The sequence below is a fragment of the Oncorhynchus kisutch genome, linkage group LG16 (assembly GCF_002021735.2).
Source record: "Oncorhynchus kisutch isolate 150728-3 linkage group LG16, Okis_V2, whole genome shotgun sequence".
NCBI lineage: Eukaryota > Metazoa > Chordata > Actinopteri > Salmoniformes > Salmonidae > Oncorhynchus > Oncorhynchus kisutch.
In genome coordinates, this window is record NC_034189.2 from 37,984,037 (window position 1) to 38,056,125 (window position 72,089).

A 72,089-nucleotide genomic window follows, 5' to 3' on the forward strand; every position below is an offset into this window, starting at 1 on the left:
AATGACTGTACATACATTTACACCACATTTTCTTTCTAATTAAGTTCCTCCAGAGGAAATCCAATTTTATACATCATTTTGACCAGCAGGTTGTCATCAAGGTGAGTCCCGCATATCATCATCTCAGTAGAAGACAATTTCCTGCACACTATCCATCATAGGTTTCTATAGATAATTCTTAAGGTATCTGCATCAATATTGAAGAAAGGTTTTCTTTCAGTTTAAAGAGAGTCGATATGCTTGTCAAAAAGGTCATATTCTTTAATATTGAGTCCAGTTTGAGGGTTGGTTTTGGACAACCACTGAAAGACATGGGACCCCGAACCATCCCCTCACAGACTGACAATGAATGACCTGATCAAAATTTTTCCCCCACGTGTATATTCTCTGTGTGTAAATAGAATGATTTGGCTCTACTTATTGAATAAAGTCAAGCATTTTTTTCATCAGTGTATGACCCATACTTGTTATAGTGATGCATGAAGATGAAACCCATTCAATGCTAAATGCTGCCATCTAGTGGTCTGTTTTCAGCACCAACATTATTAGGTAAAAACAATTCGCAGATTTCAGATGGACATCAGCAGCAATGAGCAGTCACTATACTTTATTTTAGGGACAATAGCATACAATTTCTCTGTACAATATTTAACATCCACTTCCAACCAGGCATCTGAAAAAGTTTGTTAAATAACTTGCAAAGCATAAAAATGATTGGCAAGTCCACTAGCCAATTGAACAGTCATTTGTGCCAAGTCACACTGTTGACTATCAGCAAATACAGAACTGAAGCTAACCTAGGTTTAGGTTTTGTGTTGTTTTGAGAGGAAGTGTGTTACAGAAAACACTGTCTGCTGGTCACATACAAGGGATAACATTCTTGCAACACTGCTGGAATATTGTAGCAATGGTATCTCAATGCTGTAGAGTAACATCTGGGGTCTGAGCTAGGATGTCTGAGGTAAAACAATGACCGGTTTCACACTACTGAGCCAACCCAAACCATCATTTGCTGGCTCTGATATTTTCCGATCACAATGTCATTTTCATTTTCAGCAACTATGGTGGATGCTTAACCAGGCCACCCCAGTCCGACTCGGTTCGGCTCACCTCAGTAGTGTCAAAATGGTAAAACTATTGATTCAGGGTTTCATTTGAGGGAATTTATCAGACCACCTTAGAAAGAAATGAGTCTCATCTGTGGAAGAAAGAGTGACCGTTTTGGGCCATAAATTGAAACAATTGAAAAAAATAAAACAGGTCAAATCTTATTATGGAATAATGAATTCATCAGGGATTTTTTTGCTTCTTTGTGATATATTCTAAAAACAATAGAAACAACCTCATGCTATATCCAATATGACATGTATATTTACATAATGTGCATTTCAATATTCCAGTCAATCTGAAGTCAAATGTTATTGGGCTTTCTGAAGTTGATCTGAAAGAAAATCAGGCCAAGGTCTGATCAACTAAGAAGATTGTAGTGTGGTTTGAGGTTTAAAACGTCTGTGAAATCATCTCTGTACAAGTAGCTGTGGTTCAAAAATAAAAATCAGGTACACAAAATTATACCCTCAAAATACCAGAAATCAAGAGGATCACATCATGGCTACATATTTATTTTTTCTCAAAAGCACATACGACAATCAAAATAATGCAGTAGTACTGTAGTGATTGTATATCTGATTGTTGGTTCACCGCTAACTGCTTGGAAACGCGTGCCCCTTCCACTCTTCCTCCAATGCCCTTTGCTTGCTAGTGGTATTGCTGAGCACTACAGGGTTCCAGTGTGTAGGGAGGGGGGGGGGGGGGGGGGGGGGGGGATTCACAGTAACGGCCACCATTCTACGGCTTTCTCAATTAAAATGTCCTTGAATCCTCACATCCTCTCTCCTCCTCCTCAACCATATTAGGCAAGGCGACAGGATGTGAGGAACCAAGGAAAGACTAATTGTGATAGAGCCTACATCCGCTGAGAGACCACTGGCCAACTGCAGCCTTTACCCCGAGAGTACAGACACAATCTAGTAATGCAGTTGGGCCTTCCCTAAGTCCGTTCCACTGTCTTTCAGATAAGAGGTAAAGTAATAGTTTGATTTGGCACCTGCCCACCTGCTCTCTGTCTAATACTCAAAAGCTCAGGTCTGCAAATAATTAAAAGATCAATAGACAAGATTAACTGTTTAAAAAAATGCTACAGTGGTGTGAAAGTCGCTCCTGCAGCAATGCAAGTACGTACGCACTTGCACCATTCTGCATGAGTTGCATATACTGTAGTAATTACTGAAAAGCATAGTATTGAATCCCTGAACGTTGTTGTAGTTCCAGTTTAAACACTGACTAGGTGTGAAGAGAGATCATCCGTGTCAATGTCACCCAGAAGACAAATCTGAACTCATACAACAAGCTAGAAATGGAACACATTCACAAATCAAATTCCGGAAGGATGACGAGAGACATCCTAGTTTTGCCCAGGGTGGGTCTACAGTAGTAACGTTGTCACACTGATTAAAGGCTCAACCGAGTTGAGATGATAGAGAGGCTAGAAGTAGAGATGTTTTAACGCTATGGTTGAGATGACACCAGGAAGAGATGGTTCACCCGCGTCTCAAAGCAGAAGGGTAGTAGTTAGGGACTGGAGAGACAGAAGGGTAGTAGCTACGGACAGGGTGAGACAGAAGGGTAGTAGCTACGGACAGGGTGAGACAGAAGGGTAGTAGCTACAGACAGGGTGAGACAGAAGGGTAGTAGCTACAGACAGGGTGAGACAGAAGGGTAGTAGCTACAGACAGGGTGAGACAGAAGGGTAGTAGCTACAGACAGGGTGAGACAGAAGGGTAGTAGCTACAGACAGGGTGAGACAGAAGGGTAGTAGCTACAGACAGGGTGAGACAGAAGGGTAGTAGCTACAGACAGGGTGAGACAGAAGGGTAGCAGCTACAGACAGGGTGAGACAGAAGGGTAGTAGCTACAGGCAGGGTGAGACAGAAGGGTAGTAGCTACAGACAGGGTGAGACAGAAGGGTAGTAGCTACAGACAGGGTGAGACAGAAGGGTAGTAGCTAGGGACTGGGAGATAAAGATGGGTAATAACTAGGGAGTCAAGAGAGACAGAAGAGTAGCTTCCTGAGCTTTTTTTAAAAGAAGATCAAAGGATAACCAAAAGGCATGCTCACATCATTAAATATTCGGTTGACACAGCAAGCCAAAATAAGTGTTTAAAAAATTTCAATGACTTAGGGGGTTATTGAAATACTCTTAAAATGTAGGATTAAAATGTTTACAATAAAAACAAATTAAAACCGCAAGGAAGGACAAAATAATGCTCAAAAAGAATTCTCGCAAAGAAAAACAAGAAGGCTCGCGTAAATGCATGGTCATACATCTCTCCGCAGACTAGTTTTAAAAACTGTGGTGATAATTATTATATTTTCACCTGCCACAGCTGTACAGTATATAGTTCAATAATACCAAAGTAATGATGTCATCTGAATAGTTTACAGAGAGATTGTTGTAATCATAGAAATAGAATTAACAGAACTAGAAACAATAGTAGTTCTATGGTTGTAGTGTTGTAATGAAGATGGAACTGAGGTATACCGTGTTGACTTGAGGGAGGTCTATGGTTTTGCTTTCGAAGTAGTAATGCTTGGAAATGGATCCCCCCCCCTAAAATAAACCTTGATTACCATTGTTTTGATATTATGTACAGCAGCAGTACACGTGACATTCAGAAGCTGTTTCTTATTGGCATTACAATTGTCATTATCATTATCATATAAACACAGAAAGAAAACAGCAAAGGAATTTTAAAACAAGTTGCCCTTTTCTTTTCTGAGCTGTGAGAGTTCGTCTTGTAGAGTCCATACTCTTCCTCTTCTTTTTCTTAGAAAATAGAACAGAAGTCTGTTAGGAGGTCCTAGTGTTTTCTTCATATAAAATATCCCTTTTGCCCAGCTCACAGGTTTTTGTTACGACCTAGTGTTCTTTTGAAGGATTCGTTTTTACAGTTTGAGGCTCGCTATGGGAGTCCAACACATCATGATACTATGAAGTGGGTTGAAACCAAACCAGTGTTGTTGGGCACAGCCAGGTATTTACTGAATGACAGTAGTGTAGCGCACAGCACTAAAACACCACGCCAGCACACCCATCTGAGGGGGTCAGGGGTCAGAGTTTAACCCGGGATCATCCAGAGTTCATGATCCTGAACGGGCCACTCTGGTAGATCAATGTATACCTGAAAACATCCAATCAAAATAGCTCCATGTCCACCACCTGACACGTCCAGTCAATGTTCGTCCATTCATAGGCTGGACTCTTTGGGAGGGAAGTCCACGTTGGTCACCATGGTGACGACGGTGACAATCTCCTCGGGGGCGATGATGTTGGTCTGGCGTTGCATCTGGATGATGCGTTCCTCCACGCAGCCTGCCGAGAGCCTCGCCTCGGCCTCGTGATCCCAGCACTCCTCGATGGTCTCACACAGCATCACAAGGCCCTGGGACAAGCATAAGAGTATATATATATGGTCATTTAAGCAGAAGCTTTTATCATACGCAGGAACTGAACCCATAACCCTGATGTTGCTAGCTCTATGTTCTAATCCATTTGGTTTCCAACCTTTTTCGGTTACTGTACACCAACTGAATTTTGCTCTGCCCAGAGTACCACTGAAATACCTAAGTACTGTTTTTTGTGGTATCTGTCCTTTTACTATTTATATTTTTGCCAACTTTTACTTTAATACATTCTTAAATAAAACAATGTACTTTATAATCCATACATTTTCTCTGACACCCAAAAGTACTCGTTACATTTTGACAGGAAAATGATTTGCTTAAAATGTGATTTTTTAAAAACTTTTAATACTTAAATATATTTTAGCAATTCCATTTACTTTTGAGTATATTTAAAACCAAATACTTTTAGACTTTTACTCAGTTTTTACTGGGCGACTTTCACTTGAGTCATTTTCCAAGAAGATGTCTTTTACTTTTACTCGAGAATGACAATTGACCACCACTGGTCTTCACTCACTATGTGTTTCTGCCAGCACTCTCTGAGGCAGGGCCGTAGCTTCTTGTGGACCACCACCTCCTGCATGTCCTCTAGAGACGGGTGCTGGCCGACCTCCTCCTCGAAGGGCAGTGTGTACTCATCCACAGGACCTGCAACAAAACACACACACACTGCATGAGAATACAGAGAAAACACACACACACTCAAACACACGGTGAGTCCTTTGGGATCACATTCGGCACTGTAAGTATTCTGGTCACTTCCGTCAGCTCCACATGGAGTCAGCAGTCGGCCGTGTCACTGATCCTTACTGAGACGCACAAGGTCAACATACCCATTGCAAACACACGAGGACACAAACACACACACGTTTTTCTCTCACCGTCTGCAGCGGTGCAGCGAGCGGTCAGCTCCCACAGCACCAGCCCCATGGCATACATGTCTATCCTCAGGAAGGAGTCTCTCTGGAAGTTGATGGCCCCCTCCAGCACCTCAGGGGCCATGTAGCGCCTCGTGCCCACCTGGAGAAGCATAACACAAGGTTATACTCTGTCTCATGTCAACAACACACTGCCCTAAGGTCATAGTTCACTCCGAAATCAACGTTTGTCCGATATTTACACGCCTCTTACGGACCTCAATCGTGCGATATTACACCGCTTTTGAAGTCTGAAAATGTATTTGATTTTGAAGTGAACTACAGTATCACAACATTTGCGGATAACGTATTGACAGAGTCTGCTCTTTCTGCAGGTTAATACAGCATCAGAATAACCAGCGTCACTATTTTACCTGGCCGTGGGTATCTCCTGCTGACTTCCCAGCTTCAAACTTCAGGGCCAGGCCGAAGTCCGCTATGCAGGCTGTCAGGTTGTTCTTCAGAAGCACATTCTTGCTCTTCATGTCCCTGTTGGAGCCAGAAAGAGAGTGATGAGAGAGAGAGAGACAGAGAGAGAGAGAAAGAGAGTGCCCCCCCTCCGCGAACAATAACGTTTTTTTTAATTCAAGGTAGGACCGGGCCCGGCGGATACCACACCCTACCCACCTGTGTGCGACGGCGGGCTTGTGTCCGTCCTTCAGCCCAGGGATGTCCTCGTGGAGATAGGCCAGGCCACGGGCCAAGGTCTGGGAGATGTGGCACAGCTCGTTCCATGACACCACGTTGGCCTTCAGGTAATCAGTCAGAGAGCCCTATGGGGGAAACACAATGAGTGTTAGTCTTTTCTCTATTCACCCTGTAGGATTGTGCGCCGGGAAATTAGGACATTGGTTAATTTGACATCTCTGATCCTGCTTCAGCTGTGACATGGGAGGAGGGGGGGGGGGGGGATAACATAGTTGTAGTAACACTGTCCAACCACTGGAGGGCAGACAGGCAACCTGTTGTTGCCAGTCATTGGAAACCCGCTTCAGGCGCTGACCCTGTGCTGCTTCCATTCTCTTGGTATATGTGTGGCAGAGGAGGCTGGTAGGAGGAGCTATAGGGGGACAGGTTTATTGTAATGGCTGGAATGGAATTAATGGAATGAAGTGAAACAAGTGGTTTCCATATGTTTGATGTGGAACCATTTATTCCATTCCAGTTGTTACAATAGTCCGTCCTCCTATAGCTCCTCCCACCAGTCTCCTGTGGTGTTTGGTCGGTTGGGGGTTAAGAACAAATAGACCAGGGTTCCCCAACTGGCGACACGCAGGCACATTTTATTTGATCCCCCCCCAAGTTGTCTGAGACTATTTATGGGTGGTCTTTTCAGCTCCAAGTGATTTTAATTTTGGAAATCTCTTCCAAAGTATTCCCACGCATAATATCTGATCGTATACAAATGTTAGCAAGTTTTTTTTTTGGTGTCAAATATACTCTAACGTTCAAAAGCTTGGGGTCACTTAGAAATGTCCTTGTTTTCAAAAGAAAATTATTTTTTTTGTCCATTAAAATAACATTAAATTGATCAGAAATACTGTGTAGACATTATTAATGTTGTAAATGACTATTGTAGCTGGAAACGGCAGATTTTGAATGGAATGTCTACATTGCTGTACAGAGGCCCATTATCAGCAACATTGTGTTAGCTAATTCAAGTTTATCATTTTCAAAGGCTAATTGAGCATTAGAAAACCCCTTTGCAATTATGTTAGCCAGCTGAAAACTGTTGTTCTGATTAAAGAAGAAATAAAACTGCCATCTTTAGACTAGTTGAGTATCTGGAGCATCAGCATTTGTGGGTTCAATTAGCCTCAAAATGGTCAGAAACAAATTTCTTCTGAAACTTGTCAGTTTATTCTTGTTCTGAGAAAATAGTGCAAGCAAAACACCAGTCTCAACGTCAACAGTGAAGAGGCGACTCTGGGATGCTGGCCTTCTAGGCAGAGTTGCAAAGAAAAAGCCATATCTCAGACTGGCCAACAAAAATAAAATATTAAGATGGGCAAAAGAACACGGACACTGGACAGAGAAATTGCCTATAAGGCCAGGATCCCGGAGTCGCCTCTTCACTGTTGATGTTGAGACTGGTGTTTTGCTGGTACTATTTAACGAAGCTGCCAGTTGAGGACTTGTGAGGCGTCTGTTTCTCAAACTAGACACTGTAATGTACTTGTCCCCTTGCTCAGTTGTGCACCGGGGCCTCCCACTCCTCTTTCTATTCTGGTTTGAGACAGTTTGCACTGTTCTGTTAAGGCAGTAGAACACAGCGTTGTACGAGATCTTCAGTTTCTTGGCAATTGAGCAGTTGAGGACTTGTGTGGCGTCTGTTTCTCAAATTTTCAGCTGTGCTAACATAATTTCAAAAGGGTTTTCTAATGCTCAATTAGCCTTTTACAAATATAAACTTGGATTAGGTAACACAACGTGCCATTGGAACACAGGAGTGATGGTTGCTGATAATGGGCCTCTGTACAACAATGTAGATATCCCATTAAAAATCAGCCGCTTCCAGCTACAATAGTCATTTACATCATTAACAATGTCTACACTGTATTTCTGATCAATTTGATGCTATTTTAATGGACAAAAAAAACCAAACTTTTGAACAGTAGTGTATCTGTTTGGGCTTCTTGCGGTCAATTTGCAGTCTACAAATGATTTGTAATTATGTTCCGGCCCCCTGACCATCCTCTCTGATTCCAGTTGATGATCCCTGAAATAGACAAATGTACATTTTAATGGACAATCAAGTTATGGACATACGTTGTCGTGATAGGCTGTTATGAGCCAGAGGTCTATGTCCATGTTGTTGCCTCTCTTCTCCACACCGATAAAGTGGAGCAGGTTCTCGTGTTTCATCCCAGTCAGGCTGTAGATCTCATACTCGTTCTGCCATGACAGCTTGTCCTGCAGGTGGACACACCAACACACAACGTTAGGTTCTCTGTAGCTCAGCTGGTAGAGGACGGCACTTACTACGGCAGGATTGCGGGTTTGATTCCCGTGACCGCCCATACAGAAAATGTTTGCGCACATGACTAAGTTGCTTTGGATAAAAGCATCTGCTGAATGGCATATATTAGCTATTTCACCTTGTTTGACGCACAGATATGACCACAATAACTAATAGTATTTCATGGGGCACTTCAGTCCCATAAAACAGGAGGCTCAAGCCAACTTCCTAGAACAGAGCTAAACCTCAATCAATCAATTATCTATATAAAGTCATTTTTACATCAACAGTGTACCTCAACGTCCAACTCATACCTGAATGGGGAAGACCTTGACAGCCACGTAGTCATTGAGGAGCTGAGCCTTCCACACACAGCCGAAGCGCCCCCTGGCTTTGATCTCGATCAACTGCAATGGCTTCTGCCCCATGATGGGAGAGGGAGGGGTGTGTGGCCCCAGTGGGTCCTGTAGCAGAGGGCAGACAGGGAGATAGACAGCAGGTTGGTACTGGGATCAATGAAAACACTCATACGCTCTGTACTAGTGTGACATTGGGGCTACATACTTGGTGTTGGGCTCAATTCCATTTCAGTTCAGTCAATTGATTCAGGAGGTAAATTGAAATGCCAATTCTAATTTCCATCATTGCTTCTCAGTTGAGAATAGCGGAAAGAACAGGTGCATGTCCTCACCGTATTCAGTCCCCACATGACGCTGATACACCGGATACAATTTTATTGTATCTAATTAGTTCTGTCATTGCGCTAACAGGAACAGTATTTTTGAACTCTAAAAGCTGTGTAATTGCTGGGAACACACTTGGGAAGACAGATCGTTATGAAAAAGAGTCCAGACTAGACAAGACATTGATGAAAACCTGATGAGATTCATCTGAAAGATTTCCATCAAGGAAAACTGTCTTAGTTCGTCTAGACACAGAGCAGTGTGAACGCTTAAAACACTGTCCGCAGGGATCATTCCAGGACAAGGAGAGCACATTGTTGTATTCTACTTCAGTTACGTGGTCCTGTGTGGCTCAGTTGGTAAGAGCATGGCGCTTGCAACGCCAAGGTTATGGGTTCGAATCCCACAGGGGACAAGTACTAAAGAAAATGCACTCACTACTTACTGTAAGTCGCTCTGGGTAAGACTGTCTGATAAATGACTAAAAAGTTATAAGTTGAATGCATCCCTATGTAGTGCACTACTTTTGATCAGGGCCCATAGGATTCGGGTCAAAAGTAGTGCACTACAGTATATAGGGAATACGGTGCCTTTTGGGGCGCAGCCAGAGTCTTCTCTGAGACTTCACAGGGCATTAGCTCGGTCAGTCCTACCGTCTCTTCAAAGAAATGGACTTGACATCCATTTCCAATTAGATCCTTCCATGTTATTACAGGAATATTTGAAGACCAAGCGTCTCTTTCACAAGTCCTCCCGCATAAAAGGTAGAGTAAATAAGAGACAGGAGAAGAGAGGAGAGGTCTGGGACTTAGAAGAAGCTAGTTAATAAAAGAGAGGGGAGGGCGCCTTTAGCCTTCGATTGTGGTGATGCGTCCCAAATGGCTCTCTATTTTCTCAACTACTTTTGACCAAGGCCTAAATGGCTCTGGTCAAAAGTAGTGCATTATATATGCAATCGGGTGCCAACCTAGCAGGGTTGAAAACAAGGCTGGTGTGGCAGTAGCTGCTGTCAGAAGTAATGCCATGTATTTAGCATATTTATATCTGGGCACTGTATCGCATGAAGAGCAACCTGATATGAGTGGACTGGATGGGTCAAGCCTCCCCCACTGGTGATGGCTTAGGGCAGGGTTAGTTTCAAATCAACAATGTGCTAGAGGGAGCAAGTGTCACAAACTGTGTGTGTGTTCCAAATATAAAATGGGTCAAGTCAGCTGGTCCTCTGGATTAAACTAATCACTTCCACGTGTGACTTTCGAGAGAGAGTGAGGGAGTACGATGTCACCATCGATGTGGAGCCCCAAAACCAAACAATACATAGGTGCTGGTTCAATGTCCACTGGAGGGCATGGCAACCATTGATGGAAAGATGAACAAGTGAGGGGTGTTCGGGGGGGGGGGTCTATTGTCGCCCTGCAGAGCTGAAGAATGGTGAGAGGGGAGGTTGGGGCAGACTCTCGCCGCCATCAACAGCCTGCCAAGCAGCAGCGCTGACATTGGCCACGGTTTCAGTAAACACACCAGACGCCTGCCTGCCCGACATGCTTACGCCTGACTTTTCCTCGCCATAGTTTCAATAATTAATCAGACGCTTGAATGCTGAGTCGTAAAAAGCAGGATTGAAAACCGTATTGTGTTTAATGGAGAGACGCCCCTGGGCACTAATAAATGTCCCTCAATAGAATTCCATCCCATTTATGATGTTTTGAAAAAGGAACAAAAAAAACCTAAACAATTGTGTTTATTTTACGGCCGATTTACGATCTGGTACGTCCTTGGTGGTGGTAAGAGGGTTATGAATCGTGGTGGGTGTCCCGATTGGCACCCTATTCGCTATATAGTGCACTACTTTTAACCAGAATCCTATGGGCCCTGGTTAAAAAGTAGGGCACACTATAGGGGATAGTGTGTCATTTGGGAGGCATTCCTTGGCTAGCAATGTAATGACACATGCGACAAGGAGCAGATTGACAGGTAAAAAGTTGTGAAAATATTTTCTTACTGTCTGCAAGTTCACTTAGAAGTAACCACTTGGCAGGCTGAGGCAGTTCCAACTGACTCTAGGCCACCATGACGGTTCTATATTGGAATTGAAGGACTGTTTTGTTTCTAAAATCCAAAGTCCTCAGGAACAATGACACAGCCAAGGAGGCTAAGGAGCATTCACAATAGATACCAGCTGTACCACAGAACAATTTGGAAGAGGTAACCCTAGGTAACCCTGCTAAGGAGGTACGGGCAATTTGCTCAGATCCACTGACTGTCTAAAGGCCTAGGATGAGTCTCAAATGGCACCCTATTCCCTACATATGCACTACTTTTGACTGGGGTCCACGAGAGCTCTGGTCAAAAATAGTGCACTATTTAGGGTATAGGGTGCCAATTGGGACGTATCCCTAGACCAGTGGCAAACAGTTCAAGTAAAGCACTACACTTTGTCAGCACACCACACTGTACCAAAGGAAATAAAAAAATAATCTGCACAAACCCACCCACTCTGATGCATGAGGCCTTCAAACAATCACACATCTCAGCTACTTCAATTACAGCAATTGACTTATGACATTGAAAGCATCACATGCTGCTGGGGGGGTTAACAGTAGTCCTTTGTTGCGAAACATTGGCTAAATCTTGACCAGCGCCACATCAAAGGCCATACTTGTATTTAAATTGGTCCAATGCCTCTTTCATCCATGTATTAGCACAAGAATGGGCCGTGTCCCAAACGACACTTTATTCCCAACATAGTGCACTACTTTTGACCAGAATCCCATGGGCCCTGGGCAAAAGTACTGCAGTATATAGAGAATAAGGTTTCATTTCAGAGTCAGCCTTTCCGTAATTCAATGGATTCCAACCCCTCTTTCATTTACACGTTGGCACACGTCATCTTAGTTAGCTACCCTTGGTTGCATTGCAACAGATTAAAAAAAAAGTGCAAAATATCATCATCCAAAGTGGACATCCATGCTCATAGAATGCATTTTGTATATTGACTCATGCATGTACTTTGTTTGGGCATCGGTTGATTCCACTGTATTCTGCATTACAAAGGATGAAAAAAAAATATATGCATGACGTCCATGCAAAAATATGATTAAAAAGTTCCATAAAAGCAACCATGACTCACATATAAAATAAACCCATCCCAAAGAAATAAAACAATACATCGGGAAGCAGCCAGAAATGAAACGGGCCCAGTTATCAAGCTCCCTCCCAACCAAAACCCACTGAAATTGAAAAGTGTTGGGAGTTTAATTAGACGTATCTTACCTCTATCATTATATGAAAGGCGTGCTTGTTATAGGATAGAAAAGAGGCAAAAAGAAATGATTGTTTTCAGTGAGGGTGAAATGGAGGTAGATAAAGGAGCAGTAGTCACATCCCAGATGATAGATGACTCTGGTAAGAGAGATCTCTCCCAGTTTCTCCTCTCTCTCTCCAGCTTTCCTCCTGGGCCGCCTCCCTTTTCTTCTCTCTCGCCCCTCTCACTCCTCCTGGGTCTGGCGTGTGAAAGATGTGGGCCTGTGTGTGTCGTCAGCTACTGAATCAATTCCAGCTTCCCCTGACCTCTCATGGCCGTATGAAAAATAGAGCCCCGATAACAAATATGTGGACAGTGTCGCCTGGCGCCGCAGCATCTGATGACCATGTGTTTGTGCTTGTGTGGGAAAGCGAATATACGAAACATCTTTCCATGACATAGACTGACCAGGTGAGTCCAGGTGAAATCCATGACCGCTTATTGATGTCACATTAAATCCACTTCTATCAGTGTAGATGAAGGGGAGGAGACCGGTTAAAGAAGGATTTTTAAGCTTTGAACAGGGTTTGGTAGTAGGTGCCAGGTGCACAGATGTGTCAACTGCAACGCTGCTGGCTCTTTCACGCTTAACAGTTTCCAGTGTGTATCTAGAATGGTCCACCACCCAAAGAACATCCAGCCAACTTGACAACTGTGGGAAGCATTGGAGTCAACATGGGCCAGCATCCCTGTGGAATGCTTTCGACACCTTGTCGAGTCCATGCCCTGACGAACTGAGGCTGTTCTGAGGGCAAAAGGGAGGAGGTGCAACTCAATATTAGGAATGTATTCTTAATGTTTTGTACACTCAGTGCAGGCTAGTTAAAAGTATAGAATACTAATAGAGCAGCCATCTCCTTTTCTGCCTGAGCCTTTTTTTATACTCAACTGTTTTCATACAGATGTAGGATCTTAATTTGACCACCCTGTTGCAGGAGAACTTTCGTAATTTCCACTGATATTTCTGACTCGTTTCTCCCTAATGAAACGTGCATCAACCCCTACAAAAATGACTATTAATTATAATCCACATAATAATTCAAATGTCCTGTTCCTGCGGGATTATTTTCCTGCTGTAGCATGCTGGCTCAAATTCAGATATGGACGTGATTGTGGTGACCCTTGAGAGGTTGCCGATCCCTTCTCGCTCACTCTCACTCTGTAACAAAGCACAGTGATTGTTTACCTTTGAAAAAAAAAAAAAAAAAATTAATGATGGAGGCCTCAGCTCATGTTCCATACAGTAAGACAGGTAGTTAGGAGAGTGGCTGCTGTGCCCAAGCAGAACAGTCATAAATGATGTCCCTGCCATAACTAGCCCTGGGCCTGTGTATGCATGTATTACTGCCAGACTCTGGCAACCTCTAGGACACTAGCTAACGGTGTCCTGGCATTTCCTGCATTCCATTGTTGTATTCATAGCAAATAGACGGATGCTCTTAAATGTACATTCTCCAGGCTCACCTCACCCGCGTGTCACGACTGCTCGTCTGGCTACAGCAGAGCTTGAAGCAAACCCACATAGGGCAAATGAAATGGAGGGGTGCTTGTCGTAACAAATCAGACATGACACAGAGATTAAGAGTCGAAGTGGGCGAGTTTTAGTCCGGTGTCAGATCAGCTGCTCACAAGGCAAGGCAATCAGCACTTTTACTCAAAGGAGATGCGTTATAGATTAAACATGGACACTTTAAGGGCCCAGGGTTAGAGCCAGCCTCCAGGGGAGGGAAGGAGGGAGGGAGAAAGAGGGGAAGGGGGAGGGAGAGCCTGACTGCATTATTTATTCGTTTGTGCTTTTCCCCTCACTTTCCCTTTCAGGCCTAAACCGCACCCTGGGTGCTCGCTCCTCCATGGCATCATGGCCACGTAGTGCTGGGTTAGGGAGGCCAGAATCATCCCAGCTCACCCCAGAAATAGATGACAAACACAGGGAGCCTTTGGGGTGGAGGCAGAGGAGTGGGGTCAGGTCACACTGTTCCGTATGACGCAGTAACCAAACACTTCACGGCATCGTGGGCTCCCTCTCAAACACACTGCAAAGGGCAACAGGCAGAGGAAAGGCAGTGGCAGTGTTCTGGTGACATTTGTATTTATTGAACGGCAGTTTACAAAGAGCTGTACAGGAGCAGGCTTGAGTGAGCCACTCTTGTCCGACCTATGAGCACAGAGCCCTATCCTGTGAGCCTAACCAGGGTAAACAAACAACAGCTTTGTGTGTGTCCGTCGTGTGCCTGTGTGTGGGGCCATAGTAATGGCTTGAGTGCTGAGCAGATACACATTTCACAGTATTAGTGGCAGGCTGTGCCCACATACACTGCATGGACTGCACGCACACACACGGCCGCACACGGTCCGAGTCGGGGCTAGGCTTCCTGTCACTCTCCAGCTAATCACGTGTGTTCACTTCAGATCAGCAGGTTCAACGTTCTCTTCTGCCATCCATTGTTTTGCATCCGTTTTCCTTGGAAATGTTAGTGAGTCACTCCTATATCAAGATTAAAATACCAAGCAGTGAGGAGTACGTCTTCCGTTTATTCTGGACATCGCACGCACACACTCTCACACTCTTACCTGTGTTGGCACCAGGACGGGGGGGTATGCCAGCTTGTGATGACGGTACATCCAGAAGGAGAAGAGGATGATGGCGGCGATGCCCATAATGGGCACCAGAGAGTACAGCAGGGTGTTGAACAGCTGAGGCTTCTGGGAAAACGGGTTGGAGGTCGCTGTGGACGGAGGACCGGGGGGCGGAGAGGGTGGTAATGGGGAGGAGGGGGAAGAAAAGGAGAGGTGTGGGGTACATAAAGGTGCGAGAATGGGGAGGATGGTGGAAAGAGAGGGAAGGGGGTTGGTGAGGAGGAGACAGGGAGATGGAGAGAGAATACACCTTAATACAGGTATGCAAATGTGCTTTGTTCCCCTCATATTTTCATCACGCCATACACAATGGTATCAGAAGACTAGTAGTGAAACACTCTAAAAATAGTTCCCGACACAGCTCAACACATCTGGGTCGCTTCAACAAAATCCTCTAAATAGTGAGATTAATAGTGAAATGCATTTCATGAGAACTTAAGCCAGCAGCCAAAAATAACCACCGAAACAACCAACTGACCCAAAAAACAAATAGCTAAGCCTTACTGTGCAGTGCGCCCACTTGTCATATCACAAAGATGTAGTATTTGATGTGATCAGCCACAGCTATGTCATCACAGTTGTCTGCCATCACAGTTGTCTGCCATCACAGTTGTCTGCCATCACAGTTGTCTGCCATCACAGTTGTCTGCCATCACAGTTGTCTGCCATCACAGTTCTCTGCCATCACAGTTCTCTGCCATCACAGTTCTCTGCCATCACAGTTCTCTGCCATCACAGTTCTCTGCCATCACAAACACGGCTGGATTGCATTATTGCAACCTTCCTGTGACACTGAGGTTATCTGGGTCTGGGCTTGGTGGCCCCGACGGACGACACTAGTTGCTACACTCTGACTGGGCCTAGACTCAGACAGGTCCCTACTGGCCGCCATAGAGAGGAGGAGAGTGGCCAGCCTGGACACAGAGTTTTAAATTAAAGCAGTAGACCTACGGGCCCTGGTGAATTAGAAGACCTTGTGTCTTTAGTGTGTGTTGGGGAATATGCCCCAGTGCCTCTTGGGTTAGGTTGGGTTATTCTTATTGACTGATCGTCTGTGTTTGGCTGGAAAACAGACAGAGGAGGATGTGACATTACATCAGCTTCCTGTGTGTGAACTTACATGACGACTTACTTTGGACAGCCTGCGTGTCGGGGCTGTAGAGGAACTTGTCGTTACACATGTTGCCTTCGCAGCAGCAAAAGAAGACGTCCGGACTCTCTTTCGTCTCCACACATTCACTACTGCGGCAGAGAGAGAGAGAGAAAGACAGGAGAAGAAAGAAGAGAACACCTCTGTCACAAAGGTAGAGAGCTGAGTGCTGGCAGCCCTCCACTGAACCGATCCCCCTCTTTCTCTCACTTTTTCTCTCTCTGGTGAGGAAGAACTACATCTTTACAGGAAGAGACAGACAACCACTCTGACAAGCGCTGTAGTAGAAAGCCAATTTAGGCTTGATCCGAAAATGTGGTATGTGGTCGGAGATGCCGTACTTATACTTATTTTCCACCATCATTTGCAAATAAATTCATTAAAAATCCTACAATGTGATTTTCTGGATTTTTTTTTCTTATTTTGTCTGTCATAGTTGAAGTGTACCTATGATGAAAATTACAGGCCTCTCCATTTTTTTATGTGAGAGAACTTGCACAATTGGTGGCTGACTAAATACTTTTTTGCCCCACTGTATATGCCATTTAGCAAACACTTTTATCCAAAGTGACTGTTTTTGTGCATACATTTTCATGTATCGGAGGTCCCGGGAATCAAACCCACTATCCTGGCGCCATGCTCTACTAACTGAGCTACAGAAGGACCACTAAGCCCTAAGTCTACAATCTTGCCTCAGAATAAGACACTACCTAACCTGTCATAGCAGTTGACATCGTCCAGCCAGCAGCCCTGCTTGACGATCTCGATAGTTCCCGAGGTGTTTTTCCAGGTGGCGAAGCAGTGGAGCCTCTTGTCCTTATCTCCGTAGCAAGGCTCGATGCCACTGCGGTTGGTTCGCTCCTTCTCCCAGCTAGAGTTGTAGTAAACACACTCCGGTGTATCCGAGCGACCCAGGATTGCACCTACAGGACAGAGCAAGAGATACACAAGCAGAACGGGTCATTCACAGCCTGTATTCTACATACGGTGCATTCGGAAAGTATTCAGACCCCTTCACTTTTTAATCTCGTTACGTTAGAGCCGTATTCTAAAATTGATTAAATAAAAAATATGTTCCTCATCAATCTACACACAACACCCCATAATGACATAGCAAAAACAGTTTTTTTGAATTGTTAGTCATTATTTTTAAACACTTTTTTAAATTTTTTATTAAATAACAATTCAGACCTTTTGCTATGAGTCTTGAAATTGAGCTCAGGTGTATCATGTTTCCACTGATCATCCTTGAGATGTTTGATTGGAGTCCACCTGTGGTAAATTCAATTGATTGGACATGATTTGGAAAAGCACACACCTGTCTATATAAGGTCCCATAGTTGACAGTGCATGTCAGAGAAAAAAACAAACCATGAGGTTGAAGGAATTGTCTAGAGAGCTCCGAGACAGGATTGTGTCGAGGCACAGATCTGGGGAAGGGTAGCGAAACATTTCTGCAGCATTGAAGGTCTCCAAGAACACAGTGGCTTCCATCATTCTTAAATGGAAGTTTGGAACCACCAAGACTCTTCCTAGAGCTGGCTGCCCGGCCAAACTGAGCAATCGGGGGTGAAGGGCCTTGGTCAGGGAGGTGACAAAGAACCCGATGGTCACTCTGACAGAGCTCCAGAGTTCCTCTGTGGAGATGGGAGAACCTTCCAGAAGGACAACCATCTCTGCAGCACCCCAACAATCAGGCCTTTAAGGTAGAGTGGCCAGACGGAAGCCACTCCTCAGTAAAAAGGCACATGACAGCCCGCTTGGAGTTTGCCAAAAGGTACCTAAAGGATTCTCAGATCACGAGAAACAAGGTTCTCTGGTCTGATGAAACCAAGGTTTAACTCTTTGGCCTGAATGCCAAGCATCACATCTGGAGGAAACTAGGCACCATCCCTACGGTGAAGCATGGTGGTGGCAGCATCATGTTGTGGGGATGTTTTTCAGCGGCAGGGACTGGGAGACTAGTCAGGATCGAGGGAAAGACAAACGGAGCAAAGTACAAACAGATCCTTGATGAAAACCTGCTCCAGAGCGCTCAGGACCTCAGACTGGTGCGAAGGTTTACCTTCCAACAGGGCAATGACCCTAAGCACACAGCCAAGACAACGCAGGAATGGCTTCGGGACAAGTCTCTGAATGTCCTTGAGTTGCTCAGCCAGAGCTTGGACTTGAACCCGATTTAACATCTCTGGCGAGACCTGAAAATAGCTGTGCAGCGACGCTCCCCATCCAATCTGACAGAGAATGGGAGAAACTCTCCAAATACAGGTGTGCCAAGTTTGTAGGGTCATACCCAAGAAGACTCAAGGCTGTAATCGCTGCCAAAGGTGCTTGAACAAAGTACTGAGTAAAGGGTCTGAATATTTATGTAAAAGGTGATATTTCAGTTTTTTTATTTTCTAAAAACCATTTTTTTTGCTTTGTAATTATGCTGTATTGTGTGTAGATATATATTTTTAAATAAATGTTAGAATAAGGCTGTAACATAACAAAATGTGGTAAAAGACAAATGGGTCTGAATGCACTGAACAACAGGCTAACAGAGCTCATAACAGGGCAGCAATTGCCTCAACTAGTGTTCATTCATATCATTTGTTCAGTTCACTGGACAGTAGTGTATGGATGTCAAATAGGTCTGCTTTTACTATCTGACTGATTGATTAACTGACGGAGGCCAAATGTGGCATTCTGGTTACAGCCTACGTGTCCTTAAAAGACACAGACAGATGCAGTGCACACACAGGAAAACAACATGTGCATTTTCAAATAGAACAGCTAGGCTATTGATGTGTACAGCAGCTTCCATGTAACTGAGGTATGGGTCTAACTTTAGCTACGTCATGTATTTTTCAGCAGGGCACTGACTGAATCATTCAGGCTGAAATAAAAGGGCTACAGAAGTCAAGTGCTTTTGGCCAGAGTCGGGCTGCAGCGGTAGGTCGTTTTAAACTACAACGTAAACAGCATCCAGGCTGAGGGCACTCTCTACCAAAATGGTGGTGGATAAGGTGAGTTTCCCCCTTTACTATGTAAAGCGCTTTGGGTACCTCAGTTGGTAGAAAGGCGCTATATAAATCCAATCCTCACCTTTGCTGTGCATTGCACTTGCCTCACACAGTTAGAGAACTGCACACACAGGGAGGGCCAAAGCCCAGCAATAATCATTAAGGAATGAGCTTCGCCCCAGATGCATGGGGGATTTTTTAATTCGATTTATAAGTGGTCAAAAAAAGATGATCCCATACAAAAGACCTCAGTTTTCACCTATTAAACAGGTGAAACATAATTGTTCCAGCGGGTAAGAGAAGGAGTACTGCTCTCAATGCTCTGTCCTACTGCTCTCAATGCTCTGTCCTACTGCTCTCAATGCTCTGTCCTACTGCTCTCAATGCTCTGTCCTACTGCTCTCAATGCTCTGTCCTACTGCTCTCAATGCTCTGTCCTACTGCTCTCAATGCTCTGTCCTACTGCTCTCAATGCTCTGTCCTACTGCTCTCAATGCTCTGTCCTACTGCTCTCAATGCTCTGTCCTACTGCTCTCAATGCTCTGTCCTACTGCTCTAAATGCTCTGTCCTACTCCTCTCAATGCTCTGTCCTACTCCTCTCAATGCTCAGTCCTACTGCTCTCAATGCTCTGTCCTACTGCTCTCAATGCTCTGTCCTACTGCTCTCAATGCTCTGCCCTACTGCTCTCAATGCTCTAAGCTACCATTCTTCCAGTGGGAATCCTCTAATTCCCACCTCACAACCCTGAGAAGACCCATGTTCGGGAACCAGAATCCCAGCCCTCTCTCCCTTGGCTTGGGTTGGCCCAGCCTGAAACTGACCCGGCCCTGGTCCTCCTGCCACCTCAGCTTGCTCTGGTTGGTTCTCTTACTCAGGAGCTAAGAACAGCTCTGGCAGTGGGCTGTGCTGCTCTGTGCCCAGGCTGTAGTAGGGCCGTTCTGATCCCCTGGTATCTCAAACCCGGGCTCGGCTTGGCAGACCTGGGCTCAACAGCACCACGTCACTGCCTCAGTCACAGCCTGCCAGGGCTGCTGTGTGTGGGTGGGAGGCAATGCTGGGAATCAGATGCAGGTGGTTCTCTCTTCCCGTATTCAAGAATATGCTGTTTTATGGAAGCCTTTGGGCAATTCCATGGTAACGGAATTACGCTTTGACTCAGTTTTCAATTCAAATGTATGCTAAACAGAAACCATTGATTTCAAAGTTTAACAAACCATACAACTCCATGCACAAGGTCCTACATTTAACAATTTCCACAAATTGTCACAAAAACGAATTACCGTTAAGAATGATGCAAACATTGCTAAGAGAATTAAGGTAAAAAATATCCCTCTGTTAATGCAGGTTTTCCAAAAACTCTTAATTGTCTGCTCCGAATTAAGATTGAAAAATGTCTGCAGAAAGAAAATGGTGTCAGCTATGACATGACACCAATTTATTTTGGTTATGGAACTACGGTAGGTAGTAAGTGGATTTACATCCGGTAACAGAATTAAAAGAGAGAGAGGCAGAGAGGGAGATTGTCCAGACGGTTTTCACAGTCTTGCTTTGACCACCAGACAACAGAAAAAAAAAACTGTTATGAGCTGAACATAATAGTATGGCAGTGGAAGGGAGAACAGTAGCAGGTGACCAAACTGTGGTTTGTGGCTACTATGATTTCTATAAATTCTGCTACTGATTTGGTAACGAAATTACCAGTTTTAATCACAACCTAATAATGAATAAACAAACTTGTATTCAGGTAAAACACTAAACCACTTGGTAGGTCTACCCTTCTTTATCCTCCCTCTTCACGAGAGAGAGAGAGAAATGAGAAAATATCTTAAAAACAGGTCCAATGCAGATGTTTTTAACTCAAATTTTAAATATCAAATCATTTCTGGGTAACAATTACAGTGCCTTCAGAAAGTATTCATACTCCTAGACTTTCCCCACATTTTGTTGTTGTGTTACAGCCTGAATTCAAAATGTATTGAAGTGAGATTGTGTCACTGCCCTACACACAATACCCCATGATGTCAAAGTGGAATTATGTTTTTGTAAATGCTTACAAATGAATACAAAATGAAAAGCTGAAATGTCCTTAGTCAATAAGTATTCAACCCCTTTGCTATGGCAAGCCTAAATCAGTTCAAGAGTAACAATGTGCTTAACAAGTAACAATACGTTGTATGTACTCACTGTATCCAATAATAGTGTTTAACATTATTTTTTAATGACTACCTCATCTCTGTACCCCACAAATACAATTATTTGTAAGGTTCCTCAGTCAAGCAGTGAATTTCAAAGGAGGGCACCTAATTGGTAGATTAATTAAAAAAGACACTGAATATCCCTTTGAGCATGGTGAAGTTATTACACTTTGGATGGTGTATCACCCAGTCACTACAAAAATACAGGTGTCCTTCCTAATGCAGTTGCTGGAGAGAAAGGAAACCACTCAGGGATTTCACCATCAGGCCAACGATGACTTTAACATCTCTGGCAAGACTTGAAAATGGCTGTCTAGCAATGATCGACAACCAACTTGACAGAGTTTGAAGAAGTTTTAAAATAATAATGTTCAAATATATTGTAAAATCCAGGTGTGCAAAGCTCTTTAGGTACTTACCCAGAAAGACTCACAGTTGTAATCGCTGCCAAAGGTGATTCAAACATGTATTGACTCAGGGGTGTCAATACATATGTAAACTATATATTTCTGTATTTAATTTAATACATTTCTAACATTGTTTTCAATTTGTCATTATGGGGTATTGTGTGTAAAAATAAAAAAAAGTTATCCGTTTTGAATTCCGGCTGTAACAACAAAAGGTGGAATAAGTTAAGGGGTATGAATACTTTCTGAAGGCACCTTACTGTGATTGTTTTCTAGTAAAATGGTAATAAAAAAAGCTTTTCAGCAAAGAGAAATGTCTCAAGCAACAATTTTGCTAGGACTGTCTGAGTGGTTTGAGTGGAGGAGGGGGGGTTGGATGTGCTGTTCTTGGCAGAGAGATTTGATTTGATTTGTTATTGGCAGAGAGGTGGTGGTGTCACAATGGAAGGACAAAACTCCATCCCACCAAAACAGCAGTCTTTTCAAACGCTCTTACACTAAAAGGGACTTTTACACAATTTGAAAATATTATTCTAACCTCAGTGTGGAAATATAAATAAAAAACACAGGAAAATCTCATTTTCGACTGCACTGCCTTTAACCTCTACAGGATAGTGTCTCTAAACCGGGATGGTTGTTGCTAACCTGAGCGAATGTGACTAGAATGACGTTGTAAACAACAGCCAACCTTCCGGGACATAGACATGTCTTATATGGGCAGAAAGCTTAAATTCTTGATAATCTAACTGCAGTGTTCAATTTACAGTAGCTATTACAGTGAAAAGATACCATGCTATTGTTTGAGGAGAGTGCACAACAAAACACTTATCATGGCAACTGGTTTGATACACTCACCTCTGAACATAAATAATGAACATACAGTCGGTAATCTTGCTCTGATCTGTCATCCTGAGGGTCCCAGAGATAAAATGTAGCATAGTTTTGTTTGATAAAAATCTATTTTTATATTCAAATGTAGGAACTGGCTTCTACAGTTTGAACCCCTGCTGTCTCAGTTAGATTTGGGTATTGAAAAAAAGGGTCAGATCGTTAAGAGGTTTTAAAGATATGTGGGTTTAAGTAACAGAATTGGCAATGCAATGCTTTTTAAACTTAGGAGGCAAATAATTTATTTTGATATTAGTTGGCAGGGGTCTTTACTTCAACATGATTGTGTTTTGATGTATTTCTAATAGCCAACTCTTTTCTGGTAGATGTCTTCCATTGGTGGAAAAAGTACCCAATTGTCATACTTGAGTAAAAGTAAAGATACTTAATAGAAAATGACTCAAGTAAAAAGTAACCCAGTAAAATCCTACTTGAGTAAAAGTCTAAAAGTATTTGGTTTTAAATATACTTAAGTGTCCGACTTCCGGCGCCGACAGAGATGGCCGCCTCGCTTCGCGTTCCTAGGAAACTATGCAGTTTTTTGTTTTTTTACGTGTTATTTCTTACACTAGTACCCCAGGTCATCTTAGGTTTCATCACATACAGCCGAGAAGAACTACTGAATATAAGATCAGCGTCAACTCACCATCAGTACGACCAAGAATATGTTTTTCGCGATGCGGATCCTGTGTTCTGCCTTACAACCAGTGCCACGGGATGGTTCCCATGCAGCGACCCAAAAAAACGACTCAGAAAAAGAGGGAAACGAAGCGGTCTTCTGGTCAGACTCCGGAGACGGGCACATCGTGCACCACTCCCTAGCATTCTTCTTGCCAATGTCCAGTCTCTTGACAACAAGGTTGATGAAATCCGAGCAAGGGTAGCATTCCAGAGGGACATCAGAGACTAACGTTCTCTGCTTCACGGAAACATGGCTAACTGGAGAGACGCAATCCGAAGCGGTGCAGCCAGCGGGTTTCTCCACGCATCGCGCCGACAGAAACGAACATCTTTCTGGTAAAATCTTTCTGGTAAAATCACACCATGTCTTTCTGGTGACATGGTGTGATGAAAGAAACATACAGGAACTCAAATCCTTGGGTACTGGACTTCCTGACGGGCCGCCCCCAGGTGGTGAGGGTAGGCAACAACATCTCCTCCCCGCTGATCCTCAACACTGGGGACCCACAAGGGTGCGTTCTGAGCCCTCTCCTGTACTCCCTGTTCACCCACGACTGCGTGGCCACGCACGCCTCCAACTCAATCATCAAGTTTGCGGACGACACAACAGTGGTAGGCTTGATTACCAACAACGACGAGACGGCCTACAGGGAGGAGGTGAGGGCCCTCGGAATGTGGTGTCAGGAAAATAACCTCACACTCAATGTCAACAAAACTAAGGAGATGATTGTGGACTTCAGGAAACAGCAGAGGGAACACCCCCCCATCCACATCGATGGAACAGTAGTGGAGAGGGTAGCAAGTTTTAAGTTCCTCGGCATACACATCACAGACAAACTGAATTGGTCCACTCACACAGACAGCATCGTGAGGAAGGCGCAGCAGCGCCTCTTCAACCTCAGGAGGCTGAAGAAATTCGGCTTGTCACCAAAAGCACTCACAAACTTCTACAGATGCACAATCGAGAGCATCCTGGCGGGCTGTATCACCGCCTGGTATGGCAACTGCACCGCCCTCAACCGTAAGGCTCTCCAGAGGGTAGTGAGGTCTGCACAACGCATCACCGGGGGCAAACTACCTGCCCTCCAGGACACCTACACCACCCGATGCTACAGGAAGGCCATAAAGATCATCAAGGACATCAACCACCCGAGCCACTGCCTGTTCACCCCGCTGTCATCCAGAAGGCGAGTTCAGTACAGGTGCATCAAAGCTGGGACCGAGAGACTGAAAAACAGCTTCTATCTCAAGGCCATCAGACTGTTAAACAGCCACCACTAACATTGAGTGGCTACTGCCAACACACTGTCAATGACACTGACTCTACTCCAGCCACTTTAATCATGGGAATTGATGGGAAATGTAAATATATCACTAGCCACTTTAAACAATGCTACCTTATATAATGTTACTTACCCTACATTATTCATCTTATATGCATACGTAGATACTGTACTCTATATCATCGACTGCATCCTTATGTAATACATGTATCACTAGCCACTTTAACTATGCCACTTGGTTTACATACTCATCTCATATGTATATACTGTACTCAATATCATCTACTGTATCTTGCCTATGCTGCTCTGTACCATCACTCATTCATATATCCTTATGTACATATTCTTTATCCCCTTACACTGTGTATAAGACAGTAGTTTTTTTTTGAATTGTTAGTTAGATTACTTGTTCGTTATTACTGCATTGTCGGAACTAGAAGCACAAGCATTTCGCTACACTCACATTAACATCTGCTAACCATGTGTATGTGACAAATAAATTTGATTTGATTTGATTTGAAGTATCAAAAGAAATGTCAAATTCCTTACATTAAGAAAACCAGACGGCACCATTTTCTATTTATTTTATTTACGGATAGCTAGGGTTACACTCCAACAGTCAAACATAATTTACAAACATAGCTTGTATTTAGTGAGTCCGCTAGATCAGAGACAGTAGAGATGACCAGGGATGTTCTCTTGATAAGTGTGTGAATTTGGACCATTTCCCTGTTCTGCTAAGCGTTCAAAATGTAACAGGTACTTTTGGGTGTCAGGGAAAATGTATGGGGTAAAAAGTACATCATTTTCTTTAGGAATGTAGTAAAAGTTGTCAAAAATATAAATAGCAAAGTAGTACTTAAGTTAAAATACCTTTAAGTACTTTACACCACTGATGTCGTCAATGACTCCTATTCCATCCGTTTGACCAGAAATCAAAGCCTTTTCTTACTCCACATTTTTAGAATTGACAATTTTTGAAAAATCCACAAATGCCTCAACTTCTCAAATATATACTAGCTTTCATTTGACACCCAATTTGTCATGCTTCTATGAACTTCTCGTCGGTGCTCATGGGTCCTTTTAGATGGAAATACCCCTTTACATAAATTAGCCTATGTAGCTCAACAGTACAAACTAAACAATATTGCACACAATGTTCCTGTGTCTAAGTTGACTAAGTTGAACACTAGACTATTGAACAGAATGAAATGGAAGCAAAATACTTCCAAAAGAAACGCTCAATCAATCTTCTGACTCGATCGCTAGTTACTGCTCCTTCAGATACCAATCAGGGTGAGTGCATAGCATAGCCCACACAAAGTGGCAGATATGCCTGAAGAACATTCCCTCCCACACAACAGCTCTGTGTCCCAAATGGCACCCTATTCCATACATAGTGCACTATTTTTGACCAGTGCCTCTGGTCAAAGGTAGTGCACTATGTAGGGAATATGGTGCCATTTGGGACACCGTTCAGTTTTATGGTACGGAACAACTCTTTATTTTTCAACACTTAATGTTGTTCTAACAATGATTTATTTATTTGCAGAGAGATATTATATGGGTGAGAGTGAGAAACTTCTCAGAAACATCTTAAAGCATTTCAGAATGAGCCATATGTTGTAGTGATTTGTGGGATTCAGGTTAAACTCTGGATTAAATAAAATTATGGGTGGATGTTTGTAGCATCATACTGCAATGAGGATTTCTGGGTAGGTGTGGGTATGAATAAATATTCAACAGAATAAACAGCCGCAATAAAATAAACAGCCTGAAAACAAACCAAAAAGCTTATAAACCTAATATCAAGATATTGTTCAGAAGAAGAACTAAAAATGACTGCAGTCCAGGCTCACTGCTTAAAACCAAACCATTCCTAACCACAAGCCTCTGTTAAACAGAACAGACACGTGTGACATGTTTTCAATGAAAGTAGTTCATCCTTCTGTTTAACAAAAGTAATCCGCTGGAATTAATGTAATCCACAAAGCATGTAACAAAATAGTCGCAACACTTTGCGAAACTAGTCTGGAGGAACCATATGTTTTCAAGCCCCATCATAATCGGAGCTGTTTTTTTGTGGTTAGCCAAAACAACACTCAAGAGCCAGGCATTCAGACCCTCACCACAGGTTTACAATGAGCTAACCCGAAAACTTCTGTCAACTCATGATCCCTTGTTAGAAGGAACTGCAGTTGTGGTGTTAAGACAACACAATGTCGGAGAAAATGTCAATATACAGAGGTCTTTGTGCTACAGAAGACATGGTGGTATAGTCATGCACCGATTACATTTTTGTCCGATATCGATATTTTTCCGTGCCAAAAAAAACAATACTGATAACCGATATTTACAATTTTAGTGGCCTTTTAAGCATTCTAGTACAGTTAAATAGTTAACACACACACATGGATGCAGCGGTCTCAGGCATTGCATCTCAGTGCAAGAGGCGTCACTACAGTCCCTGGTTCATATCGAGGCTGTATCACATCTGGCTGTGATTGGGAGTCCAATAGGGCGGGCACACAATTGGCCCAGCGTCGTCCAGGTTTGGCCGGGGTAGGCAGTCATTGTAAAAAAGAATGTTCTTAACTGACTTGCCTAGTTAAATAAAAGGTTACAAACACACACATTTTTGGGTCATTTACATATGCCCCCAATACCAGTAAAACATAATCAAAACCTATTTCTTTCATTTACTTGCTGTGCTGTTTCATTGTTCATTTGTTCAGTCGTTTCATTCTCAATCAGGATTTCAGCAAAAACTCAGCAAAGAAACGTCCCTTTTTCAGGACCCTGTCTTTCAAAGATAATTTGTAAAAATCCAAACTTCACAGATCTTTATTGTAGAGGGTTTAAACACAGTTTCCCATGCTTTTTCAATGAACCATAAACAATTAATGAACATGCACCTGTGGAACGTTCGTTAAGACACTAACAGCTTACAGAAGGTAGGCAATAAATGTCACAGTTATGAAAACTTAGGACACCAGAGGCCTTTCTACTGACTCTGAAAAACACTAAAAGAAAGATGCCCAGGGTCCCTGCTCATCGGTGTGAACGTGCCTTCGGCATGCTGCAAGGAGGCATGAGGATTGCAGATGTGGCCAGGGCAATAAATTGCAATGTCTGTACTGTGAGAGGCATAAGACAGCGCTACAGGGAAACAGGACGGGCATAATGCAGCTGGTGGCCACACAAGCTACTGACTGTTACTTTTGATTTGACCCCCATTTGTTCAGGGATACATTATTCTATTTCTGTTAGTCACATATCTGTGGAATTTGTTCAGTTTATGTCTCAGTTGTTGAATCGTGTTATGTTCATACAAATATTTACACATGTTAAGTTTGCTGAAAATAAATTAGGTTGACAGTGAGAGGACCCTTTTTTTTGTTGCTGCTGAGTTTACATGTAAAGCAGTAAAGTTTCAGCTCTGTCTGTCTGTGGCCTCACTTCCTCGGTGCGCACTCTCACGGTGTCCATTTCCATCATGTCCAGCTGTGTACGTAACATTTCACGTAAACCCCGTTTCTTGTCTGCATCGAAGTAGTGGTCATTGTACATAGCATCGAGCATGGAGGCGACACAGTAAAGAGAGAATGCCACCGAATCGCTTTGTTGAGCAGGCCTTTCAATGCCACGACAGAGGGTATTCACATCTGCTGCAGGCGCAGTTGACGAGCTTATTTATTGAGTCTGTTGTTTGAATGGAGCTAGCTAGTGTGATCATGTTTCAAACATGTTCTCAAATGCCATTGAAATGGCAGCAGAGGTATGACAACCAGCACATTCATGAGCATGCACTACGACTTTCCTGAGTACAAAATCCTCGACAACCCACTGTGCTGTCAGACTCAGCATGCTCATGGGGTTGATAGCGCTGGTCCAAATGTCAGTCGTGAAGCTAATAGCAGTGACACAATGTAAAAACATTTTTTGTTGGAGTGACGCTATTACTGTGTAACTCCGGTAGGGCAAAATCTGAAAAATAGCACACTTGGTAGTGTGTACCGGTGCGCGACCAGTCGGCGAAAGCAAACATCACCCACGACAGAGAACGATTGGCTGTCAAAGGCAATGAATTCCATTATATTGGAGTTCATGGATTAGGCCGCCTTTGAGTTGTCTCGCTGAAATGTTATTACTCTTTCAAATGACTGCTCGACTTGTTTACTGCTCGATCCTCACAGCAGCCATTGTGGGATAGGTTAGGAATGCAGTGTTGCACATGTAGTGCTACATTTTACGTGGTGTCATTAGGCCATGTACCGACGTTATATAGGTATGCACGTCAGATTTGACATCAGTTTTCCCACATCGGCATTAAACTAGACATCGGGCCGATTCCGATAAGGTTACCGATATATTGTGCATCACAAGTGGTACTACTAATGTACATGGAGAGAGAGCAGTGCTGCTCACAGCAAAACTTAGTCTGATTTGCCCCCTGCTCAGAGTGTAGCCGAACTCTCACTCTGCCCTGAGTGCCCTCCATTTCTAGCTTGGAGAACATCTTTGTCCTTAGATGTACTGAAACATGCCCACAGTATGCCCACTAAGTTTAAGGGAACATTAATTGGCTACTTTCAGTACAAGCAAATGCAAAGTGAACATTGCCCACCAGACGACCTCCCATTCCCCACTCAACCTAAATGCAATCAAATGTTGTGGTTTAGACAGACAGGGCCATTGCCTTTTATGTACAGTAGACTGACTGGCAGGCTGGTGGACTGCAGTACAGGGAGTGAGTCTGGACTTGGCAGCCTCACCAAAGGCTCCCCGACTCCCTGCCTGTCCAGAAGCCAAAAGGTGATGCTGGGACTGAGAAGGTAATCATACGAGCTTGAGGCCCGGAGCATTTAAGAGCTAAAGGGCTCCGCTCAGTCCAGTGGCTATCAATGTGGCTCCCCTGGAGGTCAGGGCCCTTGGGCAGGTGACCAGTCGGTATTCGACCATGATTAATACAAGTTTGTATAGCTGGCTAGATTAACCACCAATCTAAAATTGTTAGCTGACATGGCTAATTGAGTGACTGTCAGTGACTGACATAACAAGAGAAAAACTGCTGATACACAACTACATTACGAAATTGCACTTTGTGTATTCTATTATTCTTACCCTCAACAGTAAGTTGAGACCCAGACTGAGTTCCTTAACCCTCCAGAAATGTCACTTACGTCTGGAACCGGCCCTGCATGGGGGACCTCCTGCACTGTCATGTGTGTGTAAACCAAACTATTCATTAAAGACTTGGCATAGTTATAGCAGAGGGTGGAATTGCTCATGCTGTTGATTTAATAAAAAATTACAAGAATATTAAATCGACACAGACACAGAGCAAATATCCTAATGGATAATGATTATTGACGATTCGCTTGTTGATTTTGTGAGAGATAGGCCTACAGAACGCAAATAAACTCCACACAGAATTGCTTCAAGCTGGGTGCATCTTTAACCTTAAAAAAACAATCCCTGTTCTCGTGATGATGCCCAGTGCCAAGATGGAGTGAAAGGGAATTCATTTGAGAAACCTCCAGAGTGAGCAATTAATTCAGTTGCTCCCGAGTACAACATTACACCAGCCTTTACAATGGACTGATTTCAGGGGCCACTCCAGGATAAACTGGAGAGAAGAATGTATTTTTTTGTTTTGTTTTTAATGTACTTTTAACCCCGTTTTCTACCCAATTTTGTGATATCCAAATTGGTAGTTACAGCCTTGTCCCATCGCTGCAACTACCGTACGGACTCGGGAGAGGCGAACGTCGAGAGCCATGCGTCCTCCGAAACACGACCCTGACAAGCCACACTGCTTCTTGACACAATGCTTGCTTAACCCGGAAGCCAGCCACACCAACGTGTTAGAGGAAACACCTTACAACTGGTGACCGAAGTCAGCGTGCATGCTCCCGGCCTGCCACAAGGAGTCCCTAGAGCGCGATGGGACAAGGACATCCGGCCGGCCAAATCCTCCCCTAACCCAGATGACGCTGGGCCAATTGTGCGCCGCCTCATGGGTCTCCCGGTCGGGGCTGGCTGCAACACAGCCCGGGATCGAACACAGGTCTGTATTGACACCTCAAGCACTGCGATGCTGCTAGCGTAGAGGAAGGGCAAACGGTAATGCTTTTACAACAGCACTGGAGCTAGCCAAAGGCAAGAGTGCAGAGGTCTCACGAGACTTAAGAACTGGCTTTGTGAGGAGAGTAGTGGACATGGGTTAAGAATGAACATGTTCACTATACTACCTCCCCGTTTCACTCAGTTTCTTTGGATCGTGTTCTACCGTTTTGTTCCTACTGAATACACCCCAGGTTCTCTGCAGTTGGGGCCAGGAGCAGCTTTAACCTCACCTACTACAACTTTCTAGCTGGAAAAGTGACTTGTTTCAGTCTGTCAAACTGAAAAATTGGGGCAATTACAGCCAGCTGCTTGTCTGACTGGAGGCACAGCAGCTGCCGAGGCTCGTAGCTGATACGTAGGAAGCGGCGCAATTGGCACCCTTTTCCTATATAGCGCACAACTTTTGACCAGGCCCCATTAGAACTGCATGGTGAAACACTGCTTACTTCTGCAAAGCTGACATCCTACAGAGTCAGCACTAATTGTAATGACATATAGCCTAATGTTTATTTTTCCAGGACCCTTATGCTTTCACGTGACGTTAGAAAAACCCTTTACGTCAGGCATTTTAGGGTTCAGTTCAGATAAATAAAGCAGCGTCAAGAAAGCAGAGTAGCAGATGCCTGAAGAAATTGGTTTTCATTCTCTTCTTGGCTATGTCGAGAGTACCGGGGCATCATATTACAACACCAACAACAACTGGCAGGAAAAGATATGGGGTGAGAGAGGGGTCCCTTAAACAGCTAACAGCTCTACTGACACCGGGGAGTGTTCAACTTCTAGAACCACTTGTTACTACTCAGTTACACTCAGTTGACTCCTTCAACCCAATAACTGTATTGCACAATTATAACCAACTTGAGTATGAAGATGCAGCGTTATCTGATTAAGAAAAACCTTTGGTTCTGTTCTATATGCATTACAGATCTACTCGTCTCTCACCACAACCGCTGTGGGGGACCCTGAGTCTGGCGATCGAGACGGCAGATATACCTACTATATCCTGGACATTTCACCCACTGAATAACATGCCCGTGTTCTGCCATGATCAACGACATAGGAGGAGCTATGGAAAAACACTGGGCCTGGTTTCTTTCTCTGTGATGTGGCTGAGGGACAGGAGTGGCTAGCTATACAGCTGCAGTGTAGGGTTGCTGCTGACTATCAGCCAGCTTGCATTATGCAATGAGTAGAGAGACAGGAGACTCACTGCAGGCGGAATCATGTGGTTGTGCACCCTGATGCCTGCCACACACACACACACACACACACTATGCGGCTGGTTTCCTGGGATTGGGTTACAGTTATATAATATACAGTAGAAGTGCCACTGTAGCCCATCGGGAGGAATATTGCTCTCCACTCTGCCTGCCTGGTGTAATCACTTTACTGTGACAGGGTGAGGGATTCTGGACCCTTGGAATCAGCCACTTATGGCCAAATGTCGAGCAGCATCTCTAGTGACTGTTAAGAAGCAACTAACAATACTTGGAAATGGATTATGTATCCTTATTGGTTATTCAATATAAATCATTTCTCTATTCATATTAAGTTGATACGGACTTCAAAAAGCACACTGAACCGGTTAGTTGCTAGCCAGACGCGGTCACAAAGCCTGCAGTCTTTCCATACAGGCCAGTAAAACCACCAAACTCAGCAACGGCATCCAATCCCCTTAATCCTTGCTGGAATGTCCGACAGCCTATCAGTCTCAACTTCAATTAAACTGCTTACGGCCAAGGCTACAGCATTCAGGGCACCCAATGAACTAGTCTACTGTACAGGCACCCATATTCCAGGGCCCCGCGCCAGCCTAATAGGCTACAGCCAGCTCTGTGCATAGTGTACATTCTTACAGTTTATTCTACAGGAAGGAAATACAATTTTAAACTGCTAATTATCCTCAGCAATGTTGGGTGTAGGGGTAAGTTCACTGACCCCAGCTAGCTAAATTGTCTGGAATTATCTTGAGGAGGAAAATTGTGGTAAGCATAATTTATGACCAGAAGGGAATGGGGAAAGCAACATTCAATGCTTATCTTCAGAGCAATTCAACCATGCAAAAGCAAATGACTGCTCACAACCACCTATAGCTAGGACTATTTAGCCGAAAGGACCATTTCAGGCCTAATTGATAAAAAAAGGTCTTCCCCAGTATCTCTTACTACACTATTGTTCTTTCATCCACAGGGCTTGAAAATACCTCATGCTTATGTACTACAGGAAAAGCCTACATTTTCAAATAGGTCTTTAAAAACAGGCCATGATTATTAGTAATTGGTCCCCCTCTAACCATTTAGTGTGCATTAGCCTACTGGAAGCAAATCAACCCGTCTTGTTCAACAAACAGCAGATACATATAACCCATGTCCCTAAAACAGACTTCCATTTGTGCTTTGGGAAGCGAGTCAGTGAGAGGGAGAAGAAAAAACCTGATGACAGCAAGGCATGAAAAATCTTATCGGGAGCAAAAAGAGCAAGGGGAAAAAGAGTCTTGAGAGACTTGAAACAAGAACATGATAAATGTAGAACAACCAGTGTTAATCAGCCTGGATCTAAGCAAGGCCGTACGCTGAGCAGCCAGTCTGTCTAGACTACTGCAGTCCTGTGAAGCATAAGGAAACATCTGCAGGACACATTAATTACACTTAGGACTAGGTCCTCCCGAGTCCTGAGCACTGAGAAAATTGCATTGTGCTGAAAGTGAAACCCATGGTTTACTAACGGTAACCTTAGCCTAATTATGCACGTCTTACCATAGACATCATACCTTTGTGTAAGTGGGTAACTCCACCAATTGACAGAATACAGGAAGTGCATCTTTCCCTTTCAAGACAATTCTATACGTATCTATACTGAACAAAAATATAAAGTGTAAAGTGTTAGTCCCATGTTTCATGAGCTGAAATAAAAGATCCCAGAAAGGTTCCATACGTACTAAAAGCTTATTTCTCTCAAATGTTGTGCACAAATTTGTTTACATCCCTGTTAGTGAGCATTTCCCCATTGCCAAGACAATCTATCCACCTGACAGGTGTGGCATACCAAGAAGCTGATTAAACGTCATGATAATTACACAGGTGCACCTTGTGCTAGGGACAATAAAAGGCCACTCTAAAACGTGCAGTTTTGTTTCACAAGTTGAGGGAGCGTGTAATTGGCATGCTGACGGCAGGAATGTCCACCAGAGGTTGCCAGGGAATCAAATGTTAATTTCTCTACCATAAGCCAAGCCGCCTCCAAAATTGTTTTAGAGAATTTGGCAGTATGTCCAGCCGGCCTCACAACCGCAGACCACGTGTAATCCGGGCTTCTTCACCTGCGGGATCATCTGAGACCAGCCACCCAGACAGCTGATGAAACTGAGGAGTATTTCTGTCAGTAATAAAGCTGTTTTGTGGGGTAAACTCATTCTGACTGGCTGGGCCTGCCTCCAAGTGGGTGGGTCTATGCCCTTCCAGGCCAACCCATGGCTGTGCCCCTGCCCAGTCGTGAAATCCATAGATTAGGGCCTAATTAAATGTAAATTGACTGATTTCCTTATACGAACTGTAACTCAGTCAAATCATTGAAATTGTTGCATGTTGCATTTCTATTTTTGTTCAGTATGAATGTGCAGTTTTTACTTTTTATGCACTGAGATTATTATTGTATAATGAACAGTGCTGTACAAATGTAATACATTATTATTATTACTAATAAGTCATTTCTGCAGTTTCAAAGAGTTTGAGCTAGTAATGTACCAATATTTATCTCCAAAAAGTAGCTATGATATAGCCAATGGATATATAATTCTGGATTTCAGCCCCATCTCAAAACAGTTAAGACCATTTGGAAGTTCTCTTTTCCTTCTGCTTCAACCGTCAACTGCGGGTAGAAAATGTCATAAAAGGGACAACAATCACTTTATCCTGTATACAGTGCATTCAGAAAGAATTCAGATCCATTGACTTTTTCCACATTTGTTACAGCCTTATTCGAAAATGTATTAACTTGTTTTTTTTCATCAACCTACACACAATACCCCATAACAACAAAGCAAAAATAGGTTTTTAGAAATGTTTTCAAATTTATAAAAAATAAAACTGAAATAACATTCACATAAGTATTCAGACCCTTTACTCGGTACTTATTTGAAGCACCTTTGGCAGCAATTACAGCTTCGAGTCTTCTTGGGTATAACGCTACATGCTTGGCACACCTGTATTTGGGGAGTTTCTCCCATTCTTCTCTGCAGATCCTCTCAAGCTCTGTCAGGTTGAATGGGGAGCATCGCTGCATTGTCTTGGCGGTGTGCTTAGGGTTGTTGTCCTGTTGGAAGGTGAACCTTTCGCCCCAGACAGATCATGAGATGGGGCAGGATTTCATCAAGGATCTCTCTGTACTTTGATCTGTTCATCTTTCCCTCGACCCTGACAAGTCTCCCAGTCTCTGCCACTGATAGCATCCCCACAGCATGATGCTGCCACCGCCATGCTTCACCGTAGGGATAGTGCCAGGTTTCCTCCAGACGTGACGCTCGGCATTCAGGCCAAATAGTTCAATCTTGGTTTCATCAGACTAGAGAATCTAGTTTCTCATGGTCTGAAAGTCCTTTAGGTGCCTTTTGGCAAACTCCAAGCGGGCGGTCATGTGGCTTTTACTGAGTGGCTTCCGTCTGACACTCTACCATAGCCTGATTGGTGGAGATGGTTGTCCTTCTGGAAGGTTCTCCCATCTCCAGAGGAACTCTGGAGCACTGTCAGAGTGAACATCGGGTTCTTGTTCACCTCCCTGACCAAGGCCCTTTGCCCTGATTGCTCAGTTTGGCCCGGGCGTCCAGCGGGAAATCTGAGGTTTGTGGTTTTTCAATTCATTGCCTATCCAATATAGTGTCTATGGGGTCATATTGCACTTCCCAAGGCTTCCACTAGATGTCAACAGTCTTTAGAACCTTGTTTGATGCTTCTACTGTGAATGGGAGCTGAATGTCAGAGGTCTGCCAGAATGGCACGAGATGATCACGCGCGCTCACGTGAGAGGTAGCTGCATTCCATCACATTTCTACAGACAAAGGAATTCTCCGGTTGGAACATTATTGAAGATTTATGTTAAAAACATCCTAAAGATTGATTCTATACTTCATTTGACATGTTTCTACGAACTGTAATATGACTTTGTCTGAACTTTCGCCTGGACTTGCCCTCGCTTCGTGAGTTTGAATTGTGTACTAAACGCGCGAACAAAGAGGAGTTATTTGGACATAAATTATGGACTTTATCGAACAAATCAAACATTTATTGTGGAACTGGGATTCCTGGGAGTGCATTCGGATGAAGATCAAAGGTTAGTGATTAATTTTCTCTCTATTTCTGCTTTTTGTGACTCCTCTCTTTGGCTGGAAAAATTGCTGTGTTTTTCATTTTTGTAAAAAAAAATATATATAATTTTAAAAAATCTTTGTGTTCCTAATTTTTTGTATTAGTCTTGGGCTGTTGCAGGTAGATTTGGCTGCCGCTGTGTGCCAGGCAATTGTAAACCATTTCATGTGTCTGAAGGTACAAACTCTGCCTTCCCGGCGGGCCCAGAGAGAAAATCAAGTGCACTATAGACCTACCACTGGCCAATCGGATGGCTCAGATGACTGTGTCTGCAGTAATGCAGCAGGCATAAAAGAAAGCTACAGCAAAGTTGATATTGTGAGATTTCAAAACGTTTAAAACCATGACTGCAGAGACGGTCAACGAATACAGCAAAAGAGATGGTGTTTTAATGAGTGAGTTCATGTTTAAGTTATTACTCAGCACTGCCAAAACTTTGTAGTATTCAACACTTTTATAAGCCATAAAATGCACGTTCTTCGTATTTCCACTCTGTGCTATAACAAGCACTGTAGCAGTAATGAATGAGTATCTATAGGCTTGCGTTGTTGTTATCATTAGCGGCTTGGGACTTTGATAATAGAGGAATATTTAACTTGTCTGTTCATAGGAGTAACAACATAAATTTGTGCACGAGGCAGAAATAATGCAGTGTGACTCGAGTTGCCATCATCTGGAAGGCAGTGTACCTTTTTGGTCAGTGTCAGTGGAGGAATGTTGAGTGTGCGGACACTCAGTCTGCTGCTCTCTTCCTCTGCTGAGAATGACCATCAGATGCAGGCACCATCAGCCCAGTAAAAAAATAAAATAATTGAAATGTATGCTCACTCAGCTGTGTTTCACAAGTAACACAACAACCAATATATTACCAAATCAAATCAAAATCAAATCAAATTTATTTATATAGCCCTTCGTACATCAGCTGATATCTCAAAGTGCTGTACAGAAACCCAGCCTAAAACCCCAAACAGCAAGCAATGCAGGTGTAGAAGCACGATTGTTGATTGATTGATTATTTACATTAAAAAATACCTAAAGTTGAATTACAAAAGTAGTTTGAAATGTTTGGACAAAGCTTACAGGTAACTTTTGTAGTCATGTTACGTGAGTTGGAATCAAGTGTTTTTCTGGATCAAACGCGCCAAATAAATGGATATATAATCAATGGAATTAATCGAACAAAAGGACCACTTGTGATGTTTATGGGACATATTGGAGTGCCAACAGAAGAAGCTCGTCAAAGGCATTAGATCTTTATTTCTGCATTTTGTGTCGCACCTAGAGGGTTGAAATATGGTGGTCTGTGTTTGTTTGCTTGGGTGCTATCCTCAGATAAATGCATCGTTTGCTTTCGCCGTAAAGCATTTTTGAAATCTGACACGTTGTCTGGATTCACAACAAGTGTAGCTTTAATTTGGTATATTGAATGTGTGATTTCATGGAAGTTACATTTTTATAGTAATTTATTTGAATTTGGCGCTCTGCATTGTCACTGGATGTTGGCAAGTTGGGACGCTTCCGTCCCACATATCCCAGAGAGAGGTTACTTGGTTAATATTGCATAGGCTTACATTTAAGTCGTGTTTAAAAAAAAATCTATGCGGTAGATCTCAGATTACATTGTGGTTTTCTTACTAAATTCAATAAAAAATGTAATATTGTTGAATTCAGTTGTCTGGATTCTGTGATTCTGTCCGCATCACAGATTTTATAGGGCCCCAATTATTCAGGAAGGATACAAGGAAACTGGGACACAGTGCCAGCCAACTCCAGCAGCTCCTTAAACTGTGAGCGACCAAAATATTGCAGAAAGAGTTTAATCCAAATAACAAACTGTAAAAGTTCGGAACGAGTCCAATATTTTGGACACGTGAAGATCTTTAGTGCAACTCCCCTTCTTGAAACCGGTGCTTGCAAAAACTAAGATGATGTTCTGCAGCTGTGCCATCCATCCATCCACCCTGAAGCCTGGACCTAAGGGGGGGGCTTGCTACATCTGTCTGGCTTCATCATTTCTCTGGTCTGGTTTGGGTTGCTGGTGGATGACAGTGTCAACATGAGCCCTGGCAGGGGGTGGGAGCATGCTCCTTTTCATTGACACGGTGAGGAATGCCTGGGCTCCGCTGCCTCCAGGGTTCCCTGGAGACTGGTGACTCCGAGGGATAATGCAGGCCTGGGTTCAAATAGTATTTGGCCACTTTCAAATACTTTGAGTGTTTACTTGAGTCTGCCTGGAGTATATGAAATGGAGTGGTTTGCACTTATGGGACTATTCCATTGGCCCTGATGTACCAGGCAAGCTTAAATCAAACACAGCTTAAGCTTGAATGATAAAAATACTATTTGAACCCAAGTCCAGACTCTAGAGAGCGAGGCAGCAGGTAACCTGAACCGGATACAAAGCCTGGAATGGAATGGGCCATGGGCGGGTGAGCGACAGCAATTGAGACGTTTATTATCCCACACCAAACCTCAACCACTTCAGTCAGTCATAGCGGAGTTTGGTTTCAGTTTTAGTAACAAATCTACAGTCCAGCAGAGCATGTCTGCATTACTGTACATGACATTTCAAGATGAGTGCGATTCAATTATACTGCTGTTGCTTGGCTTTGGTGAAGCCAACATAAGTCATTACACATTTTTGAGATGAGGATTTAAGCGGCTGGGCTAGAGCTACTTTACCCTCAGCATATGGCTGTATAGTCTAACCTCTTTAGCCTTGTTTTAAAGAGGATCAAACTCTACATGGGCCTTTGTCCCAAATCAGAGTCAAAGGACTGCTTGAGGCTAGACATTTGAATTCTTTGTTGAGCGTCACACTGCATATTTACTGTCCTCATAATTCCTACTCATATCAGTATACAAAACACCCACATTTAGTGACAGATATTCAGGCTTAACACAGAATGAAATATTTAAATTAAGCAATGTAAATTTGTAATGTGGCCAGAAAAGCTAATACTTTTACATGTAATCAAACCTTGAAAATATAACCTTGACAGTGTTTCCCCTAGGATTCTTTCAGCAGTGGTGGCAAAGGTGACAGGGGTAGCTGTTTGCATAGACTTCCAGTCATTGAGCCAATGACTATCCCTTTAAAAGCACATCTCAGCTGCTAAATGAATATAGGGGAAACACTGCTTGACTGACCAACTGTTAGGGCAGATAGCAGCTTTCAAAAGCAGACAGCATACAGGATTATCTAGGCAGCTTGCTCCCCAGTGAGGATTCTGCATTTAATTCCATATAGTCTCAAGTCAGCAAGTTGTAGTCTTTATTAATGAGACGAGGTCCACCACCACCAGACAAAAACATATGGTTGAATTTTGCATTTCCAGTATAGGCCTAGAGGTTATCTGATGCCACAGTATAACAAAACAGTGATAACACTCAAATGAAAACAGTACAGGTTAAGATGGTATTTCCCATCTATGATAACATCTATTGACAGTGGGTACTCAGTTAGGTGACACGACAAACAATGGACGCTATGTGTGATCAAATACACTCACTACATATGGTTGTTAAAATAAATAAAAGTCCTTTGAAAACCTGAATGTGGAAGTCAACCATGAGCCCAAATGTAAAGTGCTGTGCTAAAAACTGTCAAATCTGTGGGACAGCCTTCACGAAACCTGTGTGCTGATATTTGCTCTTTGCCATTGATATTACTCTCTACCATGTGACATTGTATTGCCAACAAGTATGGGGACGTTCTGAGGGTGTTTCACAGTCATCAGACATCCATTGGACTGAAATAGAAGGTAAAATGTTTTTTCTTCGCTGTGGTCATTCAGATGTTTTCAGAGACATTAAAAAAGCATAACAGGTTACAAAGTAGAGCTTTGTAGCTACATTTTGGTGTATGAGAAGTCAAAATTCACATTGCCACCTGTTTTCATGACAAGATGCTAGCTAGCTGTATGAGGGAGGATGTTGGCTTGACGCCGTTCCCTGAGGTAACACTCTGGGCGAGAGGCAGCGCTGCTCTGCAGTGGCTGTATCAGGGTTTCGGTTAGGAAAATGTGGCGCCGAACAACATGACCCGGGAAGATTTGAATTTACCGGCCATTGGGTGCATAACCCATTAGTGCTTCCACCCACGGTGCTCAGAATGACAGAAATGACACTTTTAAATGATGGTAATGAATCTTAACCTCTTGAAACTAGGGGGCTCTATTTTTAATTTAGGAAAAATAACGTTCCCAAAGTAAACCACCTACTTCTCAGGACCAGATGCTAGAATATGCATATAATTGACAGCTTAGGATAAAAAAAAACTCTAAAGTTTCCAAAACTGTTAAAATATTGTCTGTGAGTATAACAAAACTGATATTGCAAGCGAAATCTTGAGAAAAATCCAATCAGGAAGTGACTCTTATTTTGAAACCCCTGTCTTTCTATGCATCCCTATTGCCCATTGAAAGGGATATCAACCAGATTGCTTTTTCTGTGGCTTCCCTAAGGTGTCTACAGCCTTTAGACGTAGTTTCAGGCCTTTATTTTGAAGAATGAGCGTAAACGACTACATTGCGTCAGTGGCCAGCTGAGGGCTCAGTGATTCTTGCGTAAAAGACAGGTAGTCATTTTTCCTCTCGCTCCTACTGAAAAGCCAATTGTCCCGGTTGAGATACACTGCTCAAAAAAATAAAGGGAACACTTAAACAACACAATGTAACTCCAAGTCAATCACACTTCTGTGAAATCAAACTGTCCACTTAGGAAGCAACACTGATTGACAATAAATTTCACATGCTGTTGTGCAAATGGAATATACAACAGGTGGAAATTATAGGCAATTAGCAAGACACCCCCAATAAAGGAGTGGTTCTGCAGGTGGGGACCACAGACCACTTCTCAGTTCCTATGCTTCCTGGCTGATGTTTTGGTCACTTTTGAATGCCGGCGGTGCTTTCACTCTAGTGGTAGCATGAGACGGTGTCTACAACCCACACAAGTGGCTCAGGTAGTGCAGCTCATCCAGGATGGGACATCAATGCGAGCTGTGGCAAGAAGGTTTGCTGTGTGTCAGCGTAGTGTCCAGAGCATGGAGGCGCTACCAGGAGACAGGCCAGTACATCAGGAGACGTGGAGGAGGCCGTAGGAGGGCAACAACCCAGCAGCAGGACCGCTACCTCCACCTTTGTGCAAGGAGCAGGCGGAGCACTGCCAGAGCCCTGCAAAATGACCTCCAGCAGGCCACAAATGTGCATGTGTCTGCTCAAACGGTCAGAAACAGACTCCATGAGGGTGGTATGAGGGCCCGACCTCCACAGGTGGGGGTTGTGCTTACAGCCCAACAACGTGCAGGACGTTTTTCATTTGTCAGAGAACACCAAGATTGGCAAATTCGCCACTGGCGCCCTGTGCTCTTCACAGATGAAAGCAGGTTCACACTGAGCACGTGACAGACGTTACAGTCTGGAGACGCCGTGGAGAACGTTCTGCTGCCTGCAACATCCTCCAGCATGACCAGTTTGGCGGTGGGTGAGTCATGGTGTGGGGTGGGGTGGCATTTCTTTGGGGGGGGGCCGCACAGCTCGCCAGAGGTAGCCTGACTGCCATTAGGTACCCAGATGAGATCCTCAGACCCCTTGTGAAACCATATGCTGGTGCGGTTGGCCCTGGGTTCCTCCTAATGCAAGACCTCATGTGGCTGGAGTGTGTTAGCAATTCCTGCAAGAGGAAGGCATTGATGCTATGGACTGGCCCGCCCATTCCCCAGACCTGAATCCAATTGAGCACATCTGGGACATCATGTCTCGCTCCATCCACCAACGCTACGTTGCACCACAGACTGTCGAGGAGTTGGCAGATGCTTTGGTCCAGGTCTGGGAGGAGATCGCTCAGGAGACCATCCGCCACCTCATCAGGAGCATGCCCAGGCGTTGTAGGGAGGTCATACAGGCACGTGGAGGCCACACACACACTAGAGCCTCATTTAGACTTGTTTTAAGGACATTACACCAAAGTTGGATCAGCCTGTAGCCTTTAATTTTGAGCGTGACTCCAAATCCAGACCCTCCATGGGTTGATAAATTTGATTTCCATTGATAATTTGTGTGATTTGTCAGCACATTCAACTAAGTATTTAATAATAATATTTCATTCATTCAAATCTAGTATGTGTTATTTTAGTGTTCCCTCTATTTTATTTGAGTAGAGTATTATCAAATAGATATTTGAAAAACACCTTGAGGATTGATTATAAAAAACGTTTGCCATGTTTGTCGATATTATGGACATCATTTTTTTCAGCGTTGTCGTGAACGCTATTTCCGGTGGATTTCTCAACACAACGTGAGGTATTTTGGGTATAAAAATAATCTTTATGGAATAAAAGGAACATTTGCTGTCTAACTGGGAGTCTCGTCAGTGAAAACATCCGAAGATCAAAGGTAAACGGTTCATTTGATTGCTTTTCTGATTTTCATGACCAAGCTTCCTGCTGCTAGCTAGACATAATGCTATGCTAGGCTATCGATAAACTTACACAAACGCTTGTCTTGCTTTGGCTGTAAAGCATAATTTCAAAATCTGAAATGACAGGGTGATTAACAAAAGGCTAAGCTGTGTTTCACTATATTTCACTTGTGATTTCATGAATATTAATATTTTCTAGTAATATTTTCTAGTTTTGACCGTTGCGCTATGCTAATTAGTGTAGTTGATGACAATTCTCCCAGATCCGGGATGGGTAGTTCCAAGAGTTAACAGAACATGCAACTGTAATTAACAGCCATAAAACATTATTTTCAAACACTTGACAAAATGCAATGTGCCGGAAAACACCATTCTAAACAGCGCACCTGATGGCGCCTCCATATGTGAGAGATTCAAATATCTGTTCGAAATTTACAAAGAATCTAAAGATGCAATAACTAGGATGGGTTGCATCTTTGGCTTCTGGACAACAAAAGAAAGTTTACATAAATAAATATGCCAAAACTATACAGATCAACAAAATACATTTAAACTCAGTTTCACAATTCCTGACATTTAATCGAAGTAAAAATTCCCTGTCTTAGGATCACCACTTTATTTTAAGAATGTGAAATGTCAGAAAAATAAGAGGATTTATTTGAGCTTTTATTTATTTCATCAGATTCATCACAGTGGGTCAGAAATTTACATACACAAAACTAATTGAGTGTAACCTTCCACAAGCTTCCCACAACAAGTTGGGTGAATTTTGGCCCATTCCTCCTGACAGAACTGGTATAAGTCAGGTTTGTCGGCATCCTTGCTCGCACACTTTTTTTCAGTTCTGCCCACACATTTTCTATAAGATTGAGGTCAGGGCTTTGTTATGGCCACTCAAATACCTTGACATTGTTGTCCTTAACTTCTTAAGGTATAGGGGGCAGCATTTTCACTTTTGGATAAATAGTGTGCCCAATTTCAACTTCCTGCTATTCATGCCAGGAATATAAGATACGCATATTAGTTTCTAAAACTGTTTGAATCATGTCTGTGAGTATAACAGAACTTATGTAGCAGGCAAAACCCCGAGGACTAACCGTTCAGATTTTTTTATTTTTTGTCTGTCTGTTCACTGAGTTCTCATTGGCAAATGATATTTCTTAGGAACCTGTTTTCAGTTCCTACCGCTTCCACTGGATGTCACCAGCCTTTGGAATTTGGTTGAGGCTATTAATTTGTGCAATGAAGAAGTAGGCCATCTAGGAACTGGGTAACACTTTTGAGAGTGTGCAAGACGTGAAAAGTAGCATGGTTTGTGGTCTTCCTGTATTGAACACAGATAGACCAGTCTACAATTTGATCGATTATTAACATTTAAAAATACCTAAAGTTGTATTACAAAAGTAGTTTGAAATATTTTGGCAAAATTTATAGGCAACTTTTGAAATATTTTGTAGTGACGTTGCGTTTTTTGGAAGCTGTTTTTTTCTGGATCAAACGCGTCAAATAAATGGACATTTGGATATATATGGACGGAATTAAATCGAACAAAAGGACCAATTGTGATGTTTATGGGACATATTGGAGTGCCAACAAAAGAAGCTCGTCAAAGGTAATGCATGTTTTATTTCTGCGTTTTGTGTAGCGCCTGTAGGGTTGAAATATGCTACCCTCTTTGTTTACTATTGGGCTATCATCAGATAATAGCTTCTTATGCTTTTGCCAAAAAGCCTTTTTAAAATCTGACATGTTGGCTGGATTCAGAACGAGTGTAGCTTTAATTGAGTATCTTACATGTGTGATTTACTGGAAGTTAGATTCTTATATCAATGTTTTTTTTTTTTTTTTTTGCCGCTCTGCATTTTCCATTTTTTGTTCAAGTGGGACGCAACCGTCCCCTTATACCATAAGAAGTTAAGCCATTTTGCCACAACTTTGCAAGTATGTCCATTTGTTGTCCATTTGGAAGACCCATTTGCGACCAAGCTTTAACGTCATGACTGAGGTCTTGAGATGTTGCTTCAATATATATCCACATAATTGTCCTGTCTCATGATGCCATCTATTTTGTGAAGTGCACCAGTCCCTCCTGCAGCAAAGCACCCCCACAAGATGATGCTGCCACCCCCGTGCTTCACGGTTGGGATGGCATTCTTCGGTTTGCAAGCATCCCCCTTTTTCCTCAAAACATAACGATGGTCATTATGGCCAAACAGTTCTATTTTTGTTTCATAAGACCAGAGGTCATTTCTCCAAAGAGAACAATATTTGTCCCCATGTGCAGTTGCAAACCGTAGTCTGGCTTTTTTATGGCGGTTTTGGAGCAGTGACTTCTTCCCTGCTGAGCGGCCTTTCAGGTTATGCCGATATAGGACAGATACTTTTGTACCGGTTTGCTCCAGGATATTCAGAGTTCTTTGCTGTTGTGCTGGGATTGATTTGCACTTTTCGCACCAAAGTACGTTAATCGCTAGGTGACAAAACGAGTCTCCTTCCTGAGCGGAATGACAGCTGCGTGGTGCCATGGTGTTTATACTTGCGTACTATTGTTTGTACAGATTAACGTGGTACCTTCAGGCGTTTGGAAATTGCTCCCAAGGATGAACCAGACTTGTGGAGGTCTACACTTTTTTTTGTGAGGTCTTGGTTGATTTCTTTTGATTTTCCCATGATGTCAAGCAAAGAGGCACTGAGTGTGAAGGTAGCCCATCAGAAGCTTCTAAAGCCATGACATAATTTTCTGAAATGTTCCAAGCGGTTTAAAAAGTCAGCCAACTTAGTGTATGTAAACTTCTGACCCACTGGAATTGTGATTTAATTCACTTTAAGGGAAATAATCTGTCTGTAAACAATTGTTGGAAAAATGACTTGTGTCATGCACAAAGTAGATGTCCTAACCGACTTGCCAAAACTATAGTTTGTTAAGAAGAAATTTGTGGAGTGGTTGAAAAACGTGTTTTAATGTCTCCAACCTAAGTGTATTTAAACTTCCGACTAGGGTTAGAGATTAGGCTGGCAATACTATAGTGCCTAGAAGAACATCCAATAGCCAATAAGAATTTGTTCTTAACTGATAGACCGTTGCCTGCACGTGAATGGGAGGGGCGCGTCAATAACCAGTTGAGAATTTTTTTTTAAACGTGCACAACAACTGTTTTTAAACAGGCGACTGTACTTAGAATTGTTGCGCAATATATGGTCTTATAAAAGCATGTTTTACTCCAGCAGCAACCAGATGAGGATAATAGGTTCTGTATGCTGTGCATGTGTGATAGGTGTTGGATAAAGAAGATCCATAAACAACTAAAAGCATGACAGTAAAATTGGTTTCCATCAATAAATAAAAAGCATTATTTTGCAATGGGATTCCCCCCCCGGTCATTTTGGCCAGTAGTTATTTTTATTTAATGTTTTAATAAAAAAACATTTACTGATTTATTATTATTTGGGAAAAAATTGGCCAAAAGACAGCATTTACCTGAAACTTACCAGTCAAAAGTTTAGAAAACCCTACTCGTTTGGGGACAGCAGGTAGCCTAGTGGTTAGAGCGTTGGGCCAGTTTCCGAAAGGTTGCTGGATCCAATCCCAGAGTTGTAGAGTTGTAAATAAGAATATGCGCACACTTAATTAACATGTGTAAATATTTGTATGAACATAAGATTCAACAACCGAGACATGAACTGGACATGTGACTAACAGAAATGTAATAATGTGTCCCTGAACAAAATCAAAAGTAACAGCCAGTATCTGGTGGCCACCAGCTGCATTTAGAAATGCAGTGCATCTCCTCCTCATGGACCGAACCAGATTTGCCAGTTCTTGCGGTGAGATGTTACCCCACTCTTCAGACATTTCTGGGGGGGATTTTTTATAAATAAAAAACATCGCCCTAGCCCTTACCCTCTGATCCAACAGGTCCCAGATGTGCTCAATGGGATTGAGATCTGGGCTCTTCGCTGGCCATGGCAGAACACTGACATTCCTGTCTTGCAGGAAATCACGCACAGAAGGAAGGGTACCTCATGAGGGAGGAGGATGTCTTCCCTGTAACGCACAGCATTGAGATTGCCTGCAATGATAACAAGCTCAGTCCGATGATGCTGTGACACACCGCCTCAGACCATGACGGACACTCCACCTCCAAATCGATCCCGCTCCAGAGTACAGGCCTCTGTAATGCATTCCTTCGACGATAAACGCGAATCCGACCATCACCCCTGGTGAGACAAAACCGTGACTCGTCAATGAAGAGCACTTTTTGCCAGTCTGGTCCAGCGACGGTGGGTTTGTGCCCGTAGGCGCCGATGTTGCAGGTGAGGACCCACCTTACAACAGGCCTACAAGCCCTCAGTCCAGCCTATTGCAGACAGTCTGAGCACTAATGGAGGGATTGTGCGTTCCTGGTGTAACTCAGGCAGTTGCTGTTGCCATCCTGTACCTGTCCCGCAGGTGTGATGTTCGGATCAGCTGTCCGTCCTGTAGCTCTGTCTTAGGCGTCTCACAGTAGACACTGCAATTTATTGCCCTGGCCACATCTGCAATCCTCATGCCTCCTTACAGCATGCCTAAGGCACATTTATGCAGATGAGCAGGGACACTGGGCATCTTTCTTTTGGTATTTTTCCAGAGTCAGTAGAAAGGCCTCTTTAGTGTACTAAGTTTTCATAGCTGTGACCTTATCTGCCTACTGTCTGTAAGCTGTTAGTGTCTTAACGACCGTTCCACAGGTGCATGTTCATTAATTATTTAAGGTACATTGAATAAGCATGGGAAAGTGTTTAAACCCTTTACAATGAAGATCTGTGAAGTTATTTGGATTTTTACAAATTGTCTTTGAAAGACTGCATAAAGTAGTATAAAAAGTTGCGTTCTAATTTCATAAATTGGTTCATATTTTTACACATTCTCAGTGTTGCATAAATCCTGATCATTTGTTAATATGACCAACTCACCTTAAAATTCTTGGTCTTGCATTAGTGTAATTATGTATTACGTACTGCCTCAATTGCATATTAAGTGCCATGTTTGTGTAATATTGCATTTTAATTTAATACATTTTACTTGAATCATCTCTGTTCTACACCATCCCTAAAAATGGAAAAACAATATCTAATTGGGAAAAAACATGTTAAATGTAAGAATCCCAACAGGTGATTTGGTGCAATTATTGACTAGGGATTAACATAAGGTTGTGGACTGGTCTTTGACCTTTAACTATCACTTCAGATAAGATCTCAGCAACAGGAAGTCCTATCCTCATGAAATATAGTGTTATGTTCCAGAGATGCTTCTATATGAGAGGAAATACAAAGTATTACACCATATACAGATTCATTTTGACCCCTAACACTCTACAAAATGATAGATGGCATAGGTGACTTATGGCTAGTTCCCCTCAGATGATAGCACCATGGATGCTTCTTCGTGATTTTTTTAGTTTTGTCAATGGTCTTGGTGCACTGGAAATGTAATGCGGCAGGCACTGTGGAAGAGGCATATTCCAGGTATATCCACACACTATGAATCAACATACATCTTCCCACTTATACAAGTCTCTGACTCAGAAGACACGCAAGTGCATTAAAGTATCCAATCACTGCTACTGCACAGACTGAGCCATGCAACAAATTGCATTTAAAAAAATATATATAACAGGAGGTATCAGTATACTTGTTAATGAGAAAGAAAAACAAATCGGGATCTTTGTTCAAGCAAAGTGTAATAAACTTTAAAATGAGGCGAGTATCACGGTCAAAGGCCAAGAAACATTGTATCACTGACTGTGTACAGTAAGTAGTACAGTATTTCTAACACAACCATACATACAAAGCCAATTATTTTACCAACAGATATCCACCCACCTGAGGAAAACGAGATGAGAAAAACAGCAAACGCCAGCTCACTAGCGGCTCCCATTTTCAATCCAATTGAAATCCTTTTATTTCCGGGAAATAAACACACAGCTGCAAAGGTTTGCTCCTCCACTGTGTGTTGTGAAGGTCTGTGCAAAAAAAAAGAAAAATGTAACTAGCCAGCTAGTTTGCAAGCTAGTATTGTCAACATAGTGTGGTATTAACACGGACTTTCCAGTTGACAGGTGTTTGTTGAGAAGACCCACTCCAAAATATCCACTGCCCAGCCACGAGGCTTGCTACTACGTTACACAGTTGAAGGTCCTGAAGAATTATGTCCAAAAATATGGAAGAGGTGATACTTGTGTAGCTAGCTAGAGGCTACAAAATGGTTAAAACCATAGCTAATCACTGACTTGTTGCAGGTTGGTCTAACTATCCGTAGCACCTTACAGCACTAGTTGCTAGCAATAATACTAGGCAACTATTCCACTGTGTTTAACATTAATGTTCCCTTTCTTTACATTCAATCTTGTTAATTTACCTAGTTAGACGAAACCAGGTAAATATGATAAGCAGTCAAATTAGCAATAATTTCATTGAACATATCTAATTAACCCGCAATCTTAGCTGGATAGCTAGCTTCAGGTAGTTTAAAATTACGCAGTTTTCTAGATATCGTAAATGATCTAACGTCAGCTAGCTAGATAAGAAAGACGTTTAAATACACCACATTTCGTGGACTAACGTTATATTTGATACATCTCATTTCTTGGTCTTCACGACGCTGTCTTCACCTTCCAAAATGTAAGGTTAACGTTATGCTAGCGCATAATCCAATTCCAAACAGAAACATTGTATTTCCCCTTCCCAATGGATTGCAATGTGTTCTGTCAGTTGGCTTTTACGAGCTAGTTGTGCACACCGTAAAAGCTGGCAACCAGTGCCTGTAAAAATCGTATCCAATTGCAGCTTTGGAGAAACCAAAATGTTATCAGACACGTCGTTGGGAAACGCACATGAAATCAACAGCGAATAAGTTTTGACAACACGCTGCTGTCAAGTCATGAGTGTATCAAGGACAAGAACGGCAGTACAGCATTTTCCCAAGCGTGCAGTATCCTCAACGTTTCCCTCTCCTGTGACCAGTTCCACAGTTTCAAGATGGCGTTTGGTGTGGATTGTCTTTGTTTTTTTCTTTACTCCACCCTCAGACCCCTCCCATCAGTTTACTCAAACCCCCTCTCGTCAAATCGAAAGCGAGCTCGGGCAGCCTAAAGATGACTGGAATCCAATCAGAGAGGAAGATAATCGTTCATAGTTGGGATACATCTCAATAGTCTACGTGGATTCCTCATTTTATGTCCTCTTCTTCATATGCTCTGATCGAAAAACATTGGATAGGTGAAATAAATATGATCGATTCTTACAGGAAGTTGTTTTACCTGTCCTGTTCAGTTTCAGATCGACCCATGAAGGAAGAGAGACAATGCCAAAAAGCAATATACTCCCTAGCTGACAAAATGTATCTCCATGAAGGAAGTTTCCCACTAAACATATTATCTTGTCTTTTAGATGTATTTTCCAGACGTCACAGGTGCATTTTAGGTGCGGAATGAAAGGCGAAAAGACGTATTTTCCTGGTTTATTTTCCGGATATCGAAAATACGCCTTTTCTAAACATTGCTAACACGTATTTTGTGGACGTTGAAAATACATATATTCCGGATATAGAAAAAACGTATTTTACGTGAGGCAGGTAGCCTAGTGGTTAGAGCATTCAGCCTGGAACCAAACGATTTCTAGATTAAATCCCTGAGTTGACAAGGTAAAAATCTGTTGTTCGGCCCCTGAACAAGGCAGTTGACCCACTGTAGACCGTCATTGTAAATAAGAATTTGTTCTTAACTGACCTCCATAGTTAAATAAAGGTTACATTTTCTGAACATCGAAAATATTTATTTTGTGGACGTTGAAAATACATATTTTACGGATGTTGAAATCAGGTGCATTTTACGTGCTGAATGAAAGGTGAAATACATATTTTACGGATGTTGAAATCAGGTGCATTTTACGTGCTGAATGAAAGGTGAAAATACATATTTCCCGGACGTTGATTCTATGGTCAAATTTCAACTGCACATACAGTACCAGTCAAAAGTTTGGACACACCTGCTCATTCAAGGGTTTTTCTTTATTTTTACTTTTTTCTACATTGTAGAAGACATCAAAACTATGAAATAACGAATGTGGAATCATGTAGTAACCATAAAACTGTTAAACAAATGAAAATATATTTAATATTTGAAATTCTTCAAAGTAGCCACCTTTTGCCTTGTCAATTTGCATTTCAATTAACAGGTGTATATTTTACCTATATGGTAAAAGACCAAGTCCATATTATGACAAGAACAGCTCAAATGAGCAAAGAGAAACGACAGTCCATCATTACTTTAAGACATGAAGATCAGTCAATCTGGATCATTTCAAGAACTTTATTCAAATGTAGTTAAAAAACCATCAAGTGCTATGATGAAACTGGCTCTCGTGACACAAGAAAGGAAGACCCAGAATGCATTAAAGTATCCAATCACTGCTACTGCACAGACTGAGCCATGCAACTGTGCCTTGACCTAGGTTGGGTAAAACTAAACATGGCTGTGTTTGCCTTAGCAATCTCACTAGGATAAAGACCTCCTCCATTCCTGACATTATTGAAAGAGATCGTGATATCTCACATCTCAAAATAGGGCTACTTAATGTTAGATCCCTTAAGGCAGTTATAGTCAATGAACTAATCACTGATCATATTCTTGATGTGATTGGCCTGACTGAAACAAGGCTTAAGCCTGATGAATTTACTGTGTTAAATGTGACCATTTCTAGTGACCATATCTCCCGTGCATCCCGCAAAGGTGGAGGTGTTGCTAACATTTCCGATAGCAAATTTCAATTTACAAAACAAAAATGACGTTTTTGTCTTTTGAGCTTCTAGTCATGAAATCTATGCAGCCTACTCAATCACTTTTTATAGCTACTGTTTACAGGCCTCCTGGGCCATATACAGCGGTCCTCATTGAGTTCTCTGAATTCCTATCGGACCTTGTAGTCATAGCAGATAATATTCACATTTTTGGTGACTTTAATATTCACATGGAAAAGTCCACAGACCCACTCCAAAAGGCTTTCAGAGCCATCATCAACTCAGTGGGTTTTGTCCAACATGTCTCTGGACCTACTCACTGTCACAGTCATACTCTGGACCGAGTTTTGTCCCATGGAATAAATGTTGTGGATCTTAATGTTTTTCCTCATAATCCTGGACTATCGGACCACCATTTTATTACGTTTGCAATTGCAACAAATAATCTGCTCAGACCCCAACCAAGGAGCATCAAAAGTCGTGCTATAAATTCACAGACAACACAAAGATTCCTTGATGCCCTTCCAGACTCCCTCTGCCTACCCAAGGACGTCAGAGGACAACAATCAGTTAACCACCTAATTGAGGAACTCAATTTAACCTTGCGCAATACCCTAGATGCAGTTGCACCCCTAAAAACGAAAAACATTTCTCATAAGAAACTAGCTCCCTCGTATACAGAAAATACCCGAGCTCTGAAGCAAGCTTCCAAAAAATTGGGACGGAAATGGCGCCACACCAAACTGGAAGTCTTCCAACTAGCTTGGAAAGACAGTACCGTGCAGTATCGAAGAGCCCTCACTGCTGCTCGATCATCCTATTTTTCCAACTTAATTGAGGAAAATAAGAACAATCTGAAATTTTGTTTTGATACTGTCGCAAAGCTAACTAAAAAGTAGCATTCCCCAAGTGAGGATGGCTTTCACTTCAGCAGAATAAATTCATGAACTTCTTTGAGGAAAATATAATGATTATTAGAAAGCAAATTACGGACTCCTCTTTAAATCTGCGTATTCCTTCAAAGCTCAGTTGTCCTGAGTCTGCACAACTCTGCCAGGACATAGGATCAAGAGAGACACTCAAGTGTGTTTAGTACTATATCTCTTGACACAATGATGAAAATAATCATGGCCTCTTAACCTTCAATCTGCATACTGGACCCTATTCCAACTAAACTACTGAAAGAGCTGCTTCCTGTGCTTGGCCCTCCTATGTTGAACACAATAATCGGCTCTCTATCCACCGGATGTGTACCAAACTCACTAAAAGTGGCAGTAATAAAGCCTCTCTTGAAAAAGCCAAACCTTGACCCAGAAAATATTTTTTAAACTATGGGCCTATATCGAATCTTCCATTCCATGTTGCGCAGCAACTCACTGCCTTCCTGAAGACAATGTATACGAAATGCTTGAGTCTGGTTTTAGACCCCATCATAGCACTGAGACTGCACTTGTGAAGGTGGTAAATGACCTTTTAATGGCATCAGACCAAGGCTCTGCATCTGTCCTCGAAACCCAAATTGGTCTACACGGATAAGTTCTGGCCTGGTTTAGATCTTATCTGTCGGAAAGATATCAGTTTGTCTCTGTGAATGGTTACTCCTCTGACAAATCAACTGTACATTTCGGTGTGGTTCTGTTTTAGGACCACTATTGTTTTCACTATATATTTTACCTATCGGGGATGTCATTCGTAAAACATAATGTTAACTTTCACTGCTATGCGGATGACACACAGCTGTACATTTCAATGAAACATGGTGAAGCCCCAAAATTGCCCTCGCTAGAAGCCTGTGTTTCAGACATAATGAAGTGGATGGCTGCAAACCTTCTACTCTTAAACTCGGACAAAACAGAGATGCTTGTTCCAGGTCCCAAGAAACAAAGAGATCTTCTGTTGAATCTGACAATTAATCTTAAGTGTTTTACAGTCGTCTCAAATAAAACTGTGTAGGACCTCGGCGTTACCCTGGACCCTGATCTCTCTTTTGAAGAACATATCAAGACTGTTTCAAGGACAGCTTTTTTCCATCTACGTAACATTGCAAATATCAGAAACTTTCTGTTCAAAAAGGATGCAGAAAAAATCATCCATGCTTTTGTTACTTCAAAATCAAATCAAATCAAATGTATTTGTCACATACACATGATTAGCAGATGTTAATGCGAGTGTAGCGAAATGCGTGTGCTTCTAGTTCCGACAATGCAGTAATAACCAACGAGTAATCTAACCTAACAATTCCAAAACTACTACCTTATACACACAAGTGTAAAGGGATAAAGAATATGTACATAAAGATATATGAATGAGTGATGGTACAGAATGGTATAGGCAAGATGCAGTAGATGGTATCGAGTACAGTATATGCATATGAGATGAATAATGTAGGGTATGTAAACAAAGTGGCATAGTTTAAAGTGGCTAGTGATACATGTATTACATAAAGATGCAGTAGATGATAGAGTACAGTATATACATATACATATGAGATTAATAATAATGTAGGGTATGTAAACATTATATTAAGTAGCATTGTTTAAAGTGGCTAGTGATGTATTTTACATCAAATTCCATCAATTCCCATTATTAAAGTGGCTGGAGTTGAGTGAGTGTGTTGGCAGCAGCCACTCAATGTTAGTGGTGGCTGTTTAACAGTCTGATGGCCTTGAGATAGAAGCTGTTTTTCAGTCTCTCGGTCCCAGCTTTGATGCACCTGTACTGAACTCGCCTTCTGGATGATAGCGGGGTGAACAGGCAGTGGCTCGGGTGGTTGTTGTCCTTGATGATCTTTATGGCCTTCTTGTGACATCGGGTGGTGTAGGTGTCCTGGAGGGCAGGTAGTTTTCCCCCGGTGATGCGTTGTGCAGACCTCACTACCCTCTGGAGAGCCTTACGGTTGTGGGCGGAGCAGTTGCCGTACCAGGCGGTGATACAGCCCGATAGGATGCTCTCGATTGCGCATCTGTAGAAGTTTTTGAGTGTTTTTGGTGACAGGCTGAATTTCTTCAGCCTCCTGAGGTTGAAGAGGCGCTGCTGCGCCTTCTTCACAATGCTGTCTGTGTGGGTGGACCAATTCAGTTTGTCTGTGATGTGTACGCCGAGGAACTTAAAACTTACTACCCTCTCCACTACTGTCCCATCGATGTGGATAGGGGGGTGCTCCCTCTGCTGTTTCCTGAAGTCCACAGTCATCTCCTTAGTTTTGTTGACGTTGAGTGGGAGGTTATTTTCCTGACACCACACTCCGAGGGCCCTCACCTCCTCCCTGTAGGCCGTCTCATCGTTGTTGGTAATCAAGCCTACCACTGTAGTGTCGTCCGCAAACTTGATGATTGAGTTGGAGGCGTGCGTGGACACGCAGTCATGGGTGAACAGGGAGTACAGGAGAGGGCTCAGAACGCACCCTTGTGGGGCCCCAGTGTTGAGGATCAGCAGGGTGGAGATGTTGTTACCTACCCTCACCACATAGTCTAACTTCTAGGTTAGACTACTGAAATTCTCTACTTTCCGGCTACCCGGAAAAAGCACTAAATAAACTTCAGTTAGTGCTAAATACATCCTGACTAGAACCAAAACATTTGATCATATTACTCCAGTGCTAGCCTCCCTATACTGGCTTCCTGTTAAGGCAAGGGCTGATTTCAAGGTTTTACTGCTAACCTACAAAGCATTACATGGGCTTGCTCCTACCTATCTCTCTGATTTGGTCCTGCTATACATATGGTTGAGTGTAATCTGGCCCAGGAGTGTGAAGGTGAACGGAAAGGCTCTGGAGCAACGAACCGCCCTTGCTGTCTCTGCCTGGCCGGTTCCCCTCTTTCCACTGGGATTCTCTGCCTCTAACTCTATTACAGGGTCTGAGTCACTGGCTTACTGGTGCTCTTTCATGCCGTCCCTAGGAGGGGTGCGTCACTTGAGTGGGTTGAGTCACTGATGTGATCTTCCTGTCTGGGTTGGCTCCCCCCCCTTGGGTTGTGCCATGGCGGAGATCTTTGTGGGCTATACTCAGCCTTGTCTCAGGATGGTAAGTTGGTGGTTGAAGATATCCCTCTAGTGGTGTGGGGGCTGTGCTTTGGCAAAGTGGGTGGGGTTATATCCTTCCTGTTTGGCCCTGTCCGGGGGTATCATCGGATGGGGCCACAGTGTCTCCTGACCCCTCCTGTCTCAGCCTCCAGTATTTATGCTGCAGTAGTGGACTACGAGTGGGTGCTGCTATGGTGACCAGTGAGCTGAGATAAGGTGGGGCTTTACCTAGCAGAGACTTGTAGATAACCTGTAGCCAGTGGGTTTGGCGACGAGTATGAAGCGAGGGCCAACCAACGAGAGCGTACAGGTCACAATGGTGTGTAGTGTATGGGGCTTTGGTGACAAAACGGGTGGCTCTGTGATAGACTGCATCCAGTTTGTTGAGTAGAGTGTTGGAGGCTATTTTATAGATGACATCACCGAAGTCGAGGATAGATAGGATGGTCAGTTTAACGAGGGTATGTTTGGCAGCATGAGTGAAGGATGCTTTGTTGCGATATAGGAAGCCGATTCTAGATTTCATTTTGGATTGGAGATGCTTAATGTGAGTCTGGAAGGAGAGTTTACAGTCTAACCAGACACCCAGGTATTTGTAGTTGTCCATGTAATCTAAGTCAGAGCCGTCCAGAGTAGTGATGCTGGATGGGCTAGCAGGTGCGGGCAGTGATCAATTGAATAGCATGCATTTAGTTTTACTTGCGTTTAAGAGCAGTTGGAGGCCACGGAACGAGAGTTGTATGGCATTGAAGCTCGTCTGGATGTTAGTTAACACAGTGTCCAAAGAGGGGCCAGCTGTATACAGAATGGTGTCGTCTGCGTAGAGGTGGATCAGAGAATCACCAGCAGTCGGCCCGAGAATTGAACCCCGTGGCACACCCATAGAGACTGCCAGAGGTCCGGACAACAGGCCCTCCGATTTGACACACTGAACTCTATCAGAGAAGTAGTTGGTAAACCAGGCGAGGCAATCATTAGAGAAACCAAGGCTGTCGAGTCTGCCAATAAGAATGTTGTGAATGACAGAGTCGAAAGCCTTGGCCAGGTCGATGAATACGGCTGCACAGCAATGTCTCTTATCGATGGCGGTTATGATGTCGTTTAGGACCTTGAGCGTGGCTGAGGTGCACCCATGAACAGCTCTGAAACCAGATTGCATAGCGGAGAAGGTACGGTGTGATTCGAAATGGACGGTAATCTGTTTGTTAACTTGGCTTTCGAAGACCTTAGAAAGACAGGGTAGGATAGATATAGGTCTGTAGCAGTTTGGGCAAGAGTGTCACCCCCTTTGAAGAGGGGGATGACCGCAGCAGCTTTCCAATCTTTGTGAATCTCAGACGATACGAAAGAGTGGTTGAACAGGCTAGTAATAGGGGTTGCAACAATTTCGGCAGATAATTTTAGAAAAAGAGGGTCCAGATTGTCTAGCCCGGCTGATTTGTATGGGTCCAGATTATGCAGCTCTTTCAAAACATCAGCTATCTGGATTTGGGTGAAGGAGAAATGGTGGAGGCTTTGGCGGGTTGCTGTGGAGGGTGCCGGGCAGTTGACCGGGGTAGGGGTAGCCAGGTGGAAAGCATGGCCAGCTGTAGAGAAATGCTTATTGAAATTCTCAATTATACAGGATTTATCGGTGGTAACAGTGTTTCCTAGCCTCAGAGCAGTGGGCAGCTGGGAGGAGGTGCTCTTACTCTCCATGGACTTTACAGTGTCCCATAACTTTTTTGAGTTAGTACTACAGGATGCAAATTTCTGTTTGAAAAAGCTAGCCTTACCATGTCTAACTGCCTGTGTATATTTGTTCCTAACTTCCCTGACAAGTTGCATATCAACGGGGCTATTCGATGCTAATGCAGAGCGCCACAGGATGTTTTTGTGCTGGTCAAGGGCAGACAGGTCTGGAGTGAACCAAGGACTATATCTATTCCTAGTTCTAAATTTTTTTGAGTGGGGCATGCTTATTTAAGATGGTGAGGAAGGCACTTTTTAAGAATAGCCAGGCATCATCTACTGACGGGATGAGATCAATGTCATTCCAGGATACCCCGGCCAGGTCGATTAGAAAGGCCTGTGCTAAAGCAGTGAGTAAAACAAACTTAGGCCATAGGCTTCTAATATTAACATGCATGAAACCAAGGCTTTTACGGTTACAGAAGTCAACAAATGAGAGCACCTGGGGGGTGGGAGTGGAGCTAGGGACTGTAGGACCTGGATTAACCTCCACATCATCAGAGGAACAGAGGAGAAGTAGGATAAGGGTACAGCTAAAGGCTATATGAACTGGCCGTCTAGCACGTTCGGAACAGAGAGTTAAAGGAGCAGGTTTCTGAGCACGATAGCATAGATTCAAGGCATCGCGTACAGACAAAGGTAAGGTAGGATGTGAGTACATTGGAGGTAAACCTAGGCATTGAGTAATGAAGAGAGAGATATAGTCTCTAGAGATGTTTAAACCAGGTGATGTCATCGCATATGTAGGAGGTGGAACAACATGGTTGGTTAAGGCATATTGAGCAAGGCTAGAGGCTCTACAGTGAAATAAGACAGTAATCACGAACCAGGACCGTAATGGACGAGGCATATTGATATTAGAGAGAGGCATGCGTAGCCAAGTGAACATATGGGTCCAGTGAGTGGTTGTGCTGACTGGGGACACGGCGATTCAGACAGTTAGCAGGCCGATGCTAACAAGCTAACAGTTAATAGGCCGGGGCTAAACAAGCTAGCAGTTAGCAGACCGGGCAGGCAAGCTAGCATTTAGCAGGGGCTAGCAAGTTAGCCTTTGGGGGACGTTGCGATGGGAGTAAGTCTGTTTTTGCCTCTTCGTGCGGTGACGTCGATAGACCAGTTGTGGAGTTAGTAGGGTTCCAAGTAGCTCTAGGTAGCTAGCAGGTTAGCAGAATGGGCCTTCAGCGGGCATCGCGCCTGAAAATGTTCAGTTTGCGGTAGGAATCCGGGGATATGGGGTGGGATAAAATGAATAAATAAATAAATAATGGGTCCGTTATGCTCTGGTTAGAGTCACGTTGTTCAAACTGGCGAGAGCTTTCCGAGCTAAAGGTTAACTGATGACCGCAAGCAATGGTTTGCTGACTGATAGCTGGTAGCTAGTTAGCTAGCTAGCTTATGTTGAGGAATTCCAGATCTGAAGTAAATATAAATACTTTAGGGAAAAAAACAGATCCACGCAACATTGGGTGAGGTGGGTTGCGGGAGAGTATTTAGAAGTTGATATGCGAAGAAAAAGATGTAAAACGATATATACAAGGGACATGACAGGACAAAGATTTCTGACTGCTACTCCATATTGGATTGGATAGGTTGGAGTCATTAAAACTAATTTTTCAACCACTCCACAAATTTCTTGTTAGCAAACTATAGTTTTGGCAAGTCGGTTAGGACATCTACTTTGTACAAGTCATTTTTCCAACAATTGTTTACAGACAGGTTATTTCACTTACAGTATAATTCACAGTATCACAATTCCATCGGGTTAGAAGTTTACATACACTAATTTGACAGTGCCTTTAAACAGCTTGGAAAATTCCAGAAAATGATGTCATGGCTTTAGAAGCTTCTGTTAGGCTAATTGACATCATTTGAGTCAATTGGAGGTGTACCTGTGGATGTATTTCAAGGCCTACCTTCAAACTCAGTTCCTCTTTGCTTGACATCATGGGAAAATCAAAAGAAATCAGCCAAGACCTCAGAAAAAAAATTGGAGACCTCCACAAGTCTGGTTCATCCTTGGGAGCAATTCCAAATGCCTGAAGGTACCACATTCGTCTGTACAAACAATAGTACACAAGTATAAACACCATAGGACCACGCAGCCGTCATTCCGCTCAGTAAGGAGACGCGCTCTGTCTCCTAGACATACTTTGGTGCGAAAAGTGCAAATCAATCCCAGAACAACAGCAAAGGACCTTGTGAAGATGCTGGAGGAAACAGGTACAAAAGTATCTATAGCCACAGTAAAACAAGTCCTATTTCGACATAACTTGAAAGGCAGCTCAGCAAAGAAGAAGCCACTGCTCCAAAACCGCCATAATAAAGCCAGACTACGGTTTGCAACTGCACATGGAGACAAAGATCGTACTTTTTGGAGAAATCGTCCTCTGGGCTGATGAAGCAAAAATAGACCTGTTTAGCCATAATGACCATCATTATGTTTGGAGGAAAAAAGGGGGACGCTTGCAAGCCAAAGAACACCATCCCAACCGTGAAGCACAGGGGTGGCAGCATCATGTTGTGGGGGTGCTTTGCTGCAGGAGGGACTGGTGCACGTCACAAAATAGATTGCATCATGAGGTAGGACAATTATGTGGATATACTGAAGCAAAATCTCAAGACTTCAGTCAGGAAGTAAAAGCTTGGTCGCAAATGGGTCTTCCAAATGGACAATGACCCCAAGCATAACAACAAAGTCAAGGTATTGGAGTGGCCATCACATAGCCCTGACCTCAATCCCATAGAAAATTTGTGGGCAGAACTGAAAAAGCATGTGCAAGCAAGGAGGCCTACAAACCTGACTCAGTTACACCAGCTCTGTCAGGAGGAATGGTCCAAAATTCACCCAACTTATTGTGGGAAGCTTGTGGAAGCCTACCTGAAATGTTTGACCCAAGTTAAACAATTTAAAAGCAATGCTACCAAATACTAATTGAGTGTTTGTAAACTTCTGACCTACTGGGAATGTGAAATAAAGAAATAAAAGCTGAAATAATTCATCCTCTCTACTATTATTCTGAAATTTCACATTCTTAAAATAATGTGGTGATCTTAACTGACAGATAATTTTTACTAAGATTAAATGTCAGGGATTGTGATAAACTGAGGAAATGTATTTGGCTAAGGTGTATGTTTAACTTCCGACTTCAACTGTACATTTATGTTTGGGTCAAATCAAGGCCGGTCTGAACCAGAACAAATCTGAACCAATTATAGACATCTATGTTTGGGCCAGATATAGGCCTATGGACTGGACCAAATCTGTACCAATTATAGATGTCTATGTTTGGGCAGAGACAAATATTGTCTAGTATAGTGGCAAGATATTCAAGTGACTGCTCTAATAATGGAAATACATGCCCTAAAAGATGGAAAGCAAACGGGAGGAGGAGAGATCAGGTGTGACCATTCAAGCCAATGAGAGGGCAGATATGCACGTGAACAGGCCATAGAGATAGATAGAGGACTCATCTTTGTATTTGTGCCATTATACCATTTGTGACAGCATGGGCAATGCCATTGAGGCAATCTCCATTTTAAAGTAGTCAATTTTCTTCTTCATCATTGGCTGATTGCTTTCAACATATAGGAATCCCCACCCAAATGACTACTTTAAAATGGTGGAAGCCCTCAATGGCAATGTCCATGCTCAAACAGGTTATATCCATGATGAGTCCTCTACCTGTATTACAGGAAAAACTCAGATATAAAGTAGTTTTTTCTTCTTCAAAGTTGCCGAAATGCCACGTGGGCCACGTATATTAGTGCATTCGAAACAACCTAAACATTATAACACTTCTCTTCGATCAAATAAGCCTCACGTAGCAAATTAGCAATTACATTTTTTGTTGACCAAATTTGACACTCTTTAATTGACCAAAAATGCAAAAAATTCTTCTCCTTCTTTTGTAATGGCAGTTGGCATCCAGTATGTTGCATTACAGCCCCCAACTGAACAATAGTTGTGATACAAAATGGGAAAAGGGGAAATGGGATTTTTAAAATTTCAAATGTCATATGTAACATATATTTTTTAATTACCCTGCCAACTAACCCTACACTCATTAAAACCCACCATCTTATTCCACTACTTTAACCCTATCTGATCCAACCCCAGGGCAACAGCCTGTGAGGACGGGACACTACCACTCAACACACCCTGTAACTCTTCTGAAGTCGACTCTCATAACCCCAAGTACTTCTCTGCAGCTGCCACCACAACATCTATTTTCTGCGACTTATGATCCATCTCTGCGGTACAGTTGATAATGAATGCTACGAACGCTAAGAAGCCAACCTTACTGTATCACTCATTGGCCTAATCCTCGGTTCTGGCACAGATCTACTATTCACAGGGCTCCTCTCAGAATCCCTCAACCTTGATTCACCCTCCTCTACCCTCTTCACTGCCTTAGTATACAACATCTTCTGCACTACTCTGACCCTGGCCACCTCAACCTCCCTCACTCTCACCGGACACGTCCAATCTCTAGCAACATGGACACTCCTACAGTTGAGACGCACAACTTTTTCCACCAAAACTGCACATTCCTCTGTACCATGTCCTCCTGCACACTTCCCACATCTTGGAATCTCCCTCCTACACACTTCATGTGACATGCCCATAAACGTGACACATGTAACACCACAGTATATTCGCCACAAAAGCTTTAACAGCATAACTCATATATCATAACATTACTGTGTTAAGTAAAGATTCTGAATCACCAGGCTCCCCACCAGTTCTGCATCGCACCAAGTTGCGAGTGGCACAAACACTAGGAATCTTCAACATAAATTGCTCCACCTCCACACTTAACGCTAACACAGAAATCACACCCTTCAATGGTGCCCTGTACCTAAGAGCAAAGCAAGATACAGGTATTTCCATGGGTTGCGTCACACAGAGCGCCCTCTCCCTCTGATCTGAAGAAACACGAACAAACATCACAAGTCCACTTAAGGTTACCTTCGCCGGATCAACAGCACCCACCATCTTTTCCACCCGTCTTTTCCACCCAACTACCCATGGATCAGCCAAAAGGCCTGGTTCCACTCTCTTCAAAAATCGCACTCCCACTGGACGAAACGTAACTTTATCATAACCATGTCTATCAATGCAAGACTCGGGCTCCGCGCTCCTCACAATTCCTTCTACCCCTTCCATTTCACCTCCAGAACTCGAACTTGCGTCCCGCCCACTCTGTTTGAACTTGACACCAATCTTCCTCGACATACACTCTCCCTTGTTATTGCTAGCTTCAACAGATTCAAACCTATCCTCTGCCTCCCTCAGTCTTTTCAACCTCCTCTCTCTTTCCCTCCAATCCTCCTCCCTTAACCAATTACCTGACTCCTTCTGAAAATATTTAACTTTTCCAAGCCGAAATCTCTTTTTAGCATCCGAGAGAGAGAGAGACATGCTAAGCCCTGTACTCTCTCCACTTCAAGCTCAGTAAAGCCTCCAGTCAAGAAGCCAGCCTCCCAAAACCAATTTTGTTTAAAACCCTCTTTCCTGGGCTTATTTGTATGGACAGATTCTGGGCGGAGTAAAACCTCTCGCTTCTGACTACATCAATTCACCAAAGGTCAACACTTCAACATTGTAATGATTAAACGCTTACATTGTAACTATGTTTATCCTCTGTAGTTGCGTGCCTTTTTCAATAAAGATTAATTTATAATAACCACCGATTGTTTCCTTGTTGAGTTTCAATTGCCACATGCAGCACATTTATTGAAAAAGTGTGAATTTCAGCAAACAAAGAAAGGAACGCAACTACAGAGGAAAAGGCATGCAACTTCAAAGAAAGGCACGCAACATTTTTTTTAAAGTACTGAGCGGGCGGATTGATGTAGTCGGAGCTGAATTCCACAAAGGTTGATCACTGCTCCACTCCATTGGCGGAGTTCATCATAAACTTCCTTCACCATGGAGTGGAGTTTAGTCAGCTAATCCCCCTGGAGTTGATTGGAAAATCAATGGTAAGTGGAGCAAGGAAAGGTGTAGGCCTACCATAGGCAGGATCATGTTTTTTACAATTTCATGATGGTGGACTGGTGGATAATGATTTGTGGTGAAATGTACCCATAAACCCTGTGTCTCAAGGAAATGAATGTATTTGCCTCCTATGTTGGTAGCTGAAGGATTTATCTGACTGCACAAGGTGATCTATCAGTCTAAATTTGTTTTGATGGATGAGGCTATGATTAATGTACTCAGGCAACAGTGCCCCCCCCTCTCTCTCCCCCACCCCTCTCTCTCCCTCAACACACAAAGGCGTACCCATTCTACTTGTGAGCTACTGTAACACATAAGGCTCAGTGTCTGGGATAGTTGGAATTCTTTGATGTCAACAGTGATTTGTCATACTGTAGTGTTTTTCCAAGCTACACTGATGTTGTCATACCTACACAAATATAACACCACTGTGTGTTAAGTACTTTGTTGCCATGCAAAAATACAGTCGCATTGTGTTGTAGGAGCACTACAGTAGCCAGTAGAAATACCTTTTAACATTAAGTGTTTGGATTTTTATGGATTATTGCTCAAGTTTTTATGGTTCTGGTTTGAAATATTCTGACCCAATAGGTCATAGGCACACACATGCACTTGTTCTCATGCCCAATCCCAATCCCAACCTCTGGCTGCATAAGAGACGGTAATTGGACTAGAGCAGCGTATCCTAATTACAGGAGGACTAGTTCTTAGTTTAAAAAGGCCAAGTGGTCACACAGGAATTCAACTATTACCCACCCGGGCAGCCATGTCCTCCTGCTGTTACGTAGCTTACTAAGTGTACAATGTGAGGTGAATAGACTCGGGATGTCCTCCTGCCAATGTTACAGCAGGCCCACTGGTTTGAGGACCCCCATTGTACACCTAGAACACTTTCTTTGTCAGTTGTAGTCAAGCAGCAGTCTATATGAATGTATGACAGGAGCACAGCCACAACCAACAATTTAAGATTTGAAACAATTCTACATGCCAAATGGGACAACAGCCAAACAAGGCCAGGGATCTTGGCACAGAAGAGATTACTGTATGCCACTAAGACAAATTCTCTCCCACCACGAGCACACACACACACACACACATTTGTTTTACTGTTCTTGTGGGGACCAAACAATTGATTTCCATTGAAAATCCTATTTCCCCTAAGCCTATTTTTTCAAACCTTTATTTAACTTGGCAAGACAGTTAAGAACACGTTTTTATTTACAATGACGGCCTACACCGGCCAAACTCGGACGACGCTGGGCCAATTATGCGCCGCCCTATGGGACTCCCAATCACGGTCAGTTGTGATACAGCCTGGATTCGAACCGGGGTGTTTGTAGTGATACCTCAAGCACTGAGATGCAGTGCCTTAGACTGCTGCATCACTCGGGAGCCCTCCCTAACCCCTAACCCTAATTGTATCCCTAAACCTAACCCTAAGTCTAAAATAGCCTTTTTCCTTGTCCCCACTTGTTCAAATGTTCTTTGTTTTAATATCTTTGTGAGAACTTCTCTACAAACCTTGGCTACTTCTCCTTCCTATAACTTACCAAGTTCACCAACCCCATGTAATTCCAGTTTGGGGATATTGTCTTCCTTTTAACATAAACATTTTCTATGTATTTGAAGGATGAAAAAGGAGGACAGCCTTCAGAGTTGGCTGTTTGTTTACATTTAGGTTAAATTGTTCATACAGAACGGACATACTTTCTGCATTCCTATCCTTAGCCTAGAGCTTGCTATGTGAGCCATGCGTGTGTAATAAAAGTAATCACTTGAGAAGGACACTTGCCAATGTTCTGGCTTGTTCAATTATTTTATCCAAAACATTTAGGGAGAAAACATTTGCTTCAGTAGTGTGGAATATAGCACCCCTACAGCAAGTATGAACAGGCCAGTATTCAATAGCGAGATATGGAAATTTGATCTTGAAGTAAACTGAATAAATATCGCTTAGTTACTGCCTTGTAATGCCTACTCACGACGTTGCTAAATCTAAAAGTCAAAGACAAGTGGTGACAGGAAGTCTGTTTGGATCAGAAGCAGATTCTAAACAGCTTGATCCATTGACACACCTGATCTTATTCACACCTGGTAATTGTTGCCACCTGCCTGCAGCTGATCTCTGCCAAAGCCATTACTGTCCTATAGTCCCAGGCCCCAGGATAAAATTGTTCAGGATTAGATGGAGTTCGTGTCGTAAGGCTAACAGCCTTACCACATGGCATAGTCGAGTTGTCCTCCTTTCCTCTATCTTTCACATCACAAGTATCTTCTTTTTTTATTTTCCTTTTCTTACCTTTCTATTTCTCTCTTCTTGAGTAAAGGAGCAATGTAAAGGAAGGAAGAATAGAATAGGATATCGACAGGAAAATGTGCTTGGCAATGAAGTACAGGCTTTAGGTTACATGGCATAGAGATAACAATACATCACAAGACATATAGGCTACATCCTACTGGCACTTGATGCGTCCCAAATGGCACCCTATTCCCAAACCAAGTGCACTACTTTTGACCAGGGCGCATAGGGTAATATAGGTAATACTGTAGGGTGTCATTCGGAACACAGAATTACCCTCCTCCTAATCTCATTAGGAAACAAAATCTCCTGTAACGTCATTACACCATCATCCATTGCATATGATGTTGCTAGTTAGTTAGGTTGTTCGTGATTGGCATACTGCATACGTACATTAAGCATGTCTTAAATGTACGTACAGAGCAGGCATGTGCCTCACTTCAGCCTCTCCAGCAAAGAGTGGAGTGAACACTTATGCAGCAACAGTTTTCAGTGAATATCTCAGGGGGATTTTTAGAGGCCTAATATTCCACTATCTGATTAAGTTGACACATAATAGCTACTACTATTTCAGCGTCACAAACAAGCATTTTGGTTTGGTTTTCTGATTGATGTTGTGTTGACATCGGGTTTACAGCCTACATACCATACACAGGAGGTTGGTGGCACCTTAATTGGGGAGGACGGGCTCGTGGTAATGGCTGGAGCGGAATCAGTGGAATGGTATCAAAGACATCAGACACATGGTTTACATGTATTTAATGCCATTCCATTCGCTCCGTTCCAACCATTATTATGAGCTGTCCTCCACTCAGGAGCCTCTTGTGATACCATACTACAATACTAGTTAAATGAAATTATTTATTTGTTTGCTCGACATTATTTCACACATACATGTCTCACACCTACACCGAGCAAACCATCCAAAATAGTTATTATGGTATTTCTGGGTCTCTCTTTCCCCTATTTGTCAAAGCAGGCAGAACCTCGACACCCGCACTCCATGGCGCTTGACATGAGTGATGGTATCATTGACAGCTTTGTTCCTCATCCCTGTAAGAAATCCCTGTAAGAAACCCTTGCTTTTACCTGGCACTGCTCTCCTCATGTCCTTACATGAACCCAGGTACCATCTTTCTCTCTCCATCTCTCTCTCCACCTCTCTCTCTCCACCTCTCACTCCATATTTCTCTCTCTCGTTCTCTCTCTCTCGTTCTCTCTCGCTCTCCCTCTCTCTGCTTTCTCTCTCTGATTTATTTCTCCCCCCCCCCTCTGTGCAGGGAGGCTTTGAACATGCTCAACATTAAAACTGGCAAGCTCAGTGCTTTTTAAAGCAAAGCACGTATCAGTGTCTCTTTAATCTTAGTATGCCCAGCATTAGCTACTGTTGCCCCTGTTGCACTCAAGATAGACAGGCAAGGCCTATTTATTTACCAGGCATTGCCAGGACAGGCAGGGATAAATGATTACAGGCATTATAAATGTATCAATATAAGGGTTTTAAAGTGTTACCTCAATTTTTTTTCCTGGTACCGTGCAAAGATCTTCCCAAAGAATCTGATGACCGACTTTTCGCCACAACGAGAGTTTTGAGTCAATAAGGATTTTACTCTTGAAAGTACAAAACTGATTTTTGTGTACACAATTGTGTGAGCAGTAGAGCACATTTTCCAAGTTGGCAATTTTCCCATAGCCACTGTCGTTTCAACTCACTTCAAAACGTACCAGAAACAAGTTGATAGGGGTCAACGGGTTCTCAGCATCGGTTCGTGTCATCTTCGTCACATCTTCGTCTCTTTATGCTTTCTGTTCCATCGCCATTTATGGCATCAATGGCTTTGACTGTAAGGCCATCCTTCAGGTAGATGAAGGCTTGCCCACCCATAGGCCTATTCACCTTTAAATTCAACTCGTCGTTATTGGAACAAATAAACATCTTTCTTTTCAAATTTCAGAGAGCCACGGAAATGAATTGCATCTACAGATGAAAGCAATCAATTATTTGAGTTTGCATATGGCAATGAAGGTTATTATCCAACAGCCTTTCATGAGTTCACATCCTTGCATAGAATTTGAATTCACACATTCGCTTTTCATTCTAAGAACCTTGGGTGCTAATACATGTATTGTGGCAGACTTCTGAAGTTCATTTTGATATATTAAATGTTAGATAAGCAACCTGTGTGACAGCGCATTGAAAAGCCACCGCCCTAAATAGAAGACGGTTGTACTTGGCAGTGCCATCATAATGTCTGTGCAGTCGGAGTTATTTGACCACAGGACCCGTCTTCTCTCAAATCAAAGCATGTGTTGATGGATTTGCCCTATATTGAACTCACAATGTTATGAGATATATAGACATTGTGGAAAGGTCAACAAAAAATAAATCTCTTTACGTCGTCCATGTAAAATAACATCACAATATACATAGAGTATTGGCAAATTTCAAAGCCATAATAAATCATTGTGAGGGAAACAGGGTCATACATATGTCACACACCACTGTATACTGCTGACTTTGGTCTACTGTAGCTGCTCCTCTTCTCCAGCTGGTTCTGGTGTCACGCTGAAATACTTCTCCGCTAGCGTTAGCCTGTCAACAGGGCCTAAAGGTGCCCCTAAGTTAGGATCCCACTGGTGTTGAGAGGACGCTTATTGGTGCTGCTCCCAATTTAGGGTTCAACCTCATGCAGAGTTTTGTGATGTCTCCAACAAATGCGACCTTAGTTATAACAGGGTATTAATCAGCATGTGATGGCTGTTCACATATAGACCTACTCCTGAAATAAGGAGTCCCAAATGGCACCCTATTCCCAAGTGTGCTACTTAAAAAAAAGTGTAGTCTGTCTTGTAGTGCACTCAATGGGAATGGGGTGCCATTTGGGACTCCATGTTGTTTCCTCTCATTGGGGAGATGAAAGCACGACAGACTGAGCATTGACTTTTCTATACTTAGTCCATCACCACCCGAAATATACACTATTATTTTCAGAAAGCTCCTCTCATGAGGGCTAATTTGAGAAGAATATTAGCTTTGCTTTGGTTGGTAGATGATCAAACATGTTTTGAACATGACAGTACATTCACATAGCTGCTCTGGCCGACAGACAGACAGACAGACAGACAGACAGACAGACAGACAGACAGACAGACAGACAGACAGACAGACAGACAGACAGACAGGCAGGCAGGCAGGCAGGCAGACAGACAGGCAGACAGGCAGACAGACAGGCAGATAGACAGATAGACAGACAGACAGACAGACAGACAGACAGACAGACAGACAGACAGACAGACAGACAGACAGACAGACAGACAGACAGACAGACAGACAGACAGACACACAGACACACAGACAGACACACAGACAGCAGCCAGGCATTGTACTAGCCTGAGTAGCAGAGAACCCTGCTCGCTAAAAACAACGGCCGGGTCTTTCATCCACTAGCCAGTCCACCACATCGGCCAGCTACGTTCTGTACCCATTGAGTTCTGCCAGAATCCTGCCACCATCAGCATTTGCATATTTCCAGACTAAAGGGGATTTACCCCGGTCCTTTCTGTCCTTTTCTATCTAGTCAGACAGGAGGCATTGAAAGTGTTGTTGTCGAGCTAATCCATAGTGTGGCGGAGGGAGGGTGATGGGTGAGGAGCAGGGAGCTGTCGCTGCAGGGTAAACATTAAGCATTATACCCTGTTAGAAGGAGGGGGATGGACGGACAGAGACAGACAGACAGACAGACAGACAGACAGACAGACAGACAGACAGACAGACAGACAGACAGACAGACAGACAGACAGACAGACAGACAGACAGACAGACAGACAGACAGACAGACAGACAGACAGACAGACAGACAGACAGACAGACAGACAGACAGACAGACAGACAGACAGACAGACAGACAGACAGACAGACAGACAGACAGACAGACAGACAGACAGACAGACAGACAGACAGACAGACAGACAGACAGACAGACAGACAGACAGACAGACAGACAGACAGACAGACAGACAGACAGACAGACAGACAGAACAGACAGACAGACAGACAGACAGACAGACAGACAGACAGACAGACAGACAGACAGACAGACAGACAGACAGACAGACAGACAGAACAGACAGACAGACAGACAGAACAGACAGACAGACAGACAGACAGACAGACAGACAGACAGACAGACAGACAGACAGACAGACAGACAGACAGACAGACAGACAGACAGACAGACAGACAGACAGACAGACAGACAGACAGACAGACAGACAGACAGACAGACAGACAGACAGACAGACAGACCAGACAGACAGACGACAGACAGACAGACAGACAGACAGACAGACAGACAGACAGACAGAACAGACAGACAGACAGACAGACAGACAGACAGCAGCATGGTCCTCAGAGCCCCAGACTAACTAGAATGTCTGTCAAGAGGCATGAAGAGAAAGACAAAACGGGTAAACAGGAAGGGTTTATTCAAGTGCCCTCTGTTCTGCTGTTGTTCTATCATAATGTGATGGCTAGCTGTATTATATAGAGACCGTTTACACTTCCAGGAAGAGTTAATGGGATTTACTTCAAGACAGCACTGTAGTATTTGTCTGATAAGAAGAAGAAAAAGATGACTATTGTCCATTCTCACAGGGAAATGGAAATTAGTCTTTTGCTTAATCCCAATCCCTCCAAGACACACATACGAACACACATAGGTTGTCATATTATTGTGGAGAGGAACACTGGAATGTTGCTGTCTTTCAGAGCACTTGCTCTGTCTAACTCCAGCCCTGTGGTGTGGCTCAGCTAAGAGATTTTTTTTAACACAGCCACCTAAACCTCAGTTGGGAAGCAGTAGCGACTCATTCAGGAAACTCCTGGGCAGTCTGAGATCCTGCTGTAGATAAAGTGGCGCCGGTCCGACAACGATCTCGCTCAGCCCTACCCTTAGTTTCTCTCTCTCTCTCACACACAATCTCTGGACATGGCCCATTTCACTCGACCCTCCCCTTAGTCTCGCAGGCCGCACACCAAACATGCCAAGTATTCCCACAAAACAGGACAAACTGGTAAACAATGGGGTTTGAATGGAGTGGGTAATGTTGCTGTCTGAGTCTCTGGGTTTACCCAGTGGCTGGGTCTCTTGAGAGGAGGGGGTGGTGATGTGTGTGTGGGCCATCTGTTGCAGGCTGACAGAATTGTTGTGGCTGAGGAGGAGGATGTGTTCCCCAACTCCATAGCATTTAGTGGCAACTAGGCCCCTTCACAGCTACAGCTGAAGTCTTTCCAGGATGGCCACACTTTGTAGGCCGTACACAGGGCAATTATCTTCAGCCAAGCCAAGTAGAAGCCAATCGGCTGTCGCCAATACCAGTGAAAGGCAGAATACTGCCCCACTGGCTCGACTTCGAAAGTAGTTAATACTATTGACTTTCCTTTATATGTTGGCAGAACAGCTTGGCATTTTTCTTTGGGTCGGTTGGTTTCCATCTACAGATGTTTTTTTATTTTTCATTTCACCTTTATTTAACCAGGTAAGCTAGTTGAGAACAAGTTCTCATTTACAACTGCGACCTGGCCAAGATAAAGCAAAGCAGTGCGACAGAAACAACAACGCAGAGTTACACATAGAATAAACAAGCGTACAGTCAATAACACAATATTTAAAAAATAAAGTCTATATTCAGTGTGTGCAAATGGCATGAGGAGGTAAGGCAATAAATAGGCCATAGTAGCAAAGTAATTACAATTTAGCAGATTAACACTGTAGTGATAGATGAGCAGATGATGATGAACAAATGATGGTGTGTAAGTAGTGATACTGGTGTGCAAAAGTGCAGCAAAGTAAATAAAAACAATATGAGGGATGAGGTAGGTAAATTGGGTGGGCTATTTACAGATGGACTATGTACAGCTGCAGCGATCGGTTAGCTGCTCAGATAGTTGATGTTTAAAGTTAGTGAGGGAAATGTAAGACTCCAGCTTCAGCGATGTTTGCAATTCATTCCAGTCACTGGCAGCAGAGAACTGGAAGGAAAGGTGGCCAAAGGAGGTGTTGGCTTTGGGGTTGACCAGTGAGATATACCTGCTGGAGCGCATGCTACGGGTGGGTGTTGTTATCGTGACCAGTGAGATGAGATAAGGCGGAGCTTTACCTAACATAGGCTTATAGATGACCTGGAGCCAGTGGGCCTGGCAACGGATATGTAGCGAGGGCCAGCCGACTAGAGCATACAGGTCACAGTGGTGGGTGGTATAAGGTGCTTTGGTAACAAAATGGATGGCACTGTGATAGACTACATCCAATTTGCTGAGTAGAGTATTGGAATCTATTTTGTAGATGACATCGTCGAAGTCGAGCATCGGTAGGATTTTAGTTTTACTAGGGTAAGTTTGGCGCCGTGAGTGAAGGAGGCTTTGTTGCGAAATAGAAAGCCTATTCTAGATTTGATTTTGGATTGGAGATGTTTGATATGAGTCTGGAAGGAGAGTTTACAGTCTAGCCAGACACCTAGGTGTTTGTAGTTGTCCACATAATCTAGGTTAGAACCGCCCAGAGTAGTGATGCTAGTCGGGCGGGCGGGTGCGGGCAGCAAATGGTTGAAAAGCATGCATTTGGTTTTACTAGCATCTAAAAGCAGTTGGACGCCACGGAAGGAGTGTTGTACGGCATTGAAGCTCGTTTGGAGGTTAGTTAACACAGTGTC

At 43.1% G+C, this 72,089-nt stretch overlaps 1 protein-coding gene and 1 non-coding gene across 8 annotated transcripts; one reads left to right on the forward strand and one right to left on the reverse strand.

Moving 5' to 3' along the window:
• Positions 1 to 587: 587 nt before the first annotated feature.
• LOC109906676 (activin receptor type-2A) lies at positions 588 to 49,582 on the reverse strand. 7 transcript variants are annotated; one of them, XM_031792349.1, is made up of 13 exons: positions 49,421 to 49,581; positions 48,411 to 48,550; positions 16,891 to 17,098; positions 16,146 to 16,267; positions 14,960 to 15,114; positions 12,358 to 12,381; positions 8,716 to 8,865; positions 8,212 to 8,355; positions 6,070 to 6,215; positions 5,817 to 5,931; positions 5,407 to 5,545; positions 5,043 to 5,173; positions 588 to 4,503 (listed from the first exon to the last, which is right to left on the reverse strand). In XM_031792349.1, the coding sequence occupies exons 2-13, from the start codon at positions 48,463 to 48,465 to the stop codon at positions 4,309 to 4,311; spliced, it is 1,584 nt and encodes a 527-aa protein (XP_031648209.1). In that variant the 5' UTR covers positions 48,466 to 48,550; positions 49,421 to 49,581; the 3' UTR covers positions 588 to 4,308. The 7 variants fall into 7 exon arrangements, with proteins under 7 accessions (XP_031648209.1, XP_031648208.1, XP_031648210.1 ...); XM_031792348.1 differs by having other exon boundaries at positions 49,150 to 49,581; XM_031792350.1 differs by having other exon boundaries at positions 16,146 to 16,264; positions 48,411 to 49,582.
• On the forward strand, positions 9,426 to 9,498 carry trnaa-ugc (transfer RNA alanine (anticodon UGC)). Its single transcript has one exon. It is a non-coding gene; the product is annotated as a tRNA-Ala (tRNA).
• Positions 49,583 to 72,089: the final 22,507 nt, after the last annotated feature.

Bases quoted from the DNA above. Each gene is read 5' to 3' on its own strand.
- LOC109906676 (XM_031792349.1), bottom strand. From the start codon at position 48,465: ATGGGAGCCGCTAGTGAGCTGGCGTTTGCTGTTTTTCTCATCTCGTTT. The intron at 16,268-16,890 runs GTTAGGTAGTGT...TCTCTGCCGCAG, and splicing joins GATGTCAACTGCTATGACAG to TAGTGAATGTGTGGAGACGA. The intron at 6,216-8,211 runs GTATGTCCATAA...TTTCCCCCATAG, and splicing joins TAACAGCCTATCACGACAAC to GGCTCTCTGACTGATTACCT.